Source organism: Malania oleifera, chromosome 5, assembly GCF_029873635.1.
Source record: "Malania oleifera isolate guangnan ecotype guangnan chromosome 5, ASM2987363v1, whole genome shotgun sequence".
Taxonomy (NCBI): Eukaryota; Viridiplantae; Streptophyta; class Magnoliopsida; order Santalales; family Ximeniaceae; genus Malania; species Malania oleifera.
The window spans coordinates 68462824-68534912 of record NC_080421.1 but is presented as its reverse complement, the minus strand read 5'-3'; the positions used below and the strand labels follow the sequence as shown (position 1 = coordinate 68534912).

Below are 72089 nucleotides of genomic sequence, written 5' to 3'. Positions count from 1 at the left end.
AAAAAAACCAAGGTTTTCTTGGCTAATACAATGAAGGTCTGCTAGCTCATCAAAGTCGAGGTTTGCTTTACCAAGAAAGCTAAGGTTTGCTTAGTCATTATAGCAAGGCTTTATTTAGCTAATAGAACTGAGGTATACTCATTATTAAAGCCAAGGTTTGCTTGGCTTGGTTAGAAGACTTGCTCGATTCTATTAGAAGATCAAAGCTCTGCTCGAACGAGGAAGTTAACTCTAATTTGGAAGAGAGATTTGGGGTTGCTTAAGTTTCAACTTGGATTAAAAGTGGAATCAGTTCCCTATTTGAGGAAAGGAAAAGTATCAAATTACCCCTCATGTAACACACTCCTCAGCTTGAAAGTACCTTCCAAGGCTTAGTGGCGAGCACTTAATGGGGGCAAAAGTAAAGCACATACAAGACTTGCTCAAAGAAGACAAAGGATCATTCCTACATAAAAGAGAAAGATGTAACTTAAAGAAAAACTATAAAAGGGAAATGAAAGGGCATAAACCTTGAAGTGAAAGCTTTATAACCTTCTTAACTTAAAAGCATAGGATGTTAAACATCGGGATAGCTTGACTATAAAAGAAGGGTTCTTAGTGGAGGTAAGACACATAAAACTTATTTATACTGTTGCCTTTCCTTTGGTATATCTTTTATCTTTAATTTAGGAATGGGGTGATCTCTCAAAATACATCCCAAGTCCTCCCTTAGCTTCTCTATTTTTCAAGTGATGAGACTAAGACTTGATCATATTGATTTTGGTAGCATAGAGAGCTAGGAATGAAATTCATAATGAAACAAATGAATGAAATTACAATTCCATTCAACATGTTTCATATTAATTTTAATCACAATTTCATAATTTAAATCATAAGCTTAGGCAATACAAACTTAGATTTCATATCAATTTTAACCATGGTTTCATTATTTATATTGCAACTCAAGTTAAATCAATATTCAAATTCCCATAGCTATGAGGTTTGAGATTAACAAATTCCGGTCCTTATTTAATTACAAGTCCAATCTCTATTCTTTTACTTTATTAATTTCTTATTCGAAGCCCTCTCTTATAAAAAGGGTCAAAAGTCCTCCTTCAAAAATGCCTTGGGTAGGAAGAAGTGTTTCCTCTCTAGTCCCCTCTCTTATGTTTTTTCTTCACAAAAAACCCTAATTTACTTATTCCCTATATTTAGAAAATCCTTAAATTTGAATTTATATTAAATTTAAATAAAATATAATATAAATTGATATTTAAATTTTTTTAAATCTAAATTTAAAGTCAAAATTTATACTGCAAATGCAGCAATTGCCAAGTAGGTACTTCATTCCCTTTCCCTTGCCTGTGTCCTGTAAATAATTTCTTCTTTCTTTTTCATTTTATTTTAGGAAAACAAAATTCATATTTGATTTCGATTTGGATTTGGATTTTTTCTTCGTCTCTCTCTCTCTCTCTGCACCCCCCCCGGCCGGACCCAGACGCCATGGGAAGCAGCAGCAGCGATGTGGAAGCGGGCTTCGCGAAGCTCCAAGGCGAGGACTTCGAGTACTATATGCAGACCTACTCCATAATCCTCGGCCGCAACAGCAAGAAATCTACCGTCGACGTCGACCTCTCCAGCCTCGGCGGCGGTATGAACATCTCTCGTCACCATGCCCGCATCTTCTACGACTTCCAGCGCCGCCGCTTCGCCCTCGAGGTCCTCGGCAAGAACGGCTGCCTCGTCGAGGGCGTCCTCCATCTCCCCGGCAATCCCCCCGTCAAGCTCGATTCCCAGGACCTCCTCCAGATTGGGGACAAGGAGTTCTATTTCCTGTTGCCCATCCGGAGCATCCTCGGCGGGCCTCTTGCGCCGCGTCACCAGGTGAATTATGCGGCTGCCCCCTCCGGCGCCGTCGCGATTAGCCATCCCAGGCTGGTGGCTCCGCCCGTGGCAGCGTATGGAGGGATCAAGAAGGCGAGGGGGAGGGTGATGAGTGATTACTACGAGGACGATTATGAGGATGTTGCTGGGGACGATGGTGGGAGTGGGATGGTTGGCAGTGGGAAAAAGTTGAGGAGGGTAGGGGATGCGCATGAGGTGTTTGCCTATGGCGCCGGAGTTGGCAGTGGGGGAAAGTCTGGACAATTGGGTTAGTGATTCTCATTGTTATGCTTTTTCTTGTGTAATTAACAGAAATTCTAATTTTCATTTTTCTTGCTCTTGTCTATAATGGTTTGCCTTGCAAATGTTTGTTCATTGTCTGTGGTATTCACTTGCCTTTTTCTCGTCACCAGGAAAATACATTGGGTTTGCATTGTTGTTTTTATTGATACTGATTTTGGTAATGAGCCGTCTATATGATAATTTTATTTTTGATAAACAAAGAATTGTATTAAAAGAGAGAAGAAAGTAGATCAGGAAATCAGAAATAGAAAGGAAAAAAAAAAAAAAAAGAGACACAGAGAATAAGAATCCTCCCTTTACATTAATGGAAACTAGTTAATAAAGAACACAACCTAAATAGAGAACCAAACTCAATGTAACGGGGTCAACCAATTCCACTGCACTTCTAGAGAAGCACGATGTCTATGTGATAATAAGTTATATGCTTATTGAATTTACTTTAAAAGATCTAGTTTTGATCTCCATAATTTCTCCATTTTCTCCTCAAATTCTTTAGCACATGGTGGTAGGAAGGCTTTCTATTTGCTTGAAAATGTGCAAGGAGTTGTATCAATGATTTTATGTTAGTTTTCTTGGTGACCCATGCTAGAAGTACTTAGGGTTTCAATTCCTTCTGAAGAGCCATAGTATTTGAGCACTCAATAATGCTCGCTAAACTATGATTAACTTAATCATCTTTTTAAACCAATTGAACCAAACTTGGCTAGCCCATCTTATTCTTGCCCCAAAATTTAAAAATCGCACAAGTGGTTTGACATGTTAGAGGAATGCTCAATTTTTTATGGTGTGCTGGAGCACTTTTTCTTAAGGAAGATACCTAGTGGGGCTAAATAAATTGACTCATATGATGTCTTTGGGCTAATATATCTTGGAAATAGCAAGATGTGTGGTGAATGATATTAGGCTTTGGGTTTTGGAATTCATGTAAGTATATGCAAGCATTAAGTAATTTTTATCTATATATTTGACTAGGACTTTTGGCCTTTGATTAGTTCTTTTTAATTTTCAAATGACTTCTTTTACATGATTTCCTTTCAGTGCCGATTAATAATTGGAGATGGTATTTATGATTGTGCAGGAGAATGATGGTTATGTATGTGTCTTTCATGGGAAGAACAAAGATTTAAATGATTGACATCTGCTGTAGGCCTTAGAGCTTAATAGCTCATCCAAAATTCATTGTTACGACATGAAAGGATTGAAAAGTAACACCCATTAGCATAACTAATGGTGATTGTGCTGCTTTGTTTTGAGATAGCATTGAGGCTAAAAGTTGTCTCTTGGTGATTCATTTGATTTCTTTGGGCTAATAATATTTTTGGATGTATATTTGGGCTCTATGCTTAGGGCCTTCTTGTGGGTGATAAATTTAAGGAGATGGTGCAGGACTCCTTTATTGGACAATGTATGAAAAAATCAATGGGATGAAATCCAACTTTCTTTTTAAGGGTGGAAGACACGTTCTTCAACTATACTTGGGCAACCCGCCCTAGAGTCCTTCAGCAATATACTGTTTTTAGCTGTCTGAAAAATGGGAGGGAAGGAAACTAATTCTTATTATGAGTGTTTTTACATGTTTTCTTTCTACCTTTTGTTCTTCTCCCCTTCCTAAATTTGTTGGATGTAGGACAGTGAACGGCACAGGAGAAAACAAAGAAAGAAGAGAGGGAAATAGATAAAGAAAATAAGGCAGGAGATAAGAGAGAGGAGAAGAAAAGGGCATGTGTGAGGGAGAGAAGAAAGATTCAAACATGAGAGACAGGCTAAAAATTAATTAATCAAGCAAATCCCAATAATCTATCACATCATAAGCCTGTAGTAATAAGCAAGCAAGAAACCCTAAATATAAAACAAGTAAAAATTAGAAAATAACCCTGAAGTAATTTAGAATTATAAAATAATCTCAAAGTAATTAAATACGTTGAAAACAACCCACATATCTAAAGCAGCCCCCTAACTAAAGTTCCTAAATTGTTGGTTTTCCTAAACAAATGAAAAATCCCTAATTTATAAATCTTTTGAGCAGAATGGAAATTTTAATAATCTTTGAAAACAACCCAGGATTGAAATTCACTAAAATTGGAAAATAAGTGCACTTAATGTTTTTTATGCTTTCTCCTCTCTCGTCTCTTGTTACTGCTCCTTGGCATCATGGCTGCATAGAACATGAAAAAAGGGATTGCTATCAATCCATTCATAAGCTTCAAGCTGAGGTTGGATGAAGTGGGTGAGAGAGGTTGCGTTCTCATCCGTAATCTGATGCATAACTTACGAGTGAGGCGTTCTTTGGAAGAAGCAAAATGTTTTTCTGATGGTTTGGCTTTGAATTTTTGCAGGCCGGGAAGGGGCTTCGGAAGTACTAGATTTGGTGGTGTGGGGTATTGGTTGACAATTTGACCAACAAAACCTGGGAAGTTCTTGGAGATAAGGCTGGGATGGAAAGTAAGACATTTTCCAGTATTTCTTCTTGGTGGACTGAAGGGGGATGGATAGGGAAAGTTAACGCAAGAATTCTGTGTGGTAGTTAGGGTTTTCCCAAATGGAAAGGGTGATGTTGATGAAGATTTACAAAGAGGCGGTTGTTCTTGGAGCCAGGTAATGTCAGTGGAGAAGAATGGGATCTATGATAATGGGGTTGTGTAATGCAGAAGTAGTTACACAGCAGCATGAGAAGCAGCAGATGTAGACAAAGCAGTTGATGTAGGTGCAGCAGTCCATCTTTGGATGGACATCTCCGTATGGGGAACATGACTTCGACAGCAGGGGCGGCTAGGGTTTTTTTGGATAATACGGGTGCAGTGAAGGAGGAATGGAGTGGGCTGGGTTACTTGACTATCAATATGGACTTGGCCCAGATTTTGGGTATCCTACGATTGAGAACTTGGATGATTGAGTAAATGGGCGCAAGTCTAAATGTCTTAAGTGGTGACCTGGCCCAATTTCTAGCCCAATGGAACTTGAATAAAAGCCAGCATTCTCTTGAAGCCCTTAGGATTTTAGATCTTAATTGGCTTCCTTGCCAAGCCCAAAATTCTAATTATCACAAAGAAGGTGATTGAGCCCACTAGATGTTTTACAAATGGATTGTATAAGCTCGGCATAGCCAATTCTCATATGGTGGCAGCTCTCCCCCTTTCACAGAACATGTTTGGTGCCTTGTTGCAGGAAAGGATTACAAGCCTTCTGCCCGACAGCACAGGGGATTGTGAAGTTGAATCTAGCAAGGCACCTCCAACCTAGGATTGTAGCAACTTGGTTAGTCTTTGGAACTCAACCAGTGCACTTTTGGTTCAAGAGGGTTGCTGCCAGGATGAGGGCTTGATCAAGAAGTTTCCTTCAGCATTAGCTAAGGGATGAGCTTGCACTAAGTTTCACAAGAAGGTATGGATGATAAAAAGAGGTTGGCTGCTGATGAGGGGGATAACTCTTCTGGTAAGGGAAGGAATTTCGAGAAGGTTTATGTTTGTTAGGTGGGTGAATGGGATAATTTTTTTGAAAAAACTAGAAAAAAAATGTTATAGAAATGCTGAAAGTACTTTGTGTTGTGAATCCCTAGAATCTTCAGAAGAGAGATACAAGTGTGAGTAGCCAGGACAAGGAGAAGAAGAAAAAGGTGATGTGTTGGACAATGATAGTGATGATATTAGTGAATTTGCGGAAGAAGGCGGTTTACTTTTGGACAAGATTCGAGATTAGTGTGACTATGTTTCTGAATAATTAGATTTACTTGGATTTATCATATATGCCGCCATCTCTGCTGGAAGGTTTAGAGGGCACTTTTATAATTGGAGGAGGATGGTTGGGTATGGAGCAATAGCGTGTGAAAATAATTATTTTTTATTAATTAATGCATCTCTTGTGAGCATTAATAATTTTTTTAATATCATTATCATCCTCATTATAATCTCCCCTCTCCCCCTTCACATAGCTTATTGAGAATAATTTATTAAGGACAAAAAAAAAAGAAAATTGAGAAGAAAAAGTTTTGAAATAGATTTTTTTTTTTTTTTTTCCAGCCATAACAGTCCTGTAGTAGTTGTGTAATGATTGTAGCGGCCATTACATAACAGTAGTGGTTTGTAACAGCCGCTATGGCTTTGATTTTTCTTTCCACCAATTTAGTGATGCATAATGGTAATGGGGACCCAAAAAACCGTTACTAATGGTGTTATGTAATGGTCACAGCCACTATTTAAAACCATGGATTTTGCCCACTCCAGTTGTTGAGGTTGTCCAAAAGGAATCGAAAGCTCAACAATTGATGGATGAGATGGGTTTGTGCTTTTTTAGTGTTTGGAGGTATTGATGTTTGCCTAGATGGAGGTAAAAGGAAATTAGAGGTGGTGTAGCGTGAATTAGCAAACTTGAAGTGTTCGGTGAACTATTGGGGCAAGGGCTTAAAGAGGGGGTTTCTTATGGGACTTGTTAGTTAAATTTTTTATTTATTTTATTTTTCTTATTTTATTTATTTATTTATTTTAGAATTGTTCGTCCTCTTTTATGTTGTAGTTTCCTTTTCCTCTCATAGCATATCTTCTTCTGTTATATATGATCGCCATAATTTTTTTTATTCGAAATGTTTGCCTAGAATTATCTGTAGGTAGTCCATCAAGCTCCCACTGTTAGTGAGAAATGAGAATTTGACCTTGAGTTTGAGATGGCATAACAGCAACAACTTGAAGGTTTGGAAAACTTTTAACCTAAGAGCAAAATGAAGAACTAACATGAACCGTATTGCATTCTCAATCACCATAGGGAATTAGAAAATTGATCCTCCAACTAAAGGCTCATCACTTGAAAGCTGCAAATCATCCATATTTTGGATAATATGTGACATCATTGATGACAACAACATGGTCAATATTCAAGAATGATAGGAAAAGTTCCACTTGATTTGGTCAAAGAAGATGTGGAGGGAAGAGAAGTAGGTGATGGATGTGCATATTAAATGGATTGAGAAGACATTTTCTCGAGGGGATTTGTAATAACAAACTCAATAACTTAAGACAAGCCCAGAGTCTTATCTTGGAAGGAACTATGGCTCACCTCCGGAAAGGAAGACTCATGACTCAAGTTTATTTTAAGTGTTTGGCGGAATGCAAATCATTGAATTTACCTTCAAAAGGTTAGGTCCTCTCCAGAACATTTTGCATGAGATTATGGCTATTTCTAGCCCACTTGGAAATTGTTTATGGGAGTTAATGCTTATGGAAGATTCTCTCAGCTTTGAAGGCTGTGTGGTAAAACTCTAACAAAGAGATGGGAGTTTTTAGGTTCTTCTAAGGACTTTTGACTCTTAATTTCTTGTCTTAATCCTTTTAGGATCACTGACAATTTTTATACCCTCATCCTTATCTCACCTAAACATGTGATCATTAAATTTTTCAAATTTTCTGACACACTAGAAGACAATTGTTTAATGTTATATAATTGGTCTACCTTGTCTTCAATGAGGAGACAGAACATGTTTCTCTTTCAAAAGTTATTTCATTCAGACCTATTTGTAACATGTTTTGCTCAAAGATTCCATATTTTTCTTTCAATCTTTTGCCAATATTGTTTTTCCAGGCCAACAATTCTAGCCTTAGCAAATTGGAAGCATTGGCAATCAAAAACCTCACTAATCAAAATAGCTCTCTAAATCAAATAACCAATCTGTGAAATAGTGAAGGTCTGCACAATTATCAAAATCAAAGGGGTTCCTAGGGTCATTCACTTGTTAAGAATTACCAACTACTTCAGAACCAAATTGGTCAAAGTAAGCACATTTTGTTTTCTCGGAATGGATGGATATACAATAGTAAGGTATGAAGAAACAACCAAAATTAAGATTTGATGCAAAGGAGGCAGGCAATGAATATTTTTTTTTAAAGAACTTTTCTTACGAGAGTAGGAATAGGGAACATTTAACAGCATGGACCTAGTTCTAATCCACGAGCTTACAAGTTGGGTACGGGGAAAAGAAGTACTAATTGTAAAAAGTTCTTGTTAAAAAATGTACATCTTTTGCCCAAATAAGTACTTATTGCACAAAATACATCTCAAAAACTACTTTTTTTGGGGAAAAATAATTATGTTTTGAGGAGTAGTGTAGGATTACTTTTTGGCCACTTACAAGAAGTTATTATATAGAGGCAGTGGCAATTTTGTAATTATAATGATCTCCTGGGTTGGTTTGTAATACATCTCATCTCTCTCTCTCTCTCTCTCTCCCCCCTTCTCTACGTTGCTCTCCAAGTCCTTTATTTCTCTCTCCTCACTCTCTCTCTTGCACGTGTGGACGTGTTGCCTTGCCTGGCCACAAAGTTGCACTTAGCCGCACTGTTCCACTTCCTGGTGCCACCTCTCCTTGCACTATTGGACTCCCCCCATGGCCCCTCCTACTCTGCCTTGAACGATTTGGAACCTCATGCCCAAGCCACGATTTTGGATGTGGAAGGGAATATCAGCTGCAAATGCATATGCGCGCATTAAGGTTGGGTTTTTAAAAAAAAATAATAATAATAATTCTTCATATTTTCTACTTAAGAATAATTCAGTAGTAATTATAAAATAATAATGATAAATTATATTAATTAAAAATATTAATTTAATTAATAAAATTATTATTAACATAAGTTTTTTTATTTTATAAAATTATTTTATATATATATATATAACAAAACAAATCTATCAAGCAGAGAACAGCCAAACTCAAAAGCAATTACATCAAAGCTGCCTTCCAATCCCTTTGGAGTTTGAATATCGAACAGCAGTAGACCACCCTATTATTATTATTATTATTATTATTATTTTTGAAAAAAAAGCAGCAGCAAGCCCCCAAAAACTCTAGAAGATGCACCCGAAAAGAATAAAGAAAGTAACTTTCTCCCAAGGCAAATTTTGTAGAAGTTTTGTGATCTTTGAAGATTCTAGCATTCCTTTGGAGCCAAAGCAACCACAACATTGTAAAAACTGCAAAGTCCTAAAATATCTTTCCTCTTTTATTCTTCCCATAACCCCAAAGCTTCTCCATCATATGAATAGATTCCCGAGCCATCCAATCCTCTCCAAAATATGAGAACAAATTGTTCCACATGTTTCTCACAACCTTACAATGAAGGAAGGTATGCCTAGAAGTCTTTTTTGACTTGCAGAATAGCATGCAAATGTTTGCACTGGGGTTTTTGTAAGGCCTCCTTATTTGTAGCACTTTGTTTGTATTCATCTTGTTGAGAATTAGAATCCAGATGAAAGCCCAGATTTTAAATGGAACCTTCGCTTTCTAAACAACTTTATTTAAAAGAAATGGACTAGGATTTGTGATTTTGTAAGATTAGATAAGAAAGATAATGTTGAAGTGTCCCCAATCCAAAGCATTGTGTCCCCTACAGATTTGGCAAGAAAGAATCCATCATACCCACTAAGCAAGTTATTCAACAATCTCTCTTTTATTGACACTCCTAAAAAAGTGGAAACCTTAAGAAAGAGAGCCTCCTCAATGAAATAAAAAAGATGATTGCTGCATTATGAACAAAATTCTAAACAATGGTGGCACTAACAACTCCAACAAAGACTCACCAACCCAAATATCGTCCTACAAACGAATTTTAACCTCGATTCTTGCTTTGAAAGTGTAGGGAAAGTTTAGGCAAGCTACTAGTGAAACAAACTTCAAAGGCTTGCATGAGTAGCATTCCCAGTCCCTCTAGAATCCCATCCATTCATATTTACTTTCTTTTACCAGATGCCATAAGGAATTTGATTCTATTGGAAACCTCCGTAACCATTTCCCAAATGAGGGAGATGTTTTTAGAAACCACATTACCAAGCCTCTGACACCTCTCAGACTTAGGCCTCCCAACAACATCTTAGCGAACTAGGTGGTCCCTCTCTCCATGGTACTTGACCACAAGAAATCTCTCATAATCTTGTCCAACTTCCTAGCCACCCTAGAAAGTAATTTGAAAAGGGATAAAAAATTAGTTGCAGTATTGGCAAAGGAAGCACTAATAAGGGTTATTCTGCCCTCTAGCGAGAGACAAGCCTTCTTCCACCTCTCTAATCTTTTGCACACTTTCTTAATCACTAGATCCAAACAACATTAGACCAAGGATTACCCCCTTGAGGAAGATCAAAGTATTATTAACATAAGTTAATAGTAGTTATTATATATTATTTTTGTTATGTATTATAATTAGACCAAGGATCTATTATGCAAGTTGAAGGATAAATTGAAGAAGATGTGATGCATAGTGTTATAGCAAGTTGGGTAAAATGGAGAAGTGCTTCGAGCATGCTGTGTGATCGTAGAATACCCTTAAAATTAAAAAGGAAATTTTTATAGGATGGTCATAAAATCAACTATGTTATATGGATCAAAATGTTTTACGACTAAGAAACAACATATCCAAAATGTAAAAATTGTCAAGGTAAGAATGTTAAGGTGGATGAGTGGTATTCCATTAAAAAATAAATTAAAGAATGAACATATCCACGGTAAGTTAAGCGTAGCTCCTAAAGAAGATAAGATAAGGGAGGGACGACTTAGATGGTTTGGGTATTTGCAATATTGGTCAAATAATGTGCCAATGAGGAGGATTGAGCTAGTTGTTGTGAGGGGCAATAGAAGGGGTAAGGGTGGGCCTAAAATATCTTGAAATGAGATAGTAAGGATTTAATAGCCTTGAATTTGTCAAAGGAAATTGTCCATGCTTGTGTAATTGACAAAAAAGGATTCATATGGCAAACCCCACTTAGTCGGACATAAGGCTTCGTTTGTTGTTGTTGTTGCATTATGTATTTTACACTATATATTTGCAAATACTTTAGCTAGAAAAATAAAACTCAGGCTAATATAGTATATATATATATTCGAACAAGATCATACAACACTTACAATAAAAATCAGTATCCAAACATCACTTATTTTATGAGTACTTATAACCAATACTTATTTTAAGACACAACCAATCATTACTTATGACTAAGATTTCCAATTTTGTACTTTTTCAGAAAAGTGCCTTTCCGTAAGCAGTCCTAATCGATCCTTGATTTTCAAGAGAATACAAGCATATACTGAATCCATGTAATCTACCGAGTGCATACAAACGTGCTTTCAACTCTAGGTGGTCTTTTACATAAAAACTCGAACATATTGGAGAAAAAACTGGAGAGGATGGTTGATGGTAGCAAGAATCATTATTCTTGTGAATTCTGAAAATATTGCACTAGACAGTAATTTTTCTTGTAGTACAGATGTTGTTTTGCTTTAGTTTCTTCGATGGAATTATCCATTGGTGTTACTCCATTGCCCCATTTGCCCTACCCATTTCACTAGGAGGGAGCAAGAATTTCCAACCCCCGAACTCAGGCAAATTGAAAGAATCCCTCCCCTCTTGCAAATGAATTTCCAAATACCTACATCGTAACTTCGTCTTCTTGGTTTAGAAGCCTAGACGCGCTATTACAACCACCCTTTATTGACCATCCTATTCCGCCATAAATCTCCACGACTATTTTCCCAAAAGAGCTCGATTGAAGAGAGAAAGTAATCAGTTTTAAGACAACATCTCTCCATAGGTTGCTTGATGATGCCCTTCTCTTTTACAAAAAAAAAAATGCTTAAATTAATGGTCTCCGCACCATGAGTGTCCACCTAAGGACAAGTTAGATCATGCAAGGATGAGTTGACACTCTCACTAGAGCTCATGGACTTTACCCATGGGCTCCTCTATGAGGGATTTGATGAAAATTCTGTTTGAAAAGTATAATTTTAGCTACCTCCTACTTCAAAGAGACAATGAGGGTTAGTGTATGGATAATTCTAGGTGATAATATTCTACCCAAAGATTTAGGCTCCGTTTGGATCAAGGATTTTTTTAAACCATGCTTGCTACTTGCTGTTGCTTCTATGTTTTGATTTACAAAGGAATATATTTGCCATTCCTATTCTCACCACATGACTTTTTAAATGAAGAAACCATTTGGTTAAAAATTGCAACAAGTTTTTCCTATGTTGATGTCTATTTCTCTTTTTTGAGTATTCTGCATGTCAATTAGAAAAGTATACTAGGACATCTTTTCCACCTTGAATTGAGTCTCGTAGGAAACAATTGTTTTCTCTTGTTCATTCAAATGATTTAGGTTTGTGTAGAGTTTAGAATTTGATTGGTCATCTATGTTTTGTATCCATTGTGGATAATTTTTCGCATATGACGTAGAGCTATCTATTAAAATATAGGCATGAAATAGAGGCATGACTTCCTTAATGTATTTACTCAATTCTACAGGGAAAAAAAAAAGTAAGTTCGACATTAGTATTCAAAGTTTTCAATATGAAAATAGACTTGAATTTGTTCAAAATGAGCTTCAGTCTCTTTGTTTGGTTAAAGAAATTATTTGTCTAACATCTTGTGTATATACCCCTCACAAAATGGAGTAGCTGAATAGAAAAATAGGCATTTTGTATCTACTCTTTCGTATGCATGTTCTTGAAACCCATTTGGCCTAATGTTCTTCTTACAACATGTTTTTTGCTTTATAGGAATATATGATGCCTCATGTTCTAGGGAGACAAATTCTCTTCCCCAACGTGTAGTCAGCAAAAATTTATGTTCTCTATTATGCCTTGTGTCTTTGGATGCACATGTTTTGTTCACATTCCTTATACAAGTCAAGACAAGTTCTCTCCTCGCGTTGTTAAACGTCTTTGTTGGGTACTTGAGAACTTAGAAAGGATATAGATGTAATGATTCACACACTCGTAGAAAACATGTTAGTGCAAACCTTGGATGAATATTTTTTGACCTCATCAATGATGTATGGTTCACTTTTTGCTTTGATCCTCATGTCCCTACCCTTACCCCTTTAGAGAAATTTCTGCTCCTCTTCCAAATCCATCATTTATTGAACCAAAAGAAATGATTTAGGGTTTCTTAATGACGAAAAGTAGGCAAAGATATCGCTACAACCACGCAACCACCTCTTCTATACCCTTCATTGTTACACTTTATGGTTGTGGAGGTCCATCCCAACGTGACTTGGATTTACCAGTTGCACATAGGAAAGGTACCAAAACATGTACTCGGCAATCTTTAGTTGCTTATCATATTGCTTGTTCTGTTTCAGTTCTGCACCTTCCTAGTCCTATGCTTTCTTTTGCGTCACAAGCCAAGCTTGTTTAAGGCATTATGCTTGCTTGTGACCACTTTTTTTGTGTAGATGGGATGAGTTCATCATGTAAATAGTAGTGTAGGTTTTATTTGAGTAGGATAATGCCATTGTAAAAATGAGAGTATGACTCAGTCAGTTTAATGTTTCTTAGTGCCAGAGCTTGAATAGCATAGAAAGCTCTGTAGGAGATTAAGAGTGTTCACCAATCATTGTAAAGCTTACTAGCTATATTAAACGTATTTAGCCTACTTTCACCCCTTACTAAAGACACGTTGCTAACAGAGGTGTGAATAATGAATTACATTGCTTTGTAGTTTACTGCTTATTTATTGCTTCTACTTTGTATTCAATGGTTGATAATTTGTTCACATGGTAAACCTGTGGTATACTTTTGGTTGATTAGTTAAGCTAGTGTGCTTAACTAGTGCCACACAACCCTTCACAAGGTGTGAAGTGCTCCGCCTGTGACATTTTTGCTTGCTTATGTCTTTTGTCTCTATCCTTCCTCACATGTTGAAGCACTTTTTAACCCTAGGTGGAAGCATGTAATGGATGTAGAAATGGATGCCTTGACCACTCGAGGGACATGGGATTTGGTGGATCTTTCTCTTGGTAAGGAGTTGGTTAGGTGTCATGGGGTCTATGCTATCAATCTCCTTGACAACTCAATTGAATGACTTAAGGCTCGCAAAAGGAGACACTCAAACATATGGGATTAGTTATTCTGAGATGACCTCTCCTATTGTTAGACTAAATTCTGTTTGTGTATTGATCTTGTTGGGAGTTAATTTTGAATGGCCCTTGTACCAGCTCGATTGAAAAATGCTTTCTTTGTATGGATATTCGTAGAAAGATGTATACATGGAGCAATCTCCAAGATATATTGCTTAAGGTGAGGATGGTACGGTATGTAGGTTGCATAAGGCCATCTACGGTATGGTCTTAAGCGGTATGGTCTTAAGCAATGGCTTGGTTTAATTTTTTTCTTTAATTTGGTGGTTTTTGCATTTGGTTTTATTCATTGCTACTCCAATTATTCAACCTTTGTTCTCTAAAACAAGGTAGGTCTGGTACTTCTAGTAGTTTATGTTGATGACATCATCATTTATGCCAGTGACTAAATCAGGATTGCAGGCGTCAAGGAGTGGCTCCAAGCAAAATTTCAAATCAAGGACTTGGGTACTCTGCATTACTCTCTTGTATTGAGATTGTACGTTGTAAGAAAGGGTTCAATCTTCTCTGTGAATATAGACGTCGGACCTGCTAAGTGAGATTGGTATGTTGAGAGGTAAAGTTGATACTTCTATAGATCCCAATGAGAATTTGTCTAGGGATGTTGGACCGGACTTCAAAGATAAACATCGATAGGCAAGTGGTTGGTAAGTTTATCTACTTTACTGTTTCTGGACTGTATCATATGTTGTGGAGATATTGAGTTTATGGAAAATTTCAAACAACCACTAGATGCTGTTTATAGGATTCCAAGGTATCTCAAAGGTTCTCGTGGCAGAGGTTTGGTATATGGATGTAATAGACACTGTTAGATCATGGATATTATGATGTAGATTGGGCTGGTTTGTTTGATGATCGAAGGTCTACAACTAGATACTGTACATAAGAAGCAAACTATTGTAGCAAGGTCTAGGGGTTTTGTAGAATACTGAGCCATAGCTCATATTATGAGTAGGCATATGTGGTTGAAGTCTCTTATGTCATAGATGTAATTCTTGGTTGCAAAGCCCATGGATATGTTTAATGATAATCAAGCTGCCATTTATATTGCTATCTATATTGCTATCTATCTAGTGTCTAATGATAGGACAACACACATTGAAGCTAACCCTCATTTTATGAGGGATATTGTGTTGAAGAAGGTTGTGAAGACTCCATTTCTAAAACCTATGAATCGATTAGGCTATGTTTTCACAAAGGCTTTATTTAAGCATTGCCTTCTCTGGCGGTTGTAACAAGCTGGGTAAGATGATATTTATACACCTCTGGCTTGTGTGGAAATGATAGGCTATTTTTTAGTAATTATGTGGTGTAAGTGGGGATAGTTTTGTCTTTCAAGTTTTTTATTATTAATATATAAGAGGGCAGAGCTAAAGCTGAACATAAAGCTCCATGAAGTTGCTGCGTCTTTATTTTTTTAAAATTTCTTTTCTTCTTCTCTTCTTCTATCCTCCACCCCCAACTTTACAACAGATTTATTACTTGCTATTTATTAAGAAGCATGAAATGCAAGTCTTGTTGAATACTGTCAATTTTCTTTGGAGGATAGTCAATCTTGGTCTTTGGATACTTCGGGGGTTTATTCTTGCAAATCCTTTTGTGATTTTCTGACTAGATCTAATTCATCTTTTCCTCTCTATTGATCCATTTGGAAGGCCAAAGTCCACTTTAAAATCAAGGCTTCTATCTGGTTTGTTGCACTAGATAGAATTAATACCAATAACTAATGTCAGGAGACCTTTGAAGGCTCTATCTCTAGACATCTGTGTTCTTTGTTTTAATTATTCAGAATCTGCACCACATCCTTCTATACATTGTGACTATGCTTGGAGGATATTGGAACTAGTTATTTTGTTTTTTAGGCAAATGTTGGGTGAGTTCAGAGGCAGTGGAGGACTTCTTGGCAGTTTCTTTTGTTGTTTTTGGCAGGAAAAATGAAAGGGCAGTGCTCTGAAAATGTGCCTTCTTTGCAGTATTTTGGGGGTTGTGGATGAAGCGTAATGCGTGTATTTTTTCAGGGAAGAAATCGCAGCATTTGTTGGAACAAAAGATGCATTATTTGGCTTCTCTTTGGTGTGTGGGACAAGAGAATTCTAAGGGGGTGAGCTTTTCTGACATTCAGCCGGATTGGCGCTATGTGCTGGATTGCACTGGTTTTACTTGCTTTTCTTTTTTAGTTTTTCCAGTTTTTTTTTCTATGTTTTTTTATAGGGATTTTTCCAGACTTTACTATGGAGATGTCTTATTCTCCTGGCTATATATTCTTAATCTATTAATGAAAATTTTCATATATCTTGGCAATATCTTTTCTGGGGTTTGGAAGGAGGGAGGAAGTTATTGCTTTATGGAATTGTGCTTTATTTCCAGTGCTATGGGGCTTGTGGAAGGAACATAATCTACATATTTTTTCAGGGAAGAAGATTCCAGATTGGTTGGTGTGGGAGAAAGTGCTTTTTATGGCTTATTTGTGGTGTGGGCAATGGAAATTTTAAGGGGATGTGTTTGACAGATGTTCAGTGGGATAGTAAGTCTCTTCTAAGGGCGTGCTGATTTGTGTTTGCTGTATTTTTTTTGTGATTTCCTTTGGGGATCCTCAGATTTCGTAAAGGAGACGTCTTCTCTCTTGATTATACATTCTTTCTTTATTTGATGAATTTATTTTTCTATAAAAAAAAAAAAGAATTCTTCTTTTATCAAAAGAAAAAAAAAAACATGGCATGTTATCATTTCACATTTGTAGGATTTCAAGAAAAATTATAATCCAATGAATCCATATGAATTTGAAGCAATTTTGTTTTGGATACTTCCAAGGTCTTAAATTTCGATTTTGAATAAAATTTTGAAGCTCCAAAAGTATGAAACTTTCGATAGAAATTTCATTTTCAATTTGAAAAAATAACGAAAAGTAGTAGTAAAGCATGGTATTCTTTGTAAAACTTTGGAAATGGTTAACAGACCTAGTAATGTAAGTTTTAGGACTAATATATTACAAGTTAAATACATCTATGTTGTGTATGAGGTGGAAAAGTTGTAATATAGTATGTGTTTAAAACATATTTGTAAAGATAATGTAAATTAAACATATTCAGCTAATACAAATGAAATTCATAAATCATTTAACTATTATTTATTATACAAACAATGATGATTTAGACATGAATGGTTAAATAAAATGTTGCTGTAATTTTATTTTTTCATATAATTGAAAAGCACTTGTAATAATCTTTTGTTTTGATTAAAATAAATAAAATAAATTAAGAGAGAAATTTCAGTTCACTCCTGAATCTCTCATTTGAATTCTGAGGAAATTTCATTGTATAGTTAAAATTTCGAAAAGTTTCGCTAAATATTTGAGATTTTGATAAATTTTAGATGATTCGTTGAGATTTTGATGGAAATTATGGAAGATGGAAATCAACTGCCATTTCAAGTTAGAGGGTGACAGAAACCGGAAATTGCAACAATTTCGTGGAAATTTAAGACCATGGATACTTCTATAGGGTGGCCATATATGCACCAGATACTAATACATGTCAAATACCCCAAATATGTGGCAATACTTCAACCGGAAAAAAAAATGAAGGAAGAAAAAGAAAAATCACTTACTTCAATAAGCATCTTCAAATTTCCATGTTGTATCCTATACTTTTTTTCAAAAAAAAATTGGGGAAATGCATCTTATGCTTCTATGTAGATGTTTTGACATCTAAAATATGTCAACGCCGCGCATCTCAAAGAATGGATTTGAATTTGAATTGATGTGGATTTGAGCAAAATTTATAGAATTTTGTATTGCGTTTTGTTCAATCCACTTCAACAATGCATCTTCACATTTCCATGTTGTACCCCATATTTTTTTATTGAGGGATGTTGCATCTTATGCCTCTACATGGATGTTTTGACATCTAAAGTATATCAATGCTGCATTCCAAAAGCATGGGGTTGATTTTGGGATTTTATGTTGATTTTGGCAGAAGTTAGTAGAATTTTGTATTGCATTGTGTAGTCCACATAATTCCAAATCCATGGATTGAGCTTCATGCTCCCAAACTCAGCACAAATTAATGCTTTTAACATAGAAATGGAAAACCACAAATATCTGCATGGCATTTTTGAATCTGACTGTTATCTTAATTACAAATTGCTGATTAATTAAAGATATTAACACAGGTATGGCGAAAAAGTTCATCCTTTAAAAGTCCTTACAGTTCTATTGGTTTTTGTTCCATTCTCCTTTTGATACTTATTATACATATGTGCATGTATCCTCATATCCATATTCTTCATGGGTGTTGATGCTCATAAGAATTAGAGAAACTTACGTCTTGTTTGTGGAAAAAATCAAATTTTTTGGAAACATGATGAAAAGTTAAATATTACTAGTAGAGACCTGTTTGATCCATTGGAAGTCTGACTATCTAATTTTGTACATACTGTGCAATATACATGTTTTTTTTATTATTATAAAAAAATATAATATGAAACACACACACACACACACGCGCATATTTGCTATTGTAAATGTAACTGTTTTTGCTATTCTATTTCTAGAGCTATTTGTTCAATTCAATTTGATGAATTAATCTCTAAATAAATTGTTAAAATGTGTTTTATTTCAATGTCATGGGATCGTGAATGAAGAGTAAAAAGTTTCTCAAAATTAGATTGATTAGTTTATGATATTTTTTTATAAAAAAAAAAATAATGCAATTAATCTGTGTCAACCCACATATTTAATGATTATGTACCTTTTTTGAAAAGAGCCCATTAATACATATCTTAAATGTATGGGCCATTATAATAAATATATTATTTATTCATTTAAATGTACAAAAAAAAAAAAAATTGATTGGTTCATGTAATTTTATTTTATTTTTTAATTCAAAATTACTAAAAATTAGCATTGGGGTTTTGGAGGCCAAAGAGAGCCTCTTCATTTGCCTTTATATATAATTTTTACTATTTGTAATTAGCTGCAAATGATTTTTGAAGGCGATGAATAAATGCCATATGCCTGCCATAGTCCAGGTTTTATAGTTGTGCACTAGATTTATATTTTTTTTCCTGCTGCATAATTCTTTTCTTGAGTTTGAAGAACCCATTTTTTTTATTTAAACTTCCACTATCTTGTTCTTGTGGTCTGTGTTTTCTTAATTCTTGTATTTTGAGTTGGGGATGTAGTTTGAGCAAGTTGGCAAGCTTGTTGTGCCCAAAAACTTCCATATACTTGAGCTCTTAAGTCATCTCAAGTCCAAACTCAAGTTTTGCTTTCAGCCTTTGCAAAGCTCTTTTGTTTGGTATTGGTAAAGTAAGCTAGAAGCCTGGGAATCAGCATTTTGTAACATTTGTTGAGCTCATACATGGATTGTTAAAATAAGTCATTTTTTTATTTATTATAATCTGTGTAACATTGATTTGTCCAGTGATGCTAGAAGTTGTTTCGATATACAATTTTATCTTGTTTCAGTTTTATTAATTATCCCTGATCAGTAAGTATCCTTTTCCTATCATTGGGCAGTAGCTCCCAACAAGATGGATTCATTTGGATCTTGATCCATGATGACCCTTCCATTGATTTTGATGATTAGATCTTTATTAATGGAAAAAAGGTGCTTTGGATCTCTATCAAATTAAATGCAATGAATTAACTAATTGGAAATTACATCAGCACAACTTGTGTTATTTGTTGGATTGTTAGTTGCCTTGGTTTTATTTGTTCTTTTCAATTTTCAATTTTTTCTCTGATTTTTTTATTGATTTTTCTAGCCTTTGCTAAGGAGATGTTTTATTGTCCTAGTCGTACTACTTAATCTATGAATAAAAATTTTCTTTTGCTATTAAATAAAAAAACTAATTGGAAATTACAAGTTAACCATTAGGTAACCTTTTGGAGTTAGGTGCACTAGTTTTGCTTTCTCATTCAGATGAACCCAGGACATTATTACCTGTCAAGTCATGAGCTATTATGTATTTGCCAGCAACCTCAACCCTAAGATTTTTGGTTCTTTTAGTGCTTTTATTATTCCTTAATAATGCAGTAAGTGGTTTTTGTTGCTTGTGGCCAAGCAATATCAACCAACTTACTCTAGTTGTGTTTCCATATGAACATCTAATGAATTTGTTATTTATATTTATATTTATTCATATATATATATATGTGTGTGTGTGTGTGTATTTTGATTTGTGTCAAATTTTGCAGAAAAGCTGTACCCTGCATGAATAGTCCAATATGTGGTTTAGCTTACTGAAGAACTCCACACAAGGGATTGAGTCCCCCAGGGCCAGGTCTATCTCAAGTTATTGCCACAAAGCCCAAAAAGTTTAAGTCAGCCTAGTCCATGCCCAAAAGTTTATGGGGTCTTTTCAAGCTAAACCGTGACTAGACTGACCAAGTATGTCTAGACAAGAATTCGGAACCTTTTAGAACTGATTTTGGGCTAGGAATGGATGCCAAACTCAGCCTGGCATGTGTTATTTGGCTCTGAAGAATGCTAATCCATTATATGCTGCAAGCATGTCTTTAGGAGCTTCTGCTGTTTGTCATTCATTATCTGAAGACCTTGTGGATTTGGATGTTTCAAATCTTCTATCTAAAAATAGATATAGTGGTTTCATTTTGTCCACTTTGCCAGCATTTGAAGCTTGTTTCTTTTGTATGTATGTGCTTGCTTTGGCCAATTGTAAGTAAGGGTGATAATGCTGCCAAGAAAACCTATCTTTAATTTGTTTAATCTGTTCTTGGAAACTTTGTGGTGGTATTTCTGGATAGCCCTTCGTTGATTTATCTTAATTAAATTATACATGAAATTTCATTAATAAGTTGTGTGGAAGCTTATCTTAATTAAAAAAGTTTGGTGTTTTTGTTTTTGGAGAATTTGGTTGGCTTGGGATTGGTGGACGATCTAATACATCTCTTTTCAAGGATTTGGGAAGAGTGTAGATGGTTTAGTTTTGTAAGCATTTTGGATCTATGCAGTTTTATGGGGAATCTGGTTGGAGTGGTATGCTTGTATCTTCTCAGGGAAGAGAATTTCTGGTGCTGTGCTATGGGAAAGGATTCAGTACTTGGCTTTTCTATGAGCTTTTGCAGCAGGCTGTTTTAAAGGGGTGCCTTTTCAGGTCTTGAAAGAGATTGGAAGGCGGTTTTATTTTGATTATTTTCTAATCTTTTTTGGTTTCTTTTCATAGGAGGATATCTAATTCTTCTCTTTGGATATTTTTTTTTCTTTAAGTGTGTGTATTGATGGCATTTTCCAGATTACATAAACAACAATAACAGCCTAGTCTCACTAGTGGGGCTGGGTACATGAATTATTTGATGTCATCGTGTATGATCTTTGATCTTTGACAATATCCCCTGAAAGTTGTGTTCTCAAATCTTTTCTTTAGTATCTTGGTGCAAGTTATTCTAGGTTATGAGATATTCTTTGGTCATGAAAACTGTTCTTTGAGATCTGTTTGTGCTAATTTTTTCCTGCAGTATTAATGCTTCTTCATATTTTATTTACATTTGTGCATGCATGTCTTTTAAATGTAGATTATCTTAATACTCTTAAGCACAACTTGCATAGCTGATAAAACACTGTTCTCATGACGTATTATGATCTCCACTCTCCATTTGCAGAGAAAAAGGCTGATGGAAGATCTAGGATTGACCGGGAGGCTGACAACCATCAACTTCTGCAACTAGAAGAAAAAGACGTGGTGTCATCTGTTGCTACTGTTCTTTCAGATCTTTGTGGTCCTGGAGAATGGATGCCCATGGAGAAACTACATGCTGAGGTTAGTTATGAATTATGTCCTTTCTATTGATATTTCTACTATTTTGAGGATCTCAATTGAGAGGAGTGTAGGCCTAACTTTTAAACTATTGTACCTTAGCTTTGAGCAATACAAGCATGGCATCTCTTTTTTTTTTCCTCCTGCTGTCACTGTCATCAACCTCTCTTTCATTAAGGTTTTGACTGTTTGACGTACTCATTTGCAATTATGTCTCTTCTCATTATCATGACTAGATATTTTAACATCTGTAAACTGCATATTAATTAATCAAAGACGTTCTGGCAACAGTTTCAATCTGCCAAGTTGAAAATCACCTTGAAATTTCTTGCGTAAATAGATTGATTGCCTTGTGCAGTTCTGAGGTGAATTGAATTGCATAGATGGGGTCACTGTTGCTCTTACACGATTGGCAGATATCCATTCTCATGTTTCTTCACGAAAGCATGTTCTTATGCAGCGGTAACCTTTGATTTTGATGTGCATGAAAATGCCCTGGTGATTTTCTTTTTAGATAGAAAAAGAAATTGATTAACTGATAGGGAAAAAAGAAGAAGTTAAAGCTAAAAGCGGGCATGAGAGAGAGAGAGAGCACTTCTTAATGAAGAAACCCCTCTTCAAACCGCCCGTCATAATTTATGGACCATCTTAAATTGTCTCATTGGCCCATCCTTTTTCTCTTCCCACAACCCAACCTAATCTCCTATCCTACAGAACCAAACAATTGCACATTCATATTATCCAATTGATCTTGTACTCCTTTGTTCTCACTAAATTCCTTTTCTGGAGATATAAGAATTCATAAACATCCCCTTTGAGCTTGGCTGCCCTTCACCTTGGCTTCAGCATTAACTATTTCTAAAAAATTTTCTTCATCCTTAATCAAAAGTACTCCTTTCAAATCACCATCAGGAGTCTTTAGGATCATTTTTTTCCTCCTTAGCAACCTCTTAATATTGGTTCACTGAACAAGTTTTGAAATAAAGTGACCGGCTTGTTTGATTGTATGTCTAAATGCCTCTTATTCCCTCTTATTTGGTCAGTGATGAATCCACTCGGTAACTAATTCCAGAGACACCCTCTATATGATTCATCTTTCTCCCAATTGGTATCATCCTTAGACAGCCTCCCACCATGATCTCCCACCACCTCTACGTGATGAATGACGAACTCACCAATGGTGAGAAGGGTCAACATCAAAATCTATGTCCTCCCATCACTGTCTTCCATGGTCGCACCTCTAGATCTGGTTCTTCTCCTGTAGTTGATGCACCAGAGAGTGAATCTTTTAACTGAGTAGTTGGTCTGTATTTTTCAATCTTGGCAATTGAGCCAATCACTATTTTGTTTCAATTCTCTTTTTCATTTGTAATTCGTGGTGCAGGCTTAGCCCTTTGAAATTTTGCACAACTCGAAACCTAATTGCATCACCCTTGGTCTGGCAGTTCCTTTACAGAAACTGCCAAAGAAGTTTGTTAACAAGTGGCTTTACAAACTTCAAAATTTTCCATCTGATTCACCTCAGTACACTAGTTTGAACCTATTGTATTTTGATTTTCCTACCTTAGCTTTCTTGCTTACTAGAGAGGAAACATCCCATCTGTTGTGAGTGGCAGGCACCCTAATGAGAGACCCTGCAGGGAAGGAAGCTTTAGAAAATCTTCTAATGATCGCTGATTCTATTCAGCAGCAGGTTCCTCCATCAAGATTCTAGCTGGAGCGAGAACACCTCCACCATCATGAGCAGGAGCACCTCCCTATCCATTTTATTTGACTTTTGATTTAAGCACCTCCTGCTCATTACCATCATTTGAAGCTGTGGGCACCACCAAGTTTGAGCTCCCTTGCAAAGGCATCCAAAAGCAATAGGATACTGGACTGAAATCTTGCTATGGGCCTGTGCATATTGTGCTGGGCCTCTCTTCTTTGGCCCACAGCAGAAGCCTCATTTTCTTAGAATGTAGGTTGGGCCTAAATGAATTTAAAGCATTGTTTGGACCCTGTATCAGTGGTAGAAGGATCTAGAGAATTGTAAACCCTTATTTTCTTCCTCAAAATAAGCATTTGTTCAATTAGTTTTTAATTTGTTTTGGTTTTGGAAATATTAACCAGTTGTCAGTTTTCAATTTTTGATTTCTGTTTTTGGTTTTCAATTCTCTTCTAATTTTTTTTTTTCATATTTTCTTATGTTGCATGTCAAGAGCCTTTGATGCAGCTACAAAAAAAAAAGAGAGTAAATTTTGTACCAATCTTTTGCAATATTGGGATTCCTTACTATCATAGTTTTCCATTAATCTTTTCTGGTGCAGTTAGTTGAACAGTATGGCAATATTTGGCATCACAGTCGAGTAAGGAGATATCTGACATCGGAGGACTGGTCTGGGCCTGAATCCAAGGGGAAACCATGGTTTGGTTTGCTTATGCTGTTGAGAAAATACCCTGAACACTTTGTCATCAACACAAGGTCAAAGGGTCGGGTGACACTGGAGTTTGTCTCTCTTGTATCTTTGCTTACGTGAAATCATGAAAGATTTTTTAGGCACAGCATGATGTTGCCCATCCTATGTGTAATTTTTCCGTGTAAATGGGAATCACCCAACCCCAAAATTATTGTAGTGAATTGTAGTGCAACACCAGTGGCAGGTCTAGCACTTCCCTCCATTGTTGCCTTATATAAATGGCTACCATGCCATTCTCAATGGGTTTTTTTTTCCTCCTTAATGTTTGGGGGTTGCGAGGAGTCTTTTTTTTTTTTTTAAATCTTGTCTTGTACATAATTTTGCTGGTATGAAGTCCCTTATTTTTTATTTTTTTTGGGTTTCAGCCTCTTGCATTTGTTGAGACAATAATAGTCCAGCCAAGATACTTCAGTATCAAGTATTGGAATCACTCCCCTCATAAATAAAAATAGCCAATATTGCTTCAAGCTTGCTCAGAGGCTTTACAGAGGTAATTATCAAATTGGTTTTGGTCACTCATTTTCTTGTGGCTTTGGAAAATGTTCTAATGATCCATGGAGTCTTCCCCTTTTAAACTTAAGGTGATGGCATTGACTTCAGACCAAAGTGGGATGCAAGAGTGCATATCAATTGTTTGCATATGTCAATCATGTCTACAATGCGTGTATTGATTTTGTTAGTACTTTCGTTTAGTGCTCTTCGGATTTGCTATCAAGTTCTTTCTAGCCTTCTACTGAAGCAGCAGTAAAATTATGAATAGAGAATTACCATCAACAACAAGAAGAAACAATCCTAGAGTCCCACTAGATGGGGCCATTTATTTGGATCCTTTTTAGTCAGTTTATGCAGTTACAGACAATTACTTTCGATAAATTTAAGACTATTAAATCTTTATTATCTCATTTTAAGTTATTTTAAGGCTTATACCTACCCTTTTTACTGCCCCTCATGGTAATGAACTCACTTTTTTTACATTGCCCTCATAGTAACTAAATGACTTTTTCTCATTGCGCACTATCTTCTTTGAGTCTATCTTTGATGAAACTAGGGGTTGAGCAAAATCGAAATTATAATTAGGGAGAAAAGCTTTAGAATTTATTGGTTGGTTTTAGAAATAAGGTGAAATATTTAAAATGTAGTTTCATTTATAGGAGGAATATTGGAGGCATGAAGAAATTAATAATATTAGTAGATTGCGATATCTTGAATCTATTAAGCTGAAAGAGAAATTGAAGAAATGTAATGCATGCAGGTAAAGCAGGTTGGGTAAAATAAAGAAGTGCTTCGAGTGTGTTCTGTGGTTATTGAACACCCTTAAAATTAAAGATAAAATTTTATAATCATAGAATACCCTTAAAATTAAAAGAAAAATTTTATAAAACAGCAGTAAGATTAGTTATGCTATATAGATCATAATGTTGGATGACTATGAAACAACATATTCAAAAAATTAAAGTTGTCAAAATGGGAATACTAAGATGGATGAGTGTTATGATATTAAAAGATAATAAGAAATGTAACATACTTCACGATAGTTATTATACTTTTGAATCTCCTTTATTTTTATATATAGGTATTAAAGTGTTTTTCCTCCATTCATCTAACATTTTATTAATTTTTAAAATTCTGTTAAATAAATTAGTTAATCATATAATTTTGTTATCACCTAGGCATTTCTAAACTTCAATTAGAATGTTGTCCAATTCAATAGTTTTTTTATTTTTCATTTTTTTTAGTGTAAACTTGACTTCATTAACTCTAATTTTAAGAACAAATCTCATATTTTTAGTTTTTTTCCTCATTTGTCAATTTTAAGTTCAACCCTTCTAGTTGGTTTTCATTAAATAGCTTGCTGAAATAATTTCATCATCTTTCTTTTATGTTTTCTTCTTTGATCAAAGATAATATCATTATCACTTTTTTATGCATTTGATGTAACGACCTAAAATTTCATACTTTTTATTTTGTTTTATGAATATACTGCAAAATAAATTATTCTGATATCCCTTATTATATCTACTATAACATCTCGGTGCCCATATCTCGGGCCCCATGTGGGCACTAAGGAAATTCCTGTTTATAGAATAACATACCTATGTAGCGGAAAACATAGTCATACATCCATATTTATAATACCAGAATCCAGTATTATCCCAAAACATACATACATAATTATACATCATCCCAGCATCTTCTACCCAAACACTCCTGAATACTACTCAAAAATATAATCCCCTGATAACACTTACCCTACAAACAGGGTAATATGGATGACCTCTCTACCTGCGAGCATGATCTGCTCGTCTAGTCGGATCACTTGAAAAATGTTAATTTACTTGAATAAGACAACACTCAGTAAGAAGAAATATGCAATGTGTGGCAACTGAGTTTACATAAATAATTTACTGATAAACAACTCAACTGAAATATCATGTAAATACTATCCAACTCACACCTACATGGCTTAAAATACAATTGTATTATCTGAGATTTCCATTTATTTGTACTGATAAGAATATAATATATTTGTTGTTCTTCCGTAAATCTGTATATATATAAATAACTGAGAAATATCTCTAGAAATCTGTATATCATGATTTAACCCCTAATGATAGGGTTGTGTGGCCTGTAGGTTGGACTTAACTCTAATTAGCCTACCAGGATAAGTCACCTGAATACGCTACCAATCCTCAGTCTGACCTTTACTACATTCCCTCCAAAGGCACGGTACTAGTATCTAACTCGTCAAATCGGCCTCCTCAACCCAGAATACTGGTGAGACTGCAATCCCTCCATAGGCACGGTTGATGGTAATCCACACACTAGTTGAGATATGTGGTTGCACTCTGATCTGAAATAGCAACGGTATCGTGCTCTGCTGACTGTATCTGACTGAAATAGTTAATCTGACTAAAACATTTCATTAGGGATCTAATACTGCATAATACTAATATATATAAGTATCTTATAATTTCATCATGATTCCAAAATAACCACAACACTATAAATCTTATTTGAAAATACTGGAATATCTGACCGAAATAACTGAAATATTTGACTGAATGAACTAAAATATCTGACTGAATAAACTGAAATATCTGAGTGTTATGGTTTTGAAATTAAGGAAATCATGGTAATCTACAAATACTGTAAAATATCTGTTTGTAAAATATCTGTCTTGTGAATATATCCGTCTGCAAAATATCTATTTGTAAATATATTATAATTCATAATTCTGTAGAATTTGGTAAAGCATATTCTTGTGCAAAACTATTGTAGATCATGATATTCTGAAAGAATGTTATAAATTCTAAACTGTATTGATATTAACTTATGCCACACAACTAAATAAATAAAAACACTTGTACTAAAATCGATCTTTTCTGATTATGTAGATAATTTATACATTGGAAAATTTGCTTCGACAAACACACACACATAGATATAATACTATTGATAAAATATCTGAAATTCCTATCATAGCATATTTCCCTTACCTTGGCTAACTGAACTCATCTACTGGTTCTAACTCATGCCTACGATGTTCATAATTTCATATTCCTAAAATTACACACACACAAATATATATATTCCTATCAAAAAACTGAATACCTAGAATAATTTTCATACTCATATTTCCTGAATTATAAACCATTCATTATCTTACGTGGTTTCCTGGGAACATCCTTTAGGTTCCCTAACCTGCCTGCAGTAAAAGCCCCAACACCCTGAATTCATAATACCCACATAAATCATCCCAAACACTAGTATGACAACATCTACTACTAAATTTGGGTTCAGAAATACCCACAAACCAAATAATCCTTAAATAATCTACTTACCCTAATTTTGGAATGTTTTCCAAATTTCTCAAATTGAAATTCTACTCCGGCTAGGTTGTAGAGAATCTCCCTAAGATCATCATGGTAACTTCTGATTGTCGAACCTAGGAGAAATGGGGCCAAAAATTTAGAAAGAAGTGAGAGAAATCGAAACCTAGAGAGAGAGAGAGAGAGAGAGAGAGAGAGAGAGAGAGAGAGAGAGAGAGAATTGGCTGATTTTTCCGTCAAAAATATGATTTTTGCACTTATATAGATGGCTGGCCACGTGGCCTCGTTGACGAGACACGTCGATGAGGTAAAGAAGGCAGTTTGTCAACAAAAGTAAAGAACTCATTAACGAATCAATGGGTCTGAAATAAACCCTCTTTGTATCTCTTCGTCGACGAGATATTGGGACTTGTCAACGACCCGTATAAGGAAGTTCATCGACGAAGCCAAGGCATTCGTCGAGGAGCCCTGCTTTACCTCTTCTGAATTTTTCTTTCCCTCTTCTATTTAATTAGTATTATTTTTTGGTTCTTTACATTTTCCTCTCCTTATAAAATTTCTTCCTCAAAATTTACTATCTGTGTTATACACTACCCTCTGAGGAAAATTGACTACTTATTTTATTACTTACCCTCACTTATGGCGGGGGGAATACCGTGGTTACATAAGTAGTTTTGAGAGATTACAAATATATATAAAGAAAACTCTCCCAAAACCAAAAACACTATCTATCCTATAATCTAATATATAATTCATACCTTAACTACTCTGTACTGAAATAAATAATACTGATTTTCTCTAAACTATCACCCCTGACTACTACTGATTCCCATCAAACAGTTGTGGATACCTCTATCGTATCTCCTCCTCTGACTCCCACGAGGCCTCCTCTACTGCATGATTTCTCCACAAAACTTTTACTAACGGAATTATCTTAGAGGGCAATGCCTGTTTTTTCCTATCTAGGATCTGCACTGGTGTCTCTTCATATGCTAGTGTATCTCTGAGCTTTAACTCCTCATATCTAATTACATAGGAGGGGTATGGGACGTATTTCATCAACAAGAAAATATGAAATACATCGTGTATTTTAGATAGAGCTGGTGGTAAAGTTAGCGTGTAAGCCACTGGGCCCACTCTTTCCAGTATCTCGAATGGGCCAATAAATCTAGAGCTCGGCTTACCCTTCCTCCCAAATCTTATAACTCCTCTCAGCGGCACTACTTTTAAAAATACCTGATCTTCCACATCAAACTCTAACTTCCGGTGGCAAGTATCTGCGTAACTTTTCTACCGACTTTGAGTTACACTGATCCTATCTTTTATTAGTCGAACTTTGTCGTACGCCTGCTGCACTAATTCTAGTCCTAAAACTCGCCTCTCACACATTTCATCTCAATATAGTGGAGAACGACACCTCCTACCATACAATGCCTTATAAGGTGTCATCCCGATGTTGGCCTGATAGCTGTTATTATAGGCAAACCCAACCAACGACATATATTGGGTCCAGCTACCCCCAAAATTCAGCACACAAGCTCGCAGGATATCCTCAAGTATCTGAATCGTCCTTTCTATCTGACTATCGGTCTGAGGATGAAAAGATGTGATGAATGATAACTGAGACCCCAAAGCTTCCTGTAAGCTCCTCCAAAACCGTAATGTGAAACGTGAGTCACGGTCTAAGACTATAGATATTGGCACTCCATGAACTATCTCCTGAATGTAGATCTCTACCCATCTGTTCATGGAGTAGCTGACTTTTATAGGTAGGAAGTCAGCCGTCTTCGTCAGCCGGTCTACAATCACCCAAATAGCGTTCTGTCTATGTAGCGTTGGTGGTAACCCTGAAATGAAGTCTATAGATATGTGGTCTCACTTCCACTCAGGAATGTGGAGTGGCTGTAATTGTCCTACTACCCTCTGGTGTTCATCCTTTATTTGCTGGCACGTAAAACACTGCTCCACAAATCCTACTATCTCTCTCTTTATGCCGCTCCACTAGAAGGATTCCAGGAGATCCTGATACATTTTAGTGCTATCAGGATGAACTGTGTACAGGGATCTGTGAGCCTTCTCCAATATAGTCCTCTTGATCTTAGCATTTGCAGGAATGTATAGTCTGGCATGGAACCTCAAAGCTCCATCCTCTGAAATATTGAACTCCTCTTCCTGCCCATCTCGCACTTTCTTTGTCAACTCTTCCAATTTCGTCATTCTTCTGTGCAACTTTAATTTTCTCCTATAGGGTAGGCTATATCACCAAGTTGGCAATGAATGCCTGGTGATCACCTTCTATCAGTTTCACGCCTAACCTCCCCAAATCCATCTGGATAAGGCGCTAAATCTCCACTGCTGACACCACTGCTCCTGCTGTTTTCCTACTAAGTGCATCCGTCACCACATTTGCTTTCCCTGGATGGTAGCTGATAGTACAATCATAATTCTTGATGAGTTTCAACCATCTTCTCTGTCACATATTTAAATCTTTCTAGGTGAAGAAATACTTTAAACTTTTATTATTAGTGAAGATCTCGTATTTCCCATCATAAAGATAATGCCTCCAGATTTTCAAAGCATATACCACTCTAGTTAACTCTAGATCGTCTACTGGATAGTTCTTTTCATACTCTTTAAGCTGTTTAAATGCGTAGGCGATGACTCTCCCATGCTGTATCAACATGCACCCAAGTCCCTTTTGGGACGCGTCACTGTATATCACAAAATCATCTTCCCCTGATGGGATAGACAATACCGGTGCAGTGACCAGCCGCCGCTTCAACTCCTGGAAGCTCTGCTCACACTCGTCAATCCAATCAAGTTTCATATTCTTTCTCGTGAGTCATGTCAGTGGACCTGATAATCTAGAGAAGCCATCCACGAAACATCGGTAATACCCTACCAAACTTAGGAAGCTTCTAACCTCCTGAACATTTATTGGTCTTACCCAACTCATTATTGCCTCTATTTTACTCTAATCAACTAATATACTGTCCCCGGAGATCACATGCTCGAGGAAGGTAACCTGCTTCAACCAAAATTCACATTTCTTGAATTTAGCATACAGTTTCCTTTCCCTCAACACCTGCAAAACCAGTCTCAAATGACCCTCGTGCTCCTCAAGACTCTTCGAGTAGATGAGTATATCATTAATAAATACTACAATAAACTGGTTTAAATACTGATGGAACACCCAATTCATTAAATCCATGAACACCACTAGTGCGTTTGTCAAAACGAACAACATTACTAGGAACTCGTAGTGCGCGTACCTAGTTCGGAATGCTATCTTTGATACGTCCTCTGCCTTGACTTTGACCTGGTGATAGCCTGACCAAAGATCAATTTTGGAATAGACTTGGGCCCCCTAGAGTTGGTCAAATACATCATCAATTCTGAGAAGAGGATATTTATTCTTGATTGTCAGTTTATTTATTTCTCTATAATATATGCACATCCTTGTAGTCACATCTTTCTTTTTCACAAACAGAACTGGTGCTCCCCAAGGCGACACACTAGGCCTGATAAACCCTTTCTCCAGCAACTACAGCAACTGATATTTCAATTCCTTCAGTTTAGTTGGAGCCATTTTGTACGACGCTTTAGATATTGGTGCCGACCCTGGTAACAGATCCACGGTGAATTCAATCTCTCGATCTGGTGGTAAGCTAGGTAATTCTTTTAAAAATACATCTGAAAATTCTCTAACTACTAGAATATCCGCCTGTTTCAATTCTTCCTTCGGCAGTTCTTTTATGTAAGCTACATATCCTTGGCATCCACCCTGTATTCGTCTCCTCACCTGAATAGCTGACAATAGTTGTGGTGAGGCACACACATGTGAACCCACAAATTTGTATTCTTGTTCACCTGGGGGTCTAAAAGTCACTTCTTTCTGATAGCAATCTATGTTGGCGTGATTAGCTGTCAACCAGTTCATACCCAATATTACATCAAACCCCTGCATGTCTAGTACCACAAGATCAACTTGTAGTACTTTCTCCTAGATGCCCACTGGAAAATTTTAAGTACCCTTCTACATCTCATTACTAATCCAGTCGGCACAGCAACCAACAATTCAACACCTAACTGTTGTGCCTCAATCCTAGTTAACTTCGGATACCTCGACGACACAAAAGAATGAGTGGCGCTTGTATCAAACAAAACAACAACTTTATATGGTAAAACAGTAATAATACCTGTCACAATGTCTCCAGCAGCCTCAGCATCTCCTAGTGTCAATGCATAGACTCTCGTCGGTGCTGTGCTCCTTTGCTGGCCTCCACGAGGCACCTAATAACCACCTCGGAATGGTCTATAAATTGGTGCTTGAGCCGACGGTCCCTAACATGACCAAGACCTATGACCAAGTCTCCCACAACGATAACAGACATTCTCTCCCATCTTACACTCTCCTGGATGCCTCCGGCCACATATGGGGCAAATGAGGTGAGCTTACTCTCCCTGAAACCCTCAGTGTCTTGTCATCTGTTTCTAGCCTCCTCTGTACCGATCTCCTTTCCATGAGCCCCGATTGGAACCCACCTGAAATCCTAGAGGCGTGAGCCTCTTCCTCTAGCTCAGTACACCTACATCTGTCTGCTTGCTCTCCTCTGCTACGATGGCTCTATCAACAAGTTCAATAAAGTCCTACATCTTTAGAACCGCCACCTATTTGTATATGTCTCGCCTCAAGCCCCTTTCAAATATCCTAGTTTTCTTAGCTTCATCTGGTACTACATATGGAGCAAATTGTGATAGCTCAATAAATTTTACCACATACTATTGAACTATCAACGGTCCCTAGGTCAAACTCAGAAACTCCTGTACTTTAGCCTCTCTGACTGTGATAGGAAAATATCTGTTAAAGAATATGTCTCTAAATCGAGCCCAGGTCATAGGCACTAGTATGGGTCTCTGCTCCTCTAGTAATCTAGTAGTCGTCCATCATCTCTTAGTCTCCCCTGCCAACTTCTATGTAGCATAAAGAACCCTCTGCTCATCGGTGCAGTGAAGCACTGCCAGTATTTTCTTTATCTCCAGCATCCAATTCTCAGCAACTGTAGGATCAGCTGCTCCTAAAAAAGCTGGAGGATTCATTTTCGTTAACTTCTCTATCGTGCACGCCTGCACTGAAGATGGACCTCCCTGATTTCTCTAGCTCTGTGCAATCTTAGTCATGACTTACTGAGCTACACTCCGTAATACCGCATTTGAATCCCTACCTCCTACACCAGAAGACCCTGCTCCATTATCACCACTAGCGTGTGCGCTACTTCCTCCAGGGTCCATCCTACAACACACCAAATTATTTTAAGGTTCCAACCCTCGTAATTCTATTCTAACTTACATATTCCTCATACATCCTATCACCAATTTAAGGTCTAGTCCTACCATATGGAAAAATAAATCGACGATAGTTTACTATGTTTTTCTTGAAATCATCACCCCAGGAAAAATACAGAAACCATCCCGAAATTCCTGCTTCCAAACTGCAAAAAAGAACCCTAAATTCTCATCCTAGTTTTCCAACATTTAATCACTGATATTCTGTTTTATTCTCCTCAAATTTCTTTCCTATATTCTGGTATTGTTTTCCGCTGCATTTTAGAGTCTACAAAACCTAACAACCTAGTTTCTGATACCAAAATGTAATGACTTGAAATTTCATACTTTTTTTTTCATGAATATACTGCAAAATAAAATACTTTGATATCCCTGATTATATTTTCTATAACATCTCGGGCCCTAGGTGGGCATTGAGGAAATTCTTGTTTATAGAATAATATACCTATGCAGCAGAAAACATAAAGTCATACATCTATATTTACAATACCAGAATCCAGTATTATCCCAAAACATACATACATAATTATACAACATCCTAGCATCTTCTACCCAAACACTCCTGAATACAACTCAAAAATACAATCCTATGATAACACTTACCCTACAGACAGGTTAATGTGGATGACCTCTCTACTTGTGAGTCTGATCTGTTCATCTAACTGGATCACCTGAAAAATTTTAATTTACTGGGATGAGACAACGCTCAGTAAGAAGAAATATGTTATTACTAGTGTGTGACAACTGAGTCTACATAAATAATTTACTGATAAACAACTCAACTGAGATATCATGTGAATATTGTGCAACTCACACCAACATGGCTTAAAATACAATTGTATTATCTGAGATTTCTATTTATCCATACTAATAAGAATATAATATATCTGTTGTTCTTCTATAAATCTGTATATATATACATAACTGAAAAATATCCTTGAAAATCTGTATATCATGATTTAACCCCTCATGACAGGGTTGTGCGGCCCATAGGCTAGACTTAACTCTAGTTGGCCTACTAGGATAAGTCACTTGAATACTCTACCAATCCTCAATCCGGCCTTTACTGCAATCCCTTCAAAGGCACGGTACTAGTATCTACCTCATCAAACCGGCTTCCTCAACCCAGAATACTGGGGAGACTGCAATCCCTCCATAGGCACGGTTGACGGTAATCCACACACTATTTGAGATATGTGGCTACACTCTGATCTAAAATAGCAACGGTACTATGCTCTGCTGACTGAATCTGACTGAAATAATTAATTTGACTGAAATAGTTAATCTAACTGAAACATTTCATCAGGGATCTAATACTGCATAATACTAATATATATAATTATCTTACAGTTTTATCATGATTCCAAAATAATCATAACACTATAAATTTGATATGAAAATACTGAAATATCTTACCAAAATGACTGAAATATCTAATTGAATGAACTGAAATATCTATCTGAATAAACTGAAATATTTGAGTGTTATGGTTTTTAAATTCTGGAAATCATGATAATCTACAAAAATTGTAAAATATCTATTTGTAAAATGTCTATCTTGTGAATATATTTGTCTGCAAAATATTTTTCTGTAAATATATTGTAATTCATAATTCTGTAGAATCTGGTAAAGCATATTCTTGTGCAAAACTATTGTAAATCATGATATTCTGAAAGACTGTTATAAATCCTGAACTGTACTGATATTAATTCATACCACACAACTAAATAAATGAAAACTCTTGTACTGAAATCGATCTTTTCTGATTATGTAGATAATTTATACACTGTGAAATTTTCTCTGAGACACACACACACACATATACTACTGATAAAATATCTAAAATTCCTACCATAGCATATTTCCCTTACCTTGGCTAACTGAACTCGTCTGCTAGTTCTAACTCACACTAACGGCGTTCATAATTCCATATTCATGAAATTACACACACACACACACACACACACAAATATATATATATATATATATATATATATATATATACATATATATACATATATATATATATATATATATTCCTATCAAATAACTGAATACCCAAAATAATTTCCATACTCATATTTCCTGAATTATAAATCATTCATTATCTTACCTGGTTTCTTGGGAACATCCTTTAAGTTCTCTGACCTGCCTGCAATAAAAGTCCCAACACCCTGAATTCACAATACCCACATAAATCATCCCAAACACCAGTATGATAACATCTACTACTAAATTTGGGTTTAGAAAAACCTACAAACCAAATAATCCTTAAATAATCTACTCACCCTAATTTTGGAATGGTTCTCAAACTTCTCAAATCGAAATTCTACTCCGATTAGGTTGTAGAGAATCTCCCAAGGATCATCGTGGTTGCTTCTGATTATCGAACCAAGGAGAAACGGGACTGAAAATCTAGAGAGAAGTGAGAGAAACCAAAACCTAGGGAGAGAGAGAGAATTGGCTAATTTTTCCGTCAAAAATCTAATTTTTGCGCTTATATAGATGGGGCCACGTGGCCTCATTGACGAGGTGAAGAAGGCAGTTCGTCGACGAATCAATGGGTCTGAAATATACCCTCTAGGTATCTCTTCGTCGACGAGATACTGAGACTCGTCGACGACCCGTTTAAGGAAATTCGTTGACAAAGTCAGGGCATTAATCGATGAGCCTTACTTTACCTCCTCTGAATTTTCCTTTCCCTCTTCTATTTAATTACTATTATTTTTTGGGTCTTTACATTTGACATTACCTAAGTCCTTACTCTTTTTTTTCTCCAACTTTAGCAAGTTTAAATATATCTTTTTCCTCTTCTTTTGTGCTTAATTTATCATATAAATTATTAGATAATTTATGTTTAGCTTCACTAATAGTGCGTGCGTGTGTGTATCTTTCTTTTTTTTTTTTTGCATTTTTCTTGTCTCTTTATACTTTTCAAATTTTTCTATGTTTTTACATTTTTGCCATGTTTTATACCTAATTCTTTTTGTCTTCACAGCTTTTTGGACATCTTGATTTCCATCACTAACTTTCTTTTCTATTCAAGAGTCTTCCTATTAATTCACTTAAAATCTATCTTTTTAATAAAATTGGTTATCCTACTCTAAAGAGTGTGTGTGTCTACACCTTCCTATATAATCCAATCATATTTGATCATTTTATCTTTAAATTTTATTATACCTTTAGGTTCCACCACCTAATTCTCTTATGCTGATTTATTTTATCATTTCTCTTCCATTTTTTAATATATATATATATATATATATATATATATATATATATTTAACACTAAAACTTTATGTTATGGTTAAGCTTTCATCTAGAATGACTTTACAATCCTTACATGATGAGTGATTTACTCTCATAGTTAAGAAAAAATCTATTTGACTTTTATTTTGTTTAGTTTTGAAGGTTACTAAGTGTTTTCTCTTTATAAAACAAGTATTCATTGTAATAAAATCATATAAGATGACAAAGTCTAAAATCATCTCCTTCGATTCATTTTTATCTCCCTATCTATATTCTTTATCTATCATCTCATAACATTTATTATCCCTTCTCGCGTGTTCATTCATATCCGCTCGTATGAATATTTTCTCAGTTCCTGATATCTCTTATATAATAATATTCATATCTTCCCAAAATTATTTCTTAAACGTTTTTGCTAAGCCTACTTGAGAAATATATTATCTCTTAGCGTAGAATCATCTTGATTTTTATAATTTTATCTCATACTCTTTTGACATCTATAACACGATCTTCTAATTTTTTATCTACAATAATTCCTACCTCATTCTTATGTTTATCTTTTCCAGTATACCAAAGTTTAAATCCTAATTTTTCAATTTCTCTCTCCCACCCACTTAGTTTCTTAAAGACAAATTAGATTAATTTTTCTTCTAATCATTATGTCCACAATTTTCATGCTTTTACCCATAACCATCTATATATTCCAAGTTGCTAATTTAATCTTAATCTCTTGAACTAATTTCTTTATCTGCTCGTGCCTAGAATGGGTGCCCTTCCATGTTTGATACCATACCCGTGCATCAACATGACACGTCACTTCAGAACAATGACCAAACCCAGCCTTGTCCACTTTTACTATACTCGGATGGTATAAGTGCAACGCGCCACTCATAGGAGACGTCCCATTAAATACTCAATAATGATTCATATTGTAATAATCTAACAAGTTTTATGCTAATTATCAACTACCTAATTCAATCCTCCTATTTTATTTGAGCTTAAAAACGACTGTATGAAAATATTAGCACATTAAGTACATCAAGAGCCAATTATTAATTGACTGGTTGTATGTTTGAATCCTACATGGAGAGAGACAAGGTTTTCTGTTCCCATAACATTCTATTTTTAGATATTTGAAAAAATCATTGTCAAAACCCTACAACATATAGTTCACACATATATGATAGAGATGACATTTTTGGGTCTCCAACATATACTAGTCCTACGAAGAGAGAGAGAGAGAGAGAGAGAGAGAGAGAGAGAGAGAGAGAGAGGGGCTGCCGTTCTCCAAATGATCTCAAAGCATTTCTTGTAGGGTAATTTTACAAACTTGTATTCAATTTAACAAGTAAAACCAACATCACTCCAATTATGTGTGGATTCTAAAAAGGATATTCTTACTACAGGGCTAGCTATTACTGTTTGATGTTGCTCAGGTAGATAAATAGACTCGAGAAACAATGAGCACCCCCTCAGCATAACCCAAATGACTTTATAACTAGATTGTTGGGGCCAAATATAAATGAACAGAAACCCAACCACCCATGCCTTACCCCCCCCCCCCCCCCCTAGACATGATGTCTAACAAGCATAAAAAAAAAAAAAAAAACTCAGGATTCTTCTTTGTTTAGCTTGCCCAAAGCACCTTTGGCATACAACTGTTGCTCCCGAGCTTTTTTAGCAGCAACGGCTTCCTTGTCAAGTACTTGAATGGGAGACCATTCTGGCCATCTCAACCAAGCACCATTCTTCTGCAAACTCTCATCATCTCCAAACATGGATTCGCTAAAGCTCTTCACAACAGGTTTTAGTTTTATTGCAGCAAAATCCAAAGTTGTCCCAGCAATAGCAAACATGATAGAGTAACGGATAGCCCCAAGTTGCCCACCTGAACTACAGAAAAAAGAAACTGTTAGTCACTTCACATTTTGTTTGTCTTCCCTCCTGGTGCTCTAGGGGTGTGGAGGTGTTAAGAGAGAGATAATGCACACTTCTATATCCACACGTGTTAAGATCGATGCCTGTTGATAGCACATAAACACCATCATAAAGATGATGGTTTGACAATGCCAATCATCCATTTATTAACCTGAGCATAGTGAGGATCTTAAAAGCCAAGTCATGCCAGCAAGGGAAGAGGCAGAGGAACCCACATACAGGGATCATTTGACAAGGGAACCAACAAAGAAGCATGGAATAGATGATTTACAGTCCGTTTTGTTGGAAACAAGTGGATAGGAGAAAAGAAATTTACAGGAAAGAAAAAAGTAGCTGGTTGCTCCTGACATTCTTTGGTCGAGAGAATTTTACAAGAACACTCGTAAATACCCAAGGTTTCTCTCAAAAAGTGGAAGAAAAGAAAAAAAAAAAATGCTTAAGATTTCTTTTAAATTTGTCTTAGGGTGTTTGTCATTTTGCGTAACTTCTCTCCATTTCTCTACATTTTATTTATTAGCAGCATAAAATGGATATAATTGTTCATCTTTCAGATCACAAAAACAACAATTAAGTTGAAAGTAGATTTTTACAACAAAACTAACCAAGTTATTATGAACAAAAATTGTAGGCAATATAATACAGCTTAGAAAATCCATGCATCTTAAATGAGAATGTTGAAAGGGATGAATTTATTACCAATCACTTGAAAGATAAAACAAGAAAAGGCTACACATGAATTTATATCAAGTTCATTTTACAGCTTGCTCCAATTTATATCAAGATCTTGGGCGAGCATGACATATACACTGTTGCCACCATGCTTGAAGATGCTGTTTCAATGTCTTAAAACTTGACCGTCAGGGTTTGGATGTAACACTCTCACCATTGGGTCAAGGCCTTGCCCTCACAAATCCAAAAGATGCAACAAAAAGAAATTGGTGAGGCTGAGGGTGTTTAAAGGAAATGAGAAAGACACAAAGTTGCGCTGGGGCAGTAAAAAAGCATGACTTAATGAAATCCAATTTAGCAAAGACAGCAGCATTAAACTGTGCAAAATAAAGAAAAGGGATTCATTTAGCCATCTTAAATAGGTTAGGTAAAAACTTAGGTCACCCCACACCTCCACTGGCGACAAAAACCTCCAAGGAAAAACAAAAAACAACCAAAAAAATGTTTTTTTTTTCTTTTCTTTAATTTTGCATAAACCCACATGGCTCTGCCACCTGTCTAACTATTTTGTTTTCTCACGACCAATAAGATTTCCTTCACTCCAGCCAAACAAACAAGTAATAAAGTTTGCCACCGTCAACAAAAGCAATACTCCTCATATTTAGATCATTTGTATAAATTGAACTAATTCCAAAAAAAAAAAAAAACTAGAGTGCTAAAATCTGCTCAATCATTTTTGACAGACCAAACCAAACCAGTGCAGGCCAAATATTAATCCCCCCGAAGAGGGATTTAGTTGCAGAATGAAATTGAAGTAGGAAAGAAATCGAGGAAGGAATGAAATCAAGACAGCAATGAAATTGCTTTTGGAATGCAATTATTGCGTTTAGTTAGTAACATAGAATAATCACGGGAATCCAATTTCAATTTGAATTCAATTTCATTTCACCATTTGGATTCTTCAATGGCTTTTGGAACTAAAAATAAGACATTTTTTTCCTATAAAATCCCCAATACATAATTATTTAATTTATTATTATTATTTTTATTTTATAATAATGATTTTTTATTAGTGTTAATATTATTTTTGGTGTTTTATACTAATTATTATCCTTAAAATAATTATTATTATTTTTTCCTTTTATTATTATTTTTTTATTTTTGTTATTATTATTTTTTTATTATTAGTTTTTACTATTTTGATAATAATTATTGTCCTTAAAATAATAATAATTTTGCTATTATTTGCGCATTTTTTATTCTTATTGTTTTTTTGTTATTATCATTTCAATAGTAATAAATATTATTATTAGTTATTATTGTTATTGTAATTATTATTAGTTGTTATTGTTATTATACTACTAATAATAATAACAATTAATATTATTATTTGTTGTTGTTTTCATTTGATTATTAGTTTTTTTTTCATAATAGTGATTATTATTAGTTTAATTATTTTTTATTATTGTTATTACCATTTTTATTATTTTTTTAATAATTAGTATCCTTAAAATAATTATTATTTCAGCCTTTTTATTATTAATATTGTTCTTGTTATTATTATTTTCATAATAATAAATATTATCATTGCAATTATTATTAGTTATTATTTTTATTATATAATAGTAATAATAATTAGTATTAGCATTTGTTGTTGTTTTTAAAATACTTTTTATTATAAAATGAATCTAATTCCATAAAATAAAGATCAATTCAAGCCCATCTATACTGAAATCACGATTCCCCATTCGCAAGAATTGTATTTTGGCCAAAATACAATTCCGCCTTTAATTCTACAAACCAAACGTAAGAATATAATTTCATTCCTAAAATTTAATTCCATTTTAGGCCTGATTCCGCAAACCAAACAAGAAATAATGACTTATTTGGTTCACAAAATAGCTATTTCTTATAATAAGGAGTATAGTGAAAATAGTAACTATTCCTAGTATAATAAGAGAGGAGTAGCATTCTCATGGTAAAAAAAACCTTCATATTATTATTTGCTTTATGGTATCAATATAATTTTTTGTATAACTAATTGTAACTAACCTATATAACTGATCTATTCGTCAACAACAACAACAACAAAATAATCAGGCCTTAAGTCCCACTAAGTAGGGTCAACTATATGAATCATTTTTCGCCAATTTATGCGATCATGGACCATTCCTTTTGACAAATTCAGGATTATTAAATCCTTACTATCTCATTCCAAGTTATTTTAGGTCTACCCCTATCCCTTCTACTGCTCTCCACAGTAACTAACTCACTCTTCCTCACTGGCGCACTATGTGGCCTATGTTGCAAGTGTCCAAACCATCTTACTCGTCCCTCCTTTATCTTATCTTCTATAGGAGTTACACCTAACTTACCGTGAATATGTTCATTTCTTAAATTATCTTTTAATATTATACCACTCATTCATCTAAACATTCTCATCTCGACAATTTTTACTTTTTGGATACTTTGTTTCTTCGTAGCTGGTCTTATAGCCGTCCTATAAAACTTCCTTTTTAATTTTAAGGGTATTCTACGACCACAAAGCTCACTTGAAGCACTTCTCCCTTTTACTCAACCTAGTTTAACTCTATGCATTACATAATGTTCAATTTCTCCTTCAGCTTGCATAATAGATCCAAGGTATCGAAATCTACAAGTGCTATTTATTTCTTCAACATCAAGTTTAACTGTCTCCAACATTCCTCCTACCATTACTGAAATTACATTTCATATATTTTGTCTTATTTCTACTTATCCTAAAGTTTCTAGATTCCAAAGCTTCTCTCTATAATTCTAACTCAACCTCTACTCTGCCTCTAGTTTCATCAATCAATATAATATCATTTGCAAACAACATATACCATGAAACCTCATTTTGAATGCTCTTAGTCAGCTGGTCCATCACTAAAGCAAAAAGATAAGGGCTCAAAACAAATCCTTGATGTACACCTATGGTGATGGGAAATTCTCTAGTTTCTCCATCTACAGTCCTTACACTAGTCATTACTCCATCGTACATATCCTTAATGACATCAATATACCTACTGCATACACCCTTTTTTCCCCCCCTAAAACTCACCATAGAACTTCGAATATCCTTAATGATATCAATATACCTACTGCATACCCTATCATATGCTTTCTCTGAGTCAATAAATACCATAAGCAAGCCCCTCTTCTTTCCCCTAAGCTTTTTCATTAATCTTATTAAAAGATATATAGCTTCTGTGGTAGATATCCCAGGCATAAAACCAAATTGATTTTCTAAGACTTTCATTTCTAGCCATAATCTTTGTTCAACTACCCTTTCCCATAGTTTAATCGTATGACTCTTAAGTTTAATTCCACGATAGTTATTAAAATTTTGAATATCTCATTTATTTTTGTATATAGGTATTAAAGTATTTTTCTTCCATTCATCTGACATTTTCTTAATTTTTATAATCGTGTTAAATAAATTAGCTTATCATATAATTTCGTTATCACCTAAGCATTCCAAACTTCAATTAGGATTTTATCCGGTCCCTATAACTTTTTCATTTTTCAACTTTTTTAGTAAAAACTTAACTTCGTTAACTCTAATTTTGCGAATAAATCTCATATTTTTAGTCTTTTCCTCATTTGTCAATTCTAAGTCTAAGTCTTCTATTTGGTTTTTATTAAACAACTTACTAAAATAACATTGTCATCCTTCTTTTATGTCTTTCTCCTTGACCAAGATAATATCATCCTCACTTTTTATACATTTTACATTTTCTAAGTTCATACTCTTCCTTTCTCTTGCTTTAGCAAGTTTAAATATATCATTTTCCCCTTCTTTTGCATCTAATTTATCACACAGACTATTAAATGATCTATATTTAGCTTCACCAACAGTCTTTTTTGCATCTTTTCTCGCCTCTTTATAATTTTCAAAGTTATCCATGTTTCTACATTTTTGCCACATTTTATACCAAATTCTTTTTGTCTTTACAACTTTTTGGACATCTTTATTCCACCACCAAATTTCTTTGCTATTCGAGTATCTTTCCCTTGATTCACCTAAAATCTTCTTTGCTGTCTTTTTTTAATAGAGCTAACTAATCTACTCGAAATAGTATTTGTATCTATCCCATCCTCTATAGTTCAATCCCCATCTTTGATCATTTTATCTTTAAATTTTATTATATTTTCTCCCTTTAGGTTCCACCACCTAGTTCTCTTACACTAATTTATTTTATCATTTTTCTTTCATTTTTTTATATATCTAACACTAATACTCTATATTGTGTGAGTAGGCTTTTACCTGGAATAACTTTACAATCGTTGCATGATAAACAATCTACCCTCCTAGTTAACAAAAAAAAAAAAAATCTATTTGACTTCTCTTTTGTCCATTTTTAAAGTTTATTAAGTGTTCATCTCTCTTCTTAAAGCAAGTATTCATTATAATAAAATCATATGACATAGCGAAGTCTAAGATCATCTCCCCAGGCTTATTTTTGTCTCCATATCCATATTATCCTCTCATAGCCTTTATTATCCCTTCCAACATGTCCATTCAGATCTCCTATGAATATTTTCTCAGTCCCTAGTCTTGTATAATATTATCCATATCATCCCAAAACTGTCTCTTAAGATTTTCTGCTAAGCCTACTTGAGGAGCATAAGCACAAATGATATTTATTGTCACTTGGCCTAATACCATCTTGATTTTTATAATTCTATCCCCTACTCCATTCTTATGCTTTTCTTTTTCAGTGTACCAAGGTTTAAATCCTGATTTATCAATTTCTCTAGCTTTCTCCCCCACCCACTTAGTTTCTTTAAGACAAATTACATTAATTTTTCTTTTAATCACTGTGTCCACAATTTCCATACTTTTACCCGTAAGTGCCCCTATATTCCAAGTTGCTAATCTAATTAGTTTCCTAAACTACCTTCTTTACCTGCCCACATCTAGAATGATGCAGGAACCCTTACATATTTGACACCGTAACCGAGCACCGACATAGTGCGTCACTTCAAGGAGACAATCTAGCCCACCCTCGTCCACTCTTCGCTACACCTGGGTTGTACAAGTGCATCGCGTCACTTATACGGAAAACCCCAACAAATATTCGATAAGGATTCATATCATAGTGATCTGACAAATTTTACACTGTCTGCCAGCTAACGCAATCCTCCTCCTTTACCGGGCTTGGGACCGATTGTGTGAAAAAAATTAGGGCACTAAGTGCATCACAAGCGGAATTATAACTGATCTATTCCTACGAATAGATATTTCGCAAACCAAATGTAGAGTAATAGTCGAAGTTATTTAATTATTTGAGAACCTAAAAATAAAATATGAAATTTTTTCATCTACAGGTAAAAAAAAAAAATGCATCTTATGTATTGTTGAACTAATTGAACAAAATATCTAAAACTAGGAAAAAGTTGTATCTCTCATTATATGAAGAATTTGCATCTCATAAATTGTTCAAAAAATATTAATTAGGAGCAATAATGTTAAAAAATAGTTACATATTTCTTTTTCTTTTTTTAAAGTAAAGTTTCACAAAGAACTTTGATCCTAAAAAAAATAAAAATAAAAATAAAAATAAAAAGAAGCAGGTATGTCCAGTGTTGGTCTTTCCAAGTACCAAAAGTAGCAAAAATATTAGATTTGGTGTTCACTCTTTTTTTTTTTTTAATAATATTTATTTGGATGACTATGGCATCCTACACATGGCCCCCATAGGGACCACCATAGCAAACTACACCCTTCTAAACCTACCCAGAAACCCTGACCTTGTCCCTTCTAAAATTTGGGAGAAATCCTCACTTGGGAGGAATTTAACCCTAGTCTCCTCAATGAGGAGCCAGGAGTTGAGCCACTAAGCCCAAATGCCAGGTTTCAGTGTTACCCTTACATGTAGCAAAAACTTTCAAACCCTACCTCAAAGCAACAAAATTCTATAGAGATGTACAATACTTTTTCAAAAAATCACATGGAGGGTAACCTTGGCCATTTAACCCAAAAACCAAGCCAACCAAAATATATTGCAGACTGATCAGGAAAGAAGAACCTAATCACAGAGAACAATCCTCAAAATACAACAATTGTTCGACCAATCATTCAACCAAAATCTAATTAAACTATCCATGAGGGCTGGAGATGCTGCTCAATGAGAGAGAGAGAGAGAGAGAAGAAGAGGAGTAAAGAGGGGGTGTTATGTAGCGAAGAGACAGGGAACTGAGCATCAACTCTTTTTCCGAATTGCATTAAGCAACAACTTTTTTGTTGACCAAATAATAGGCATTCAAAGGGCATTCATTATGTAATCAAACAAGACCGGTTTGATGGTTTCTCAATTTAACATTCATTAAGTGAACTGGTCCGATTTAGAACAATAGAAACACATCCTAAATAAAAATATAAGTCTAGATTCTCTAATTGCTTGATTACAGATCTCACAGAAACCTGGCCAGCTGATCTTCCCGAATAATTTTCAAAAAAGAGGTATATGGCTCAGTCTATCCTAAATGACCCCCTGGAGCATGACCTTCTGCCCATGAATAGGATTATTGTCTCATGGGATTATTTTTGTTTGATTCTCGATTATAGTATCTACATTGCAAGTTTATTCTCCTGCTATTTCAGTGAAATTACCAGAATGCCCCAAAATGTGTAACAGTAATAAAATTTTCTTAATAATGATAATAATTTTTAATATTAGCTATGAAAACTTTGTCATTATTTGTTTCTTGTTATTCTGATCATACAATAAAAATAAGTAATAATAACAATAGTAATAACAATAATACTAACAAGCAAATGCCCCCTAAAGAACTTCTCAGATAACCTTACAATAAAGAAAAAGAGAACACACACACACACACACACACACACACACAGAAAGGGATGCACTGAAGTTGACCTTGAAGGCGGCCAAGGAGGGCACCACTACCAAAGCCTCCAATTGCAGAGTTTATTAGATCCCCAGGTTCTGATGCTCTACTTGCTCTTACAAATTCACGTGCTCCTATTAAATAACCGAAAGCAAGATGGTTATAATTATTGAACAAATCAGTAAACAAGAACTAAATGCTCTTCACGCTTCAACCAAAGCTCAAATTCACATACAGAGGACTTCCTTGCAGTCAACAAGTATTTTTACACTAGCAGTAGTCTCCCTAAAAGCTGTTTTGTATCTTGTGAAGGACATGTGAATAAACTTCGCTTTTAAAATTGTTTCTATATTTTATATACCATCTGGGAGCCTCAGATGCCCATGCATATTACCAATTGCTTAAACCAACCTCTCTTTTTTTCAGTGAATTACCTATATCACAAACATTATCGTTGAATTTTCAATCAGACAACAAGATATGAATAAAAGCTAAATCAACAGGTCTTAGTCTAACCCAAGGTTGCTGCAAAAACTGGCACATATATAGAAAATACATTGAACAAGTTCAATACACTCTTCTGGAGTAGAATAATGTGTCAGCAAAAACATGCTAAACAACAAACATCTAACATGGTTTTCCAACCTGTCATTTTCCCAAAAATCTCTCAGAAACATAAAGATAATTTTTGACACTAAGGATGAAAATTCTGAAGCCATATTTAGAAATAAACTTTGTAAGTGCAGATCATCTACACCACTCAGTGCTCCCACTTTAGAACCTTGATTTTCAAGGCTTCTCACAATGAAATCTTGATAGAACCTTGCTGATTTTATATTGCAAATTGCTCCCATAAATTAAAACCTCACTCCTGTCTTGATAAGACCACTAAATACTTAAATATGAGCTTAAATATAATTTTCATTCATATCAATGCACCCAAAAAAAATAGAAACAATTATAACCCCATGGAATTCCAACAATAATTACTAGAAAATAATATAAACTGAATGTCTAGTTCAACCTATTTATTAAAACTGAAACATAAAATCTTGTCTTGCTTATTTCCCATTTTACTTCCTCTCAATTGGGAATTACACAAAACGTTCACATCAGCATGTTGATGCATTTTTTTAAATAAAATTATCAGCAAATAGAAAGTTCATTAAAGGGCACCAAGGGGGTCCCACCCATACACAAACAAAACTGGTAGAAAAAATATATAATCTGTTAAACCAGCTAGCAAGAAAAACAAGCCATTAATATTTAAGGTAGTATTCGATTGCGAATCAGCTCTAAGAATCAAAATTAGTTTATTCCAATTTGTAATGTTTGGTTTGTGGGAATTTCCCATTCCATATATGAACCTTTTAGCCTACTTTTTGCTTCCAGACTCTTAGCCTGGAATCAAATTCTGGCTCCTGCCCGAATCATAGAAAATTTTAATTTACAATCTTGCCCTGCTCACAGTACATGTACATACCACATGTACATCAATATGTAACACAAGCATCCATATATTAATGCATGCATATAGACATGCACGTGCGAATGCATGTAAATACATATGCATAACATATCCATACATATACACATGCACATATTTTTATATATGTACATCTATAGTATAATATATTATATATACTACACTAAAATATTAAATACTATATTTTTGTATAATTTATATTACACAGTAAAAAATAATATTAATATCATGATGTCACTATATACATATACATATGTATATATATATAATATAGTACATATATAAATATCATTCTCATCATCACTGTTATTTTTATTTTTTTTAGCAAAAGAATATCATTTCATTTAAGAAAGAATGTACAAAAAGGAGAATAAAAAATCCTCATAGCGACACAAGAAAAAGCAGGAAAAAAAAAAAAGGTAAACACATCAATAAAGACAGCAAAGATTGGCACTCAAGTGAGGCTAAGTAATAAATCTTATCCCATAATAAAGAAACACTTAGCTTCTTCCCATAAAAAACACGTGTATTGCTTTCCAATCATAAACTCCACAACGCTGCCAAAAGAAAAAAAAAAACACACATCTCCATAATACTACAGCATCCTTCTTCCTGCCAAAGCCACAAAAAGAGATGCCCAACAAATTGTCCATCAAGTCCAGGCAAACCCAACTTTCTACCAATAAATCAAAAAGGCTTGTTCCACATTTTCAAAGCAAAATCATAGTGCAAAAACAAATGAGAAGCTGTTTCTGGACCATTAATGCATAAAAGCACACATCTGGAGAAAATGCCTTTGAAGGTCTCCGACTCTGCGATATATTATTGGCATTAACTTTATTAAGCACAACCAATCAAATAAAAGCCTTAAACTTTTGGGGGGACTTCAGTCTTCCAAATTTTTTATGTAGCAGAAAATGAAGAGCAACTATCAGCACCCAAGGAAAAATGACAATTATCGAACACCAACAACAAAGAAGAGAGCTCATCCACCTAACTATCATTAAGAGGACTGCAAAAATGGAAATGCTAAGATGACAAAGGACTGTCTGAAACCAAAATAGAAGAAATAATGGCATTATTACGTGTGATAATTATAATATATATATTTTTTATCAGCAAACAGAAAATATATTAAATGAGGCATCAAGGGGATGCCACCCAAGTATGAAGAAACAAAAGGAAGAGAAACACCCCTTACTGAAAAGTATCAATAAAATCAAGGACTAGAAAGGGGTCCCTTTCAACTAGCCCAGAATGCCAACTAGAGATCATAGCAATCTAATGGTCCATGACACCCAGAGGCGGAGAGATAATTACTCGAGAGGCTCTTCTATTCCACTCTTTGCACAGCCTAAAAATTAGCAAGGGGAATGAGGGAGAGAGAGCTTCTCCCTTCTTTATTAGATCTACTCCCTTTCCAAGCCCATAGTTCACCTCACACTGTAGCTACAGTGACCCATTTCTGATTTGCAATTGAGATGGCTAAGTTCCACAATTTCTTGGTCCAAGAACAATGCAGGAGTACGTGATAAACTGTTTCCTCCAGCTCCAAGCATAAAAAGTATTGACAAGAGAGAGGCCTTTTTTCTAAAGATTGCATATGGTAAGGATTTTTCGAAGAATAGCTTCCCATCTTTCCTCGAAACCCATTTGGGCTCATTGGAACTGACCTGATAATGAGAATTTTAGAGACTGCTGAAAAATGCCATAAAAATATCAAATTCCCAATCAAAAGCATTTCTATTCAAAGGAAAATACACTGGTGAACTCCAAGTGTTGGCTAATAAGGGCATCTTTGTTGCTGGCACGTCTGAAAATGGAAGGGAAAAAGAGGAGCTGAGTTGTGAATCACCACAACAAATATCATGCCAAAAGAAAACATTAGCTCCATTCCCCACAAGGAAATAGATAAGAGGGAAGAAATTCTCCCATCCCCTTCTAATATATCTCCAAATACCTATACAATGCACTTCCTTTGAAACTTTAGAGGTCCGACCATTATGATAGAGATCATACATGACAGCAATGACATCCCTCCAGAGGTGATTTTTCTGAGTCATGAATCTCCAAAGCAATTTCCCTAGAAGGGCCTTAATAAAGATAATAAGGGATCTGAGGCCAAGGCCACCCTTTTGTAAAGGTTGTTTAACCACTCCCCATTTATCAAGATGATATTTGAAAACCTCACCTGTGTTCCCCCAAAGGAATCTTCTTTGGATGCCCTCTAATCTCTTGGCCACTGAACTAGGATAGGGAAAAAAGACATGAAGAAAACGGCAGATTGGACAGAGAACTTTTAATGAGAGTGAGTCTGCTACCTTTTGACAAAAAGTTCCTTTTCCAACTAGCAAGTTTCTTTTCAAACATGTAAACAATGGGATCCCAAATACCTTATCATTAAACTTTGCTCCCAAAGGGAGGCCAAGATAGGTGATAGGAAAGGCACCAAGTTTATAGCCAAGGATAACTGCAAGTAAAGGAGCACGATCACCATTCCCCAATGGAATGATTTCTTTTTACACAAATTCACTTTTAAGCTTGAAACTGCTTCAAAGCTGAGAAGGATGCATCAAGATTTAGAATTTGCTGCAGCTCATCCTTGCAAAAAAATGAGTGTCATCTGCAAAAAGGAGGTGGGTGATTTCCATGGAATCATTATTCCTTCCAATGCTAAGACCCTTTAGAAGGCCGTAATCATTTCCACTAGTTATCATAAGACTTAGAGCTTCCATGACCATCATGAATAGAAGGGGGAAAGGGGACCACCTAGCCTCAGACCACGAGACAATTTGAAGAAATCAATAGGACAGCCATTAACCAGAACTGAAAAAGATGGTGTTGATATACGCATCCATCTGCACCAAGATTCCCCAAAATCGATTCTTCTAAGGATGTACAACAGAGAACTCCAGTTAACATGGTCAAAAGCCTTCTCCATATCCAGCTTGCATACTGCTCTTTTCTCATCCTTGATGCAGGCATCAACAACTTCGTTGGCTATCGAAGGAGCATCCATGATTTGCCCACTTGCAATGAAAGTGCTTGCCGACAACTTCCAAGATTGCATGTTCGAGCCTGGTTGCCTGGACTTTGGATGGGATTTTGTATAAGCTGTCAGGCGTTTCTCAAGAATCAAGGAGATAAAGGTTGAGTTGATACTGGACACAGAATCATTGGTTCTATGGAAGACTTCGAAAACTCCAATGATGTCCTGCTTGACAAAATCCCAGTACCTTTAAGAAGAAAGCCATATTAAATTTGTCCCTACCAGGCACTTTATCCTCCTTGCAAATCTTAAGGGCTCAAATAATTTCTTCTTCCTCAAAAGGCCTCTCAAACAACCGGGATGTGGAGAGGCTCAAGTTTTTGAACATAATACCATCAACTGTTGGTCACCAAGACTTTGGTTTGTGTAGAAGGTTTTAAAAAAGTTGCAAATGCAACTATTGATTTTCCCCTCATCCACCAACATCTCTTCCTCCACTTCTACTCTGGTTATCATATTAAATCTACAGTGTGCATTAGCTACAGGATGGAAGAAGCTAGTATTTTTATTGGCCTCCTTCAACCAAAGAGCCTTAGATTTTTGCCTCCAAGCCACTCCTTCTAAGGAGATGATAACTTTTAGTCCTGTTTTTGAAATTAAGACCCTCACTGATTACCTTATCATCCTAAATGTTGTCAATAAACCTTTTTTTTCTCATAGTGATGTTGCCAAAAATATTTTTGTTCCACCATTTCAATTTTTCTTTGAGCAATTTCAGCTTTGAGGCAACCACAAAGCTGGCCTTCCCTTCAACTTGCAGCTCCAGCCACCATTTCTTGACTTTGTTCATCAAACTCTTCATGTTTAAACCACAAGTTCTCAAATTGGAAAGGGGTTGGCCCCCACTTGACTCCACCTGTGTCAAAGGATTGGGATGTGGTATGATAGGGCACGAAAGCAAGGATTGTGTAATCTTCAGGAAATGTTCCTCCCAATCAGATTATTACAATTATTACATATATATAATGCTATTCTTGTGGTGTGATTATTGATTTATTATATGATTAATATTTTATATTAGATCATAAATTATAATATATTAATTTACTATTATTTAACAAAATACTTAATAATAAAATAAAATACTTATAAATATAAGATAAATGCAATATTAATAACATAAAGTAAAATGAATATAATAATAACATGGAAATATAACATGCAAAGCATAACAAGGTACATGATGAAAATGATGTCAATATTAATATAAATTCATTATCAATTAAATATAATCATTTTATAATAAAATTATGGGCAAAAGACACTCACCTCCCCTAAGGTTTGCCAAAAAGACAAGGACCTCCCTTGAGGCTTGAAAAATGTCACAGACCTCCCCTCACATTTGGATCCTTGGACACTTACACGCCCTTCCAAAAACAAATGCTTAACATCATAAAACAGAAAAATTAATAGGGCAAATTTTCCCTTCAAAACTCAGGGTTATTGGTTAAAAAATTAATAGGGCAAATTTGCCCATTCATTCTCCATTCCAGCTTTCTTCTCTATTACCCAAATGGCCACCAGGTACCATCACCACCACCATGCACCCTGCAATTTCTCTCTCTCATTTTTAAATTTTGTCTGCAATAAAGTGATTTAGTTCTTTCCAGTTTGAGTTGCAAGGGGAGGTTTTGCAAATGGAACCTTTAATTTGGGAGGAGGGCTGCAAGTGTGTCAAATTTTGTCTTTCACCAAAGTTTGGGCTGCTCCCGAAGGTGGTTCTGACGACCTCAGCCCCACATTCTTTGACCCGTCACCGGTCCCGGCTGCCGACAGATTCTTCATGTTCAGCTCCTACGCCCAACTCAACAAAAACTCTCTTTCCGAGTGGGTTCTCATCGCCAAGGACACCGCTCCTACGGTGGAGCTCTAAAATCGCCGCTCGACTACTCCCTCATTTGGAACAGAAACTCTTTGGGAATCAAGACAAACGGCGGGGTCGCCCATCTCTGGTCGTTGACACCGCCTACTCGCTACTCAGTCGTCAGTCTTGCCTTCGCCGTCTTGCCGCAGAATCCTCCCATTGATCATTTCCTCGAATCTCACCTCTCCCAACCGCCATCATCATCAGCACCTTTGACAACTTCGAGTCTGAAGTCCTACGCGCCCTCGCTGCCAAGTTCCTCCACATCTACACCACCAGACCCCTCAATTTCATTGCCTAGAACTTGCCCGAAACCCTCTAATCCTCCCTCGCAAACCACGGCCAGCTATTTTTGCAGATCCTACGGCTAGACGTGGCGTTGAGTGAGATGGCGACACTACCTGAGAACTTCGCAGAGGAGGTGAAGGGAAAGAGGCTAATAGCGAAATGGTGTCCGTAGGAGAAGATGCGTTTGCACTCGGCAATGGGGGCCTCCTTGACACATACGGGGTGGAACTTAGTGTTGGAGAGCTTGGGGGCAAGGGTGCTACTGCTGTTGCGGTCAGTGCATGACAAACAGTAGATGAACAACATGTATGTGTGTGAAAGAGTAGCCCTGATTTTTGAAGGGCAAGTTAAGCATCTGTCATTGGAAGGGTGTGTGAATGCCCAAGGATCCAAATGTGGGGGGAAGTCTGTGACATTTTTCAAACCTCAGGGGAGATCCTTGTTTTTTTGACAAACCTCAAGAGAGGTTAGTGTCTTTTGCCCTAAAATTATTGATTACTATACTATTATTTCATATTAAATTAAATTAATTTTTATACTATGTAGAGACATAAATAACAAATTAGATTAATTTCAACTTTTATGTCTTCATATAACAAACATTACAATGATTTCAATTTTTAATCTATGCTAAATCAAAAACAAGAGGGGAATTTGCCATTCTATTTTCAATGTCAGCGCATTCCAATTACAGTCGCAAACCAAATGCCACATTTGTGTTGTAAAGGGTGTAGCCATTCCTTCAATGGCCCTTTTGTTCCTCTCCTTCCACATGACCCAAAAAATTGCAAAGGATCAAGGTCAAGGATGTTTTTCCTATCTATTTTTGTTCAATGCCTTTCCAAGACCATACTCTTGCTCCACAGCCTCTCATGTAACCTAGGACTAGCCAACAGAGCAATAGCCAAATCTAGAGATTTCTAATCCAAAGATAGTGCAACAGGGTGTGATCCCTAGATTCAGCATCTTATTTGCACAAAAAATATCTATCACCATGATTTCTCCCTTTTTCTGCACATTATCAGTGGAAAAGATTCATACTAGAACTATTTCTAGGCAAAAAAAAATGCGCAACTTCAGTTGGCATTAGTGTCTCCCAAGTAGCCCTCCAGGGGAAGTTAACACTGCTAGCACTAATTTTTGGTTGGTCCAACTCTAAATCTGGGGCAGTTCTCTAAAAAAAAAATGTCCCAAACTATTTCATTTTCTGAGTGAACATTGTGCAGATTCACCATTGCATCTTTAGTATAGGCCAAGTGTCATGGGGTGGCATAATCCCTTGATTTGCAAAATATGTGACAAAGACATAGCCATGCAGTGACAAGATTACAACAAGTCTATCCAAACATGCTCATCCGGATACATGAAAAACACACACAAATTCATTTAGTGGTCACATATTGTTGGCATAACAACCCTTGTCCCAACTAGGATGGTCACCCTGGACTCAGAAGCCATCAATTGAACTTGTGCTCACATCCCACAAGTGTTGAGGGTGCACAATACAATTCTCATGAGCATCTGCCACAGTGCCACTAAACATCCATAAGTTAGAGCTAGTGATAGCGGCAACCTATGTTGCTCAAGAAAGACATATGAATGGTCAACATCCCTCAATTGTCTAATCAATATAAGACAACACCCATCAAGGGTAAACCTAAGAGCCAAAAAGAATGTCCATCCCAACTTGTGGGCTGAGAGTGATGCGCAACAACATACTCCATGGTGTTGTCCATGTGGCTCCCCAAATCCCACACAAAAGTCCAAGACCCCTCAAGGACTTAAAGAGACCCGTCTCCAAGCCCTCTATGGGGTGCTCACTCAATACAAGACACTAGGGGTAGTGGATGCTCAGGTGTTTACCCTAAAGAATCAGCTTTCCATACCATTCTTGCTCTAGCATCAGGAAGCATCATTGGATCCGAAAAATCATTATTCCCTTAACCGAGAACACCACTTGAATATCTGTCTAGAAAAGCTATATAGTCTTCTACAACACAAAATACTTCCATCACATCTCTACAATCAAATCTGTATATTACAGAAGCTTCTAAGACAAATTCGCATAATCATCGCGCCCCTCCAAGGCTGCCCATGTCTTGCACATGTCACGAATGCAAGCACATAAGACCATGACACTAGGCAGAAAAATTCAAGGAGCTGAAACCTAGATAGGTAAAACAACAGCAGGTGCCATCCAAAAGAAGGTGTGTTGCTATTTCCAACTTCAAAGCGATGAAGGCGAAAAAGTCCTCTCGCCATGATTTTAAATCGCACTCGTGGGTAATCACGAGACACGAGAGACGCAGGTGTTACGTAATGAGAAGCGGGCATAACAGTCGTTAAATTTTTTCACTTATGCATAACCATGCCAAAATTGAAAAATAAGCATGAAATCCATTAATACATGGTTTTTAATGAATTTTGACTGCTTTTATTCAACCAGAAAATGCTTTTTAATAGGCAATATGATTTTTATATTAATTTTAGTGTGCTGTTTACAAAAAAAAAAAGTCATATTTTGTATATTTTGCACTACTTTAATGGGTGAAAAAAATGTAGAAATGTAATTAAAATGAAGAATCAATTAATTAGAGACATAAAATTAATAAAAATGAGTCAATACTCAATATACATACATGAATTTGAAAAATGATTGGTATCAATAGTTGAATACATGAATACAATATTACAAATTTACAACATAGCGCATGTCACCACCAAAAAGGATGACGTGGAGGGTCTTGATAATCTGCATCCCTATTTTTTCTTATTTTATGACTCTTATTTTATCAATTATTCTTCTAATTTTAAATATTTATTACATACAAAATAAAATATAATCTTTGGTAAGTAGTATTTATTTAAAATCTTCAAATAATTAAATTTTAAAATATTAGGTATTTCATCTATTAATAAAAGAAGAGTCATAAAATAAAATAAAAATATTAAGTACTTAAAAAAAATATATTTATTTTAAGACCATTAAATTTATTTCTCAAATCTAAGCAATTAGGAATTTGGGATTTTAGGTATTTATTCAGCCTAATTTAATTATTAAACTACCTAAGTCTCAAATCCTATCCCTAAACCTAACATAATATATAAATAACTACTTAAAATAACTAAAGCTAAACCTAATATAATATATAAACAATATAATATATAAATAAATACTAGTTTAAGAGTTCAAGTAAAAAGGTAAACAAAAGAGAGAAAAAAATACAAAAAGGAACCTGAAGATTCAAGAATCAAGAGAGAGACAGAGAGTGTGCTGGAGGTGGAGTCTCGAACCGCCCACACCAAGACTGGACGCTCGAAGACTAGAAGGGAGATGGGCTGGTGGCGACTAGTGAAGCTGCCGCAGGGCTGGCGGCAACTCACGGAGCTGCTGCAGGACTGGTGGCAACTCGTGAAGCTGCTACAAGGCTGCCCTGCAACTGCCGAACAGGCTAGGATAGGGCTTCAAGCCTCCGACTGCTCAAGGGGAGCAAAGAATCTAAGCCTTCGAAAGTTCAACTGCTCGAGGGGGGGAGATATTAGCCTTTGAACTTGAAGAAATTGAAGAAATGGAGGGGGAGTGTTGGCTGACTGCAAACAAAGGGTTCCTTCTTATTCTTCAGCTTCAAACAACAAATCAAAGGTACAATTTCTTGATTTCAGTCTTTGGAATGGTATATCTGTCAAGGGCGAGTGGTAGGGAGAGGGGGAAAGCAGGGAAATGTGAGAAAGTTGGGTGGATTTGACAGAGAAAAGCCGAATTGAAGTGTTGGCCGCTGTAATGGTCCGTAACAGACTGTAACGGTGCGTAATAGATCATAACAGCCATTACAAACTGTCACGGAAGCTTAACAGCCATTACGGCCGTGAATTTTTCTCCCCCCGCAATATGGGTCTGTAACGGCTTCAGCATCTCAATTTTCCGTTACATAACGGCGTAACGGTTGTTATTTAAAACCATGTCTCTCACCCTTGCTTCATCCATTTCCCAATTTGAGTCCCCCCCCCCCCTCCCCATTTTATAGGAATCTTTCTTTTTTCTTTTTAAATATCTTTCCTTTTAGTCGCTAAGGACGGAATGGGAAGAAGAGACATCAAGTTTGCTAGAGCTAGCAAACAAGAAATTCATTAAGGATAAGTCTTACACCTAATTTGTGAGGTACTTATGCTTCAAATCAGCAAGTTTTCTTTTAAAACTCTCGACAATGGGCTTTTAGACAACTGTCCTTGAACTTGGCCCAAAGAGGAAGTTCAAAGGCAAAGAATCCCACTAGCAACCCAAAATAACAGCCAAAAGATTGCAGTCAACCGCATACTCACTAGCAACATGGTTAGTTCACTCTTCCCCAAATTCACTTTCAAACCAAAATTGATTTGAAGCAAAGAAGGGTGCACCGGAGGTTGATTTGATTAGCCTCTGCCCCCACAAAAGATAATGTCGTTATCAGCAAACAAAAGATGAGAAACTTCCATTTCCCTTCCATTTCTTCCCACACTAAGCCCATTGATGAGCCTTTCCCCTGTGGCTTTTTGCAGTAAAAGACTAAGAAATCCATGACAGTGATGAAATAAAGGACATAAGGGATCTACTTGTCACAAACCTCTTGCAAATTGAAAATAAGGATGACCAATTATGTCACTTTTATTTCGCAGAATACATGGGATGGAAAGGACATGAAATAAAAAATTGGAAGGAAAATGTGTATAAATCTAAGTAACAAATTTGATTCCATTCTATCGATTCTATCAAACATGCACTTGTAAGAATGGAGGATGGCAATGATATATTGCTCAATCTAGTTGCCTTTACTTTTTTTAAAAGAAAAAACAGAGATAAAAACCCCAACATACAAGATCAAAAGTTGTATCCATGTTAAGATTACAAGCATTTCCTTTCATTTCTTCTTTTGATTGAGTTGGTGTCCACAATTTCTAAAGCAATTAAAGCATGATGGGGCTACCCAATAAATTTTGAATTGCTTTTTTGAGCCTCAAGGCAAGCACTTGGAGATGAGTTTGTAAGCACTTCTCACTAAGCTAAGAGGGTGTAGATTTTAATATTGACAATATTAAAGACCCCGCCCTTGTTAAGGATCAGGCAACCACAAAGTAGAATAAATATTGCAAACAAATTTTCTAGAAACGTGAAAATCTTCGAAGACCTTAACAATGTCAAGTTTTTAAGTACCTCTTGGTTAGCTTGGGAAAAATCCATTCATGAAGCCCAGCCTAGAGCTTTATCCCCGTTACAATTATTCAAGGCCAAAGGATTTTCCTTTTTAGGGAAGGGCTTTCAAGCCACAATAGAGTAGAGTTGTCAATTTGGCTAATACCCTTAACTTGACATCTCCATGTAGATGACTTGGAGTGAAGATTCTTAATGAAATTATGAATGCCTTCCTTAAGATCCCCTTCCTATTCTAGGATCTTCCCATCAAATTCGAATTTATTCATAACATCAATATATCTTGTATCAGCCCTAGACTTTTTTTTTTTCAAGTGATTTCTTCCATATGAATGGGATAGAACCCCTACTATGTGAGAATTAGCCTTCGATTTCTTCCATATGAGCAGGATAGAACTCCTCTTTTATGAGCATTAGCCTTATTTCTTTTTCTTAGTGAAACCTTGGGTATTCCACTTTTTCATCCAGCTAATAAAACTTCCCAAAAATAAAAAATAAAAAATAAATCTTTCTTAAAGTGAATAATATCTTGTCCATATTCCACCTTTTAGTTTTTATTTTAGCTTCATCAACTTAGAAGTAATCACATGGCTAGCAAAGCCTTCAAATTGAAAGTGTGTTGACAGTTATTTTAGTTATTTAGCATTATTAGTGCGTTATTGTTATGTTAATAAATGAGAGTTAGTAAGGGTATTGGGGTTATTGGTATGTACTTGACATATATTATAAATAGAGGGAGAGACCTATTGTGATTAGGTCTTCCATTTTACCAAATTATTCAACATCATATCAGAGCATGATTCTAAGACCTAAACCCTAATTGTCACAGCCATCATCAAAACCAAAGCCTAAAACCTTAAATTCGCTGCAGGTCTACCATCATAGAAGAATTTCCAGCAACACCATATCCCTGAAAAAGAGCCAGAAGCTGCTGGAAGCCAGAGCAGTCGCTGGAATGTTCCTGGGCGACAACGCTAGTTGAAGAACGCACAAAACCACTATAGATTTTGCAAAAACAACACCATAATCACCCGCAGACACTGCCGATCTGTCCCCCACTGAAATCCCATCTCCAGAACTTCTCCAATGCACCCTCACGGGCCGGTCAAAGGCAGCTAGGGCCGACTCCACACACTGGCACGTGAAGCTCATCCAACAGTACTTGAATCCCTATATGAACATATTATTGAAGTTTTTCATGATGCTTTTTGTCAAAAGATCTCACCTTTTTTACGTGCTAATGTGTGGCACCTGGGGAATGGTTGTTTGATGCTTCCCAAAGCTGTTTGTCGATGATTATTGAGTTTATTGGGGTCTGAAATAGTGAAATTTGCTGCATTTGTTTTTTGTTCGTTCGCCATGTGCTTGTGATTTTCATTAGTTGCCGAAGTTTTTGTGCGTTGGGATGGAATTGGTGAAATCCAAGAACATGTTGTTCACTGCGTATTTCTGATCTGCTGCTCTATCAAGGTGGTAAGATGGAGTCCTTAAATCGCAAAAGTGTATTTCCCTTGTCGGTCACTTGTTTGAGTGAACATATTACAAATCTACCTCAAGTTTGGTCCACTACTGTTGTTAAGGGGAAAGGAACAGTAAGGCCTACTCCCTCCATCTTCCTTTCTTCTGTTTTGTACACTTTTAAATCCCCCTTCAATCTCATGTTTGTTAGTAAAATTACTAAGTCACTAAATCATTCAATAACATTTTTTCCTAATTCTGCTCTTATTCAAGATTTCAAGACTAGGAAGAAGATTGGCAAAGGATGTGAGGTTGGTGGACATTACTACTTTGAGTCACTCTCTTCTCCTACCGGCTGCCACACCACATCAAATCAATTGTCGCTTTGGTCATCCATCATTGGACAAGTTAAAACAGCTAGTTCTGTCCTTGAGTTTCATGTCTAACCTTGAATGTGAGTCTTGTCAATTAGGAAAGCATCATCGTGTTTCCTTTGCCTCCCGAGTCAATAAAAGAGTCACTAACCGTTTTATGTTAGTCCATTCCAATGTTTGGGTTCTCCTAGTCGTGTCATGTCAAAGTTGGGGTTTCGGTACTTTGTTACATTTGTTGATAACTACTCTAGAATGACTAGGTTGTATTTAATGAAATACTGTTCTATGTTGTTTAATATCTTTTGTGCCTTCTTTTCTTAAATAAAGACTCAGCTTAATATGTCAGTCAGAATACTTTGTAGTGAAAATGCTTTGTATTTAATGAAATACTGTTCTATGTTGTTTAATATCTTTTGTGCCTTCTTTTCTTAAATAAAGACTCAGCTTAATATGTCAGTCATAATACTTTGTAGTGAAAATGCTAAGGAGTACTTCAGACTCAATTCAATACCTATATGACTAATTCTAGCATGATCCATCAGTCATCTTATGCCCACACTCCATAACAAAATGGAGTTGTAAAGTAGAAAAATAGACATTCTCAAAGTCACTCAAAACTTACCGTATCAAATGAATGTCCCCAAAGTTTTTTGGAGTGATGTTGTGCTCACGGTTTCCTCTCTCTCATTAATAAAATGCCATGTTTTTTTCTTGGTGGTAAGATCCCATATTCAATCATCTTCCCTAAGGCTCCTTTGTTCTACCTTCCTTCTCGTATATTTGGCTATATGTCCTTCATTCATTAGTTAAATCTAGGAGGGAATAAGTTGGATTCTCATGCTATCAAATGTATTTTTCTAGGTTATTTCTATACTCAAAAAGGATATTGATGTTATAGCCATGCTTTACATCAATTTTTTGTCTTTGTTGATGTCATCTTTCTTTAGTCTACAGTCTACACCAAACGATTTTGATTCCTTGAGTTTTGTTGACCTTGATGAGCCCCTTCCTCTGCCTAGCCTTCCCAATCCTAACCTATTTTCTCCTCCCAATCCTCCTCCATCTTCATTCAATTTAAGTCCTTCTCGTCACTTGGTTCGTCCTAATTTGCAAATGTACACACAGCGACATAAAGGAGGAGAGCTTCCTCCAAATTCCACTTCCACGCCTCTAGTTCCCTCATCATCAGATCTTATTTCCTAAGTGGTTGATCCTCCTATTGTTGTTTGAAAAGGTAAATGCACTTGTACCCAACATCCAATCTCTAATTTTGTTTGTTATGATTTCTTGTCACCCTCATACTATTGTCTTGTTAGTGCTCTGTCTTTTGTTGCTTTTCCAAAGTTTATTTTTCAAGCCCTGTCCCATTCTGGTGGAGGAATGCGACGTTAGAAGAGATGCATGTGCTATAGGATAAGGATACTTCGGAGTTGGTACCTCTTCCTCCTAAGAAGTCTATTTTATTGTTGTTGGGTGTACACTGTGAAGGTCAATCCAGGTGGTTTCGTGCCTTGTGCTAAGGGATATACCGAGGCATACGGCTTGGACTATTTAGACACATCCTCCCCTATCACCAAACTTGCCTTAGTACAATTTTTCATCTCCTTAGCCACCCCTTATCACTAGCCTCTACATCAATTAGATGTGAAGAATGCTTTCCTATATGTTGATCTTCACGAGGAAGTAATATGGAGCAACACCTTGGTTTATTGCTCATGGGGAGTTAGGCTCAGTTTGTTAGCCCAAGAAGTCCTTATGAGGTTTAAAGCAGTCTTCTAATGCATGGTTTGGTCGATTCAATGTTGTAGTAGTTGATTTTGGCTTTGACGGTGTGCAGGGCATCATTTTGTATTTTATCGTCATACCTCATCTGACAAGATCCCGCTTATTGTGTATGTGGATGATATGGTGAGTGTTGGCAGCATCAAGGATCTGCAGCCAGGGGGAGATTAGAAGAAATTGAAGAGAGGAAGGAAGAGGAAGGGAGGAAAGAGGAGATACAAGGGGCAAGGGGAAACTTGTGTTCACTTCTCAAAATCAAATTCAATGATAACTGTCTACAACATGGCTTTCACACACTATTTACAAGAAAGTCTCTTCACATGAAACTACACATATACTCCTAGAACTACATTACATTACAAACATAATCTTAGAATACACAAATACTACAAACAAGCCCCCAAAATACACATAATACAATCTTTATTAAACTGAACACATAAAAACTACAAACTAAGCCCAACAATCCTTGATCCAATTCTTCTTAAGTATTTTCCAACAAGGATCTTCCCAAAGTCTTGCTTCTTGTCCTTCTTAAGTCTATGATGCTTCTTATCCTGCAAGAAGCAAACTTGGATTCTTCAAAAGCCAGCGCTTCAATGATACAAGAAACCACGATTCTTTGGCAGCAACATAGACTTGAATTGAGAGTTAGCATCAATAAACACATCGAGAATAACAAACTCAACAATAGGAATGTCTGCAAGACTTTCGATGTCTTCAAACACATTCACTGCCTTTCTTGTAGTGTCTTCAAGTTGAGTAACTTTGACATAATCACCAATCTCATATTCTTTGTCCTGATTGGTTGGTCGAGCAGCTTCAAAATAATTTTCTTTCCCTTATAGTGGAAGACAAGTGCTCTCAAGTCCTTGAATCACACCCAAATTATCTAATCAATGAGAACCAAGGAGTACATGGCCAATAGTCATGGGAATGATATCACACCAAACATTATCAAAATAGTCACCCATTTGGAAATTAACCAAACATCTTTCACAAACATGTATGGTAGTGTTATCAATCCAAGATATCTTATAAGGCTCTGGGTGAGGTTTTGGATGAAGTTGCGTACAAGTGACTCCATTTCTACAAACCACATTCATAGGACATTTTACATCAATTATGAATTTGCAAACATTTTCTCCACACGAAAGAAAGGTATGGAATGGCTTGATATTATGCCCATGTATGACAAAAGCCATTCAGTTTTCTAATGAGCTGTCACCATAATGCCAGACTTATTTATATATATATACTGCAACCATATATCACCAAAAGCCCTTAACACAATTGCCCTCAATTCTTAATCTGCTCTTGCAAAACCACAAATTAGACTCCTAATTTTCATGAACTATCTTCAATTCCCCTTTGATCTTGAGTGTTATCCAGAAATGAAACAAATTTATATAGAAAAATCACAAAATGCAGCAATTGAACCTGGTTTCCAATGCTGGCAGCGACAATTTTTTTGCTTTTGTAGCAAATTATCACGCTTGCTTGCAAAATAGAAGATCCACAATCAAAATACTTGTTGCAAGTCAAAATACTGCGGAGAAAACTCAAAATATTCTCGCAAAACTGTAACCAGGAGAAGACTCCAGCAGATTCCACTCACAATCACCGGCGCGTGGGGCGTGTGCACCGCTAGCAAGGGGTCGGTCCTTTGGCAATGATATTTCAGGCGACGGAAGATCAAGGGGTGGATGTTGCAGTGGTAGTGGCAGTATGAAGAAAAGAGCAAAGGAAACTATGATTTCTAGAAGGCCAACAGCTGGAGAAGGTTTGGCCGGCACGTGGAGGCCCTCCAGTGGTCGAACAGTGACAAAATTTTAAGGAAAAAAGTTTTGTGGGGTTCTAATTTTGATGGTGTGGGAGGTGTTGTGAGAATATTCCAGGAACGGGATGTTCAAAATCAAGGCGACACAATAGGAATTTTCTGAAAAGTTCATAACTGCTTTTTGGTGTGTTTTTTTTTTTTTTTTTTTTCCTTTTAAACCAAAACCTCATAACAGAGGTGATGAGATTAGAGACTAACATTGAGGGAGAGTGATTAATGAAGATAATGAAAGATGAAAGAAGAAAGAGAATTTCAGAATTTTAGATTGCAGAAGACAAGAAGAAGGAAGAAGAAGGGAGAAGGAAAGAGAGGAGGGTAAAACTGTTGCAGGCAGAGTACTGGGTTAAAGACGCAGCAGAAAATAGAGGGAAGGAGCTGCTGGATGGCAAAGAAGAACAGAGAAAGAATGGAGAAGGCAGAACAGAACAGAACAGAGCAGAGATGGGGGAAGAAGGGAATAAGAAGGAAGAAGAAGAAAAGAGAAGAAGAGTGATAGGGAAAATGGGGGAATGAAACAGAAGAACAGACATCGATATTGGGCTTTGATACCAAATTATGCAGGGGCAGCATCAAGGATCTGCAGCCATGGGGGAGATAAAAAAAAATTGAAGAAAGGGAGGGAAAGGGAGGAGAGAGGAGTAACAAGGGGAAGCTCACATTCACTTCTCAAATTAAAATTCAACAAACTGTCTACAACATTGCTTTCACACACTATTTTAAAGAAAGCCTCTTCCAAATACAAATAATACTATCTTAATTAAGAAAACCACATAATAAACTACTAACTAAACCCTACTAACTAAACCCAACAATCCTTGATCCAATTCATCTTAAGTATTCTCCAACAAGGATCTTCCCAAGGTCTTGCTTCTTGTCCCCTACATCACCAGTGATGAAGATCAAGGTATCCAGAGCCTAAAGCATTTCCTGCAGACTGAGTTTTAGACCAAGGATTTGACTATTAAAGTACTTCTTGGGTATAGAAGTATTGAGATCTCATATAGTAACTTTCTTGTCACAAAGGAAGTATGTTCTTGATCTTTTAGATGAGATTGGGATGTTGGGATCAAAAACCGTTGATACACCTATGGATCCTAACAATAAGCTAGTGTAGATAAGGGTGATTTGTAGCCTAACCCAAGACAATATTAGAGACTTCTAGAAAAGATGCATCATCTCACGGTCATTCAACCGGATATATCTTTCGTGACAAGTGTTGTGAGTCAATTTCTTGATTATTCGAGAACAAATCACTAGATGCAGTAATTTGCATCTTGATATATTCTCAAAAAGTTCACTTGGGAGAGGCATCTTAGATTAGGATCAAGGTCACACCCATATTCAAGAAAAAACTTATGCAGATTGAGCCAAGTCACATTCTGACAGAAGATTCACAACCAGGTATTGTATTTTTATTGGTGGTAATTTGGTTCTTGGAGGAGTAAGAAACAAACTGTGGTGGTCAAATCAAGTGTTGAGTTAGAGTATGGGCCATGGCTTACACTATATGTAAACTTGTTTGGTTGAAGAACATGTTAGAAGAACTAGGTTTTCCACATTCTCAATCTATGGAGTTGACGTGGGATAATCAAGTTACCATTCAAATTGCTTCCAACCTAGTCCTCCATAAGCGGGCAAAACACATTGAAGTTAATTGCCACTTTGTTTGATAGAAACTTGTGCAAAAGCTCATTACCACCACTCACATGAAGTTTGACTAGCAACTTGCTGATTTATTTACTAAAGCCTTGGGGGGTGCTCATGTTAAATTCATTTGTGACACGTAGGAGCATACGATATATATGCTTCATCTTGAGAGGGAGTGTTGATGGCTATTTTAGTCATTTAGCTTAGTGTTATGTTAATAAATGAGAGTTGGTAAGGGTATTGTGGTCATTGGTATCCACTTAACATATTACAGATTGAAGGAGAGACCTATCATTGTGATTAGGTCTTCCCTTTTACTGAATTACTCAACAATTAGATTGCCACAATTTGATATAATCACTAAAGATTTAATGTTCGAGCCACATTTTTTAAGTTAAAGACAGTTGGACCCTAGCTTATTCCTCCTATACACAAGAGAGTAGGACCCAAGAGTGTAGGGAAGTGATTAGAGATAAGCCTTGAGAGAGGGATTTAAAGGACTTTAGGAAAGTGCTCCTCCCATCCTACAAAAATTAGTAATTCGTCGATTCTTGAGAATGAAAGGGTCTCTTAGGCCAGCTATACTTTATGCCAATAAGAGGGAGATCAATAAGAGCATTCCCTCTAAGAACGCCCTTATACTGCATTTTTACAAGTTCTCTTGCTCCATATGTGAGGGAAAAGCATGTTTAGATCACCCCCATAGCCAAGGGAACATCCCACTAAAGTCTAGTTTCAAAGTTCACTCAAAGTAGTTGCTTAGAGGGTCTTTCACCAGGTCCATAAGCTTAGAAAAAAAATCCAAGAGAATTATTGTTCACCACATCACTGAATAAATAGGAAATGAAAAAAAGTTTATGCTCTCAGTCAATCCTCTCTTGGTAGAATCAATAACTAACAGCACTACCTACAACCAAACGTTTTTGTTCCTCATAGGCTCACACACAACTAATGAACCTCCTGTCAATAGCCTCCAATTTAGTTCACCATAAAGCATTTTTACTCTTTGAATAGTGAATAATACAATTAGAAACTAATCCTTGAACTGCTCATCGCCATAGTCCAAACACTCTAGCTCGTCTAATCCTCATGAATAAAATCAATGGGCTTGCAATTGGATAATGGCTAAGTTGGGGACAAATGCTTGTCTATTGTGTTATCAAAAGGAGTTTCCGACCCTTCCAAAGCAAACTTTCCCAAGTCCCTAGGTGAATTGTTGACTTTATTTGGTAGGTTGAAAGAACAATTTTCTTCTCCTAGATTTATTTCTCCATGTTCATGCCCTCAACATCTTGGAAGTCCAAGCCTGAATTTTGTGCTAAGGATTTTCATGATTTTAAGGCATCCAGCTCGATAAAAATCGTGATTGAGGCTTATGAAGCAACCAACAACTCCAACTGAAGGGGTAATACGAAAGTGGGCTTCAAAACTAAAACGAGACCTCTAGAGGTATAGTGCTCTTATCTTTAGGGAAGAAGTCAAATAGGCTTGATTTTGAGCCTGGGCAAGCTAGAGATGGATAAGAGCCCAAATTAAGTCCCATCCAAAGTTCCTTGAAGCTTCTAAAAGCTTTGGGCCTAGAGATGACCAACCCACTCCTCTTAAATTTGAAAGTCCTTCAAGACAACTATCAACAACCAATCGGACCTTGCTTCACCGCAAGTGTAAACAAGTTTGTGGGTTCAATCACCTTCTCCATGGGATCGGTCGACTTCATTCCTTCGCTTGACAAGGGACTATACCTAATGGATGTGTTGATATAGTTTCTACAAGGGACAAGATATAACCACAAAACTTTATGTGACTTAGTCCATTCATGAGGTGGTGATGCCATAGCCATTGAAGGGGGTGAGACTACCATGTATGTGGCATTAGTATGGAGCCACTCAATTAATAGCCTTCCAATTGATGTTAGGTAGAACCTGTTGATCAAATTTTCAATGGCATTTGAGATTTCCCTTTTGAGCCAAAACCGTTTGGTGAGGCAATGGATCTCCTTTCAATTGACTTGATTTATGACTGCAATGTACCTATTGAAATTGTTCCTCTCTAGAACAACAAAGTTTTTCTCCATTTGTCTTCCTTTCCAACCAAGTGTGAGGTGTACTTTAGCCTAGAACTACGGCCACAAATTTAGAACTGTCAACCTTGTCCACCTCCATGAAGATAGAAATTCTATGACCCCTGCTATAATCTGTAAGTCCATGTAGGTTGACGAGCTAACGTTCTCAACATCTAGCACAATGTCACAAGATTTTCTATCTATCACTGTTTCTCCAAAACCTTTGAAACTCGTAGAGCTACCCTATGCTTGGCCTTGATCTCGCCGCTACTCGAGCTCAACAAATAATCCTTCCTGGAGAGAACCCTACCAACATCAAAATAAATTATAGCCTCTCAAAAGTTTTAGTAAAAGGCAGCACATATTTCTCCTACAACATCACTCTTAAGCGGGAACAAAGGTGGTTATCATTTATGCATGTTGTTCCAAGTTTTAATGGCTTCAACAATCCCAAAAACATAGAAGATTCATTGCTACTTCATCTAACAGAAAGTGGTAGTAAGGTCATGTGCATAGTCTCCTACAGTGGGATAATTCAAATCACCCAACACTTCTAAGAAACAGAAAATATCTAGGGATTAGAGCTTAAGGTGAGGAGCATCAAATCCAAAGAACAAATTTTCCATTGATCATCAACGACTATTTTAAATAATCAAATATAATAAATACAACCACAACATTCAATTGTTTATTGGCAGAAAACAAACAAGGATGTTACCACAATAGCAGCCAGCGACTATGGCAAAATTAGCAGCATAGGTTGCAGTAATGTTTGCAATGCCATGGACTTTCCTATGCTTAGATAACAATCCAACTCCTCCACCAACAACTCCTGCATCCAAAAACCTAAGGCATATAAAATAAAAAGAAATAGCTAAAGAATGTAAATAAAAACAATAATTATCGTTAATCAAGACTAAAGATTTGGAAGTGCTTTTCTTGCTTCTGAAAGCAAAAATGTGGACTCGGCTCTTAAAAGCAATGAAACTACGTCACAAGTATATAAAGCAAGCACCAACACGACTCAGAATGGACACTGATCTGAAATTAAAGAATGTTACAATCTCATCATGTGGCAGATTTTGTTTCAACCAAAAAAAACAGAACAACATACTTGTAGAATATCTGATAGTAAAATGAAATATATCAGAAACCAAACTTCATTTCGAATCACTTCTCATTTTTCGACTAACAGCTCGGATATTGAGAAAATGGAAGAAAATACAAACATAAAATCCTGTGCTTGCGAAAAGAAAATCAAAAAATTTTCATCTCCTACACTTTCTACACGTCATTGGGAACTAAAGAGAGTGATTTTGAGAAATTGAACAAAATGAACTAGGTATTAGAGAGAGCGGGGGAGAGACCTGCGAGAATAGTCGGTATGATGATGCGCTCTTTCCAAACCTCGGAGGGAGACGAAGCAGAAGAAGCGGAAGACGAAGGTTCTGAGGTTTTACTGCGTGAAGCCATTGCAACACGAGATTTCTGTTCAGTGATGGGTCGTTCAGTAGAAGCTCCGCGCTCCGACCGGACCGACAAGAAAAACGTAAGACGGTAAAGCGTGCATTTGACGCTCCGTTTTCTTGTAATTTCCACTAGTTGTTTAACAAACTTATGTACTCAATGATTTTAGTGCGGTCACTTTTTTTTTTTTTTTTGGGATAATTTTTAAAAATTTTAAAAGTTATAATCCCTTCAATTTATTTAACAAAAAAAATATTTTTTATTAGATACATATGTTTTTTTTTAATTTTTCATGTAATGAAACGTGTATGAGCTTTTTGCAACCTAATTCTTATTTAGGTGTGTGCATGAATATCCACGACCTCCACACTCTGTTATTGACGACTACAAATTCAAGGTGTCTAACTCTTGAAATCAATCTCATTGTTATTTTTTGAACATATATTCACAAGATTCTTAATTTTGAAAGACTTTTTTTTTATTATTTTGAAAGATTTGTCAATTCAAGATCAAAACCCCTTGAGGACAATCCTTTTCTATTATTAGACTTGCCAGTTCGGAGTCATGAATCCAAAAGATAGGTTTTTATGTCATTTATTGTCTTAGATTGTTAGTATAAGATCATAAGCCCCTGAGGATAATCCCTCTTTATATTACTTGATTTGACTATGATGTTACATCCTTTTTGAATTTGGGAAACAAACCCCTGAAGATGATTGTTTACCTTGGCTGCATTGGACTTGTCAATTCATGATCTCAAACTTGCAAGGACAATCCTTTGTGTTTAGATTGAACTCAGTTAAGATTAGTTAGTTCAAAGGTATCAACCTTTGAGGACAATCCTTCCTTCAAATTGTGAGCTCAAGGAATCAAATCCCTAAGACAACTTTTTCCATTATTTGTTTGTAGATTTATCAATTCAAGGTCATTTACCCCCATGGATAATCCTTTTCTATTTGTCTAAGTCATCATTTCAGGATCTCAAATCCCTAAAAGCAATTTTTTTTCTACTTTTGTGCTTCACCTTGTGAGTTCAAGATCATAAGCTCCTAAGGACAATTCCCTTTATTTCTAATACTTTGTGCACTTGTCTTTATCATAGTTTTCTTTCTTCATCTACTCCTTTAGTTCTTGGATCTATCAATATCAATTCAAGGTCTCAAGCTCCTAAGGACAATTTTTCCCCTTCTTTTCATAGATATGTTGATTTTTTACGAACTTTCCAGTTCAAGGTACCTAATATCTACATTAGTAATTTCTTCATCACCAACTCGAGGTTCCCTTCAAAGTTAACCTTTTCATTGTCCTCATCATCATTAGTTTGGGGAACCTAAATATTGATGTTTATCCTTTCATTGTTTTCCTAGTTAGTTTGGGGTATCTAATCCTTGAGATTGATCCTTTCATCATTTTCATAGTTGTGAATTCAAGGTTTTACAAATCTCTTAGGTCAATTCTTCCCATATCCTTTAGGACTAGTAAGTTCAAGGTTTTACAAATTCATTCAGTCAATTACAACACCAGCATTGAACAGTTTCCCAAGTCTCCATTTCTAGATCTTAATCTTGTCTAAGGAGGCATACCACCTTAAAGTGGGTCTGATCCTACCCTCATGGAAGACATGGATGAGCAATTTCTAATTCTCCACATGCGGTGCCATCTTTCTTGCATACATTTACAAAGGTATCTTTGGACAACTCGTGCCTTTGCATTTATCAAAGTTGGGGAATTTGAATTTTTCTAATAGTATCACATCAGTATAGAGAAGTCTTCAAAATCTCCAACCCTTCTAGTTGACTTTCTTTCGGTGTTTCCACGCTTTGTAATTGAGCTTTTGTAATGATAGGGTCAGGGTTGCTTGATAATTTTTCTTTCTTCATGGATTTTTGATAGACCTTGTGAATATATGACATGATTTAGGCAAATGCAAAGAAAAATAAAATAATACTAAACGCACACAACACATAAAATTGAATTGCATTTGGATACAACGTGTCATGTGATTCCGTCTTTTGTAAGAGAAAAATGTCAACCTTTTATTCCACTAAGAATTCGAAGTACAATCATTCATTTGAGGGCAACAATTTGGCCTTTTCCTCCTTATATACATCATTAGCCCTTTTGAAGTATATTAACACTTGTGTCAATAAATCATGTGCTTCCGAAGTCTTTTTTTTTTTTTTTCCAATTTTCCCTTGACCAAGGGATAGAGCTTTTGAGCTGACTAGTTAGCTTACTTGAGTATAGTGTTTAATTGTAGAGACCCAAGAAATAAAATAATAAAAAGAAAATGAGAAAAATAGATTTTTAGCAAAGTGAGGAGAAAACCGATGACAGTTTTCTGAAGAAGTCAGAAAAACCAGCGACGGTAAAGGTAAAGAAATAATTTCTAGGCCAGTTAATAGAAAATTGGTGATGGTTTTCTAAGAGGCATGGGAAACCGTCAACGGTTTTTGTTAGCAGTGCTGAAAGTATAAAATACCGAGAGCTCATTTGAAAAACCAAATTAAAATATCTCTTCTCTCCTTCAAGAAACCCTACGACCCTCTAAGCTTCCACCTTTGATCTGGCTCCGTTAAGCCTTATTTCGACAATCAGGAACCACCATAGGGTTTTTGGGAAGATTCTCTACAACATAGGTGGAGCAGAATTTTGATTTGGGGTTTTGAGGCACCAACCCAAAACTGAGGTAAGGGTGTTATTTTAATATTTATGGGTTGATTATTTGAATTATGGGATGTATAGGCCTAAAAATGTGAATATAAATATAATTTTGGAGTTGAACTGAGGAATTAGGAATTTGTGAAATACAGGGTTTGGTGGGAATACCGTAGACAAGTTAAGGATTTTAGTGGGTATTTTCTCAGGAATCTAGGTAAAATAATGAATAATTTATAGTTTAGTAAATTGTGAATATACGTATTTGGGGAAAACATGAATACGATAATTGTTCTGGATATTCAGTTGATTGACAGGAATATATTCATATGTGTGTTATTTCAGGGTGTCAAAATTATGAACACCGCATGCGTGAGATTGTAAAATAATAATTAGGGCTCAGATAGTCAAGTAAGGAGAATACATGTTATGCTAGCTTTATTAGAAACTTTACCAGTAAAGTATAGTATTTGATCATGATTTGATCATGAGTATTAGAATATAATTTTTGAACATATCGGAGTTTGAAAATTATACAGGTTTATAGAGTATGTTTATGGAGTTTTTATTTAGTTGTGTGGCATGAGAAATACGAAATTATTATAAAAAAATTATACAGAGTTTCAGAATCGTGTTTTCATAGTTTTTACAGAAACTTGGTTATATAGAATATACAGGATTATGATATACAGTATTTTACAGAATCATGTTTATACAGTATGTTACAGAAC

General features: G+C 35.9%; 2 protein-coding genes across 2 annotated transcripts; one reads left to right on the top strand and one right to left on the bottom strand.

Moving 5' to 3' along the window:
* Window positions 1-1102: 1102 nt before the first annotated feature.
* Window positions 1103-24530, top strand: LOC131155459 (FHA domain-containing protein FHA2). Its single transcript, XM_058108624.1, has 3 exons — window positions 1103-2131; window positions 21677-21834; window positions 24141-24530. Exons 1-3 carry the CDS (start codon window positions 1483-1485, stop codon window positions 24348-24350), a joined length of 1017 nt encoding a protein of 338 aa, XP_057964607.1. The 5' UTR covers window positions 1103-1482; the 3' UTR covers window positions 24351-24530.
* A 13471-nt stretch (window positions 24531-38001) lies between these two features.
* LOC131155458 (uncharacterized) lies at window positions 38002-68817 on the bottom strand. Its single transcript, XM_058108623.1, has 4 exons — window positions 68601-68817; window positions 67952-68065; window positions 46228-46332; window positions 38002-38603 (listed from the first exon to the last, which is right to left on the bottom strand). Exons 1-4 carry the CDS (start codon window positions 68704-68706, stop codon window positions 38326-38328), a joined length of 603 nt encoding a protein of 200 aa, XP_057964606.1. The 5' UTR covers window positions 68707-68817; the 3' UTR covers window positions 38002-38325.
* Window positions 68818-72089: the final 3272 nt, after the last annotated feature.

What these genes read in the sequence shown, in the direction of transcription:
- LOC131155459 (XM_058108624.1), top strand. Translation starts at nt 1,483, where the DNA reads ATGGGAAGCAGCAGCAGCGATGTGGAAGCGGGCTTCGCGAAGCTCCAA. An exon ending in GGGAAAGTCTGGACAATTGG is followed by an intron (nt 2,132 to 21,676) that starts GTTAGTGATTCT and finishes CTCCATTTGCAG; the next exon opens with AGAAAAAGGCTGATGGAAGA. An exon ending in TGGAGAAACTACATGCTGAG is followed by an intron (nt 21,835 to 24,140) that starts GTTAGTTATGAA and finishes TTTCTGGTGCAG; the next exon opens with TTAGTTGAACAGTATGGCAA.
- LOC131155458 (XM_058108623.1), bottom strand. Translation starts at nt 68,706, where the DNA reads ATGGCTTCACGCAGTAAAACCTCAGAACCTTCGTCTTCCGCTTCTTCT. An exon ending in CATACCGACTATTCTCGCAG is followed by an intron (nt 68,066 to 68,600) that starts GTCTCTCCCCCG and finishes TTTTGGATGCAG; the next exon opens with GAGTTGTTGGTGGAGGAGTT. An exon ending in AGTCGCTGGCTGCTATTGTG is followed by an intron (nt 46,333 to 67,951) that starts GTAACATCCTTG and finishes GTTATTTAATAG; the next exon opens with GAGCACGTGAATTTGTAAGA.